We start from the raw sequence: 72,089 nt of genomic DNA on the forward strand, positions 1-72,089 counted from the left end.
CTTACTGCATTATTTTGGAATTTTGTAATCGAGATTAGTGTACGGTGCAATATTTTGGGGTGTTATTGCTAGCGTAACTTTAATATAGTATTTATTCCGTTGAGAATGGGTCTAAAAAATTCTGATTAGGCCTAAGTTAACATTTTTTTAAATAAATTCCCAAAGATATTAGGAAAATCTCCTTCTATTAAGATTTTCAACGCGCGTCTGAGGCGTCACTCAATCAGAAAAGCTTATTTGATGAGGAAGACATGAATACTTGGCGAGGCTGCCCCTATTATTGTGTGAAATAATCTGTTAAGAATCTTTTAGGTTAGTCTAGAAATTGTTCATAACAATTTTTAGTGTGATGTTTTTATTGTGTTGCGAGGTGAACACAAACGATTTGATTTGGAGCTTCCAGAGGCCTCAAAATCCAAACTTCTGAAGGCGGGGAAATGTCAGAAGTCGTAGTTTCTCAAATTCTGGGGCTTTCTTTAAGATGTGACCTTTTAGCTGTCAGGAGTCTCTGGTGATCGGACGATGGCTAGGTCCATAAGCTCTCAGATGCCAAGAACACTTAATTCAGAATTTTGCCGGGGGCTGAATGCTCTCAGTGTCTGGAGGCATCGGAAGTCAGAGAGCAGCCGTAGTTTGACAATTATCAGTTGCCGAGATTTCATACAGCTTGAGAGCTTTGATTGTTTAAAAGCTAGTGTAAATTTTACTCTAGAAATGTACCTAAATTTGTAGAATTGTAGCAGTAAGAAAAAAATATTGTTATACTTTATTACATACCAGTATCAAGCTAGAATTATTGTCGGAAAGACAGGTTTACCTGGTAGAAGATTGCGCATATTTGTATTTCCATGCCGTATCTAAACAGAAAATGCGTCAGATTGTTTCAGTGGATGGAAATGTAACTAAAACCCATTGTAATGATATTTTACTATTCTTAGGAACGCATTGCACTTACTACTAGTCCTTCTACAACCTCGAAATAACATATTTTCATACGTAGTTAATTTATTAAAAATATCGTAGGATTATAGTTTACTGTATAATAGTTCGTGAATGCCATGTTTTTTGTTTGCCAACATAGTTAAGGCCAAAGGTTCAAAGCTTTCTTTTTCGCATTACTTAAAAATAATAGATTTTCTCTAGTATTACGTGATGCAAATTATGTAAATATTTGGGCTATAAATATTGTGTATTGACAGGTATACAAGTCGCTCATTGCGTTTTAAATGTTTTTGTTTTAGCAGTTTCCTTGGATTTCAGATTCAAAACAGGGGAATTAAACTCTATATTATCAGCTGCTACATCAGAAATAATGTTTACATAACTACAATAAATACTAATAAAGAATATTCAGCACATTCAGGCACACTTAGGCTGCAATTTAAGGCACTTATATTGACTATTACATTTATAAATTCCATTCATATGCCACCGCATTTTAATGACAACTATCTATAGTGTTATACATGGATTTGTACAAAAGTAATTTTGGACAGGCAACAAAACCAATTACTAACAACTATGTTGATGCCAAAAATGTATAATTTATATACTTGTACGGGATAATAATGATACTAAAATATACGAAAATTAGCAATTTATTAGGATTTTGTCACTGATATCATAATACGTTAGTAGTTCATTTATTTCCTATACATTGAAATGTTTATGAGTGTGATAGGACCTTCGCGACTTCAGATAGATGGTTGACTTTTAGGGCATCAGCGTCTGAGAGCAGAACAGTAGGGGCGACGGCGGCTACTGGAGCAGCAGGGGCGAGTGCGGGCACGGCGGGGATAGCAGCAGGAGCGAATGCACGTACGACTGGGGCGGGGAAAGCAGCTGGGGCGAGCGCATGGACGGCAGGTACAGCAGGGATGGCAGCGGGGGTGAAGGCGGGAGCTAACGCGTGAACAGCAGGAGCGGCTGCCACGAAGCTCTTGTAGTACGGGGTGTAGCTGGAGGGTGCACCGATCTTGGCCTGTTCGAGAGCAAGGGTCTTTGCAGCAGCAGTCTCGGTTGTGTCAGCTTCAACGACGGGAGCAGCAGCGACCACAGGGGTAGAGTATGCAGCAGCGTATGCGTAGGGGGATGCTAGTCGGGCGAAGGCAGGGACACTAGCGACGGCAGGGGCGGTGTACAAGACGGGGTCGGCGTAGGCCAGAGAAGCTAAAGCGAAGACAATCTGTTTGAAAAAAGGCAATCATAAAGCTATAATATTTAAATCTCTAATTTAATGTAAACTATATTCTTAAAATTTAATCACTATCCGAATATTAAGATATTAAACAGTGATAATATTATTTGCATAAAAAAAAAATAGCCATACGATACAGTTGGTAAAGTCTTAGCTCGCATTATGTTAAAACGTTTGTGTTAGTTGTGAATGAATAAATATATTATATTTTTCTGATAGCTGATGAGATGGTTTATTTTTTATTTATATGGCAAATATATATTGCTGCGAATTACTAAATATATCAAGCATTTTTTACTAAATAAATACCGATGGATATAATAATAACTAAACAGTGAAATATTTATTATTGTCTGCAACATCTTACTTATATCTTCCAAACATTTATTGTTTAGAAATAAACACAACACACATTCCGAAAACCAGATTGCACATATTTTACTCAACACAATTAAATTGAAAAATTAAATTGGAAGTTTCGGTCTTTTTGTAAAACATATTTTTACATGAACAATCTATTATTTAACATAGTAGTTCCATAGCTGCTATTTTACAAAATTGAATAATTTTTAAAATAAAAATGTCGAACTGCTAATATAAAACCTGTTTAAATTGCAAAAGAATATTTAGTCTATAAGTGAATGATCGCTTACCAGGAACTTCATGTTGATCAGTGACGGTGCTGCAGGTCCGTGATGATCTTAATCCTGAGTGAGTCGGTATTTATACCTTAAAGAATTTCAAGGTCATACAATGTCACGTGGATAGTACTTTCTGGCATAATAGAACTACGTTATTTGTATAGAAAGCTGTCGTTTTTTATTTCTCAAATATCTTGCATTCCATTCTATTTTTCACGTGGGTTTTTCTGAATGTTTATAAATTATCTATAACTTACCATAGGCACTATACTTCTTATAACTTCAGTATATTTTATTTTAATGAATAGCAATAACTTTTTGGTAATTTCAGTTTAAGAAAACTTTTTTTAGTTTCAAAATAATGTTTTATTTTCCTTCTTCTATTTATTTTTAGGCTTATTATGAATTTGGCCTTTTTTACTTGCAAATGTAAATTTTTTAAAAAGCTTTTGTTTTAATAATCTTTATAGTGTATTATCTTAGGATAGAGACGTTACTTACTATCTTTTATCTTTAATGCTTTATTCCATGAATAAAACTCTGAAGGTAGTAAAAAAATATTGAAACATTTTGTAATCACGTGACTTTCTTTCATTGGGAGTACACATTTGTTTGGTGTTAATATTGCGTTTGCAATGATTATTCCACAAGAATTTAAAATGTGTTGACCGGGAATTGTAAACATAATCACAACTAGGAGGTTAAAAATATATATTTTTTTAATCATATGTTCGACATATATAATTCTTATAATAATTTTGGTTATGGGCTTACACTGGTATTGGAATAGTTTTTGGATGAAAATTCCTTTACTGATAACTGTAATGACTGTTTGAAGCACACAATATTTGTTTAGGAAATCTCATACCTTGGAACCTTGACGACTAATAGAAAAGAAATTAGTTTTGAAAAATTGAAAGGTATACAAAGTGTTTGAAAGTTATATAAAATGTTCGTCATCTGGTTTTAACTTATTAGACTTTGCTTCTAAATATTCCTTCCGGCTAGAGGATGGATGAAATGTAGATTTCACGTGTACTTCACAACAATATAATGACTATAAATGTCGGCATGTTAATATACTCGTAACTCTTTCAAATATTTAAAAAGTCCACCACATTGAAACCTTATAGAAAAAGGTTGCTATGAGGACATGAATCTAAAATAGTAAACTTGGTTTATTACCGTTCAAATGTTATTGCAAACACATGTTTATGTTGTATTTATAAACATTTCTAACGGCTAAATAAGTATTTTTGTAAAAAACCCTAGTTCTAACTCTGTTTCGTTTTGCTCTATGAAGCGTGACCAACAAGTTTATGAAAAACTAGAGCTATTTTTAATTTTTCTTGTGAATTTCTTGTTGCTATAGTGCAAACATATGAAATTTTATAACTTCCATTTTGTTAAGGCTGGAAAACCAATTTTTTATCCATGCTACATATGATTACTGTCTCTGTACGAAGTTTAACTTTAATCGGTAAGGAATGAGGTAAATAACGTTTTCAACAGTACTTTTGCAACTACAGTATGTACGACCGCAATCTTTAAAGGTTTCAAATGCACACAGGAACAAACACAGATGTAAGATATTTCATAATTCTTAGACATACTTTTATTTTAATCTATCTCGTATTTTTTAATTCGGGCGGCTACCACATTTAAACTTTAAGATGTGTAAAAACTTTACAACTTTAAATGTTGTTTTAAATTAACTATTATTTAAAAGAAATAATTATTGGTCTATGGTAAGAGATACGTGGCCTAAAATATTTACAAAAATAATGAAACTTGCTGACGAACTGATCAATACCAATACTACTACTACTGTTAACAAAGGCAGTAACATACTTAATGTTATGTTGACAAGCTCGTATTATATTCGATATTAAATATGCTGTACGTAAGATACAGAATTTATCGGAAAGCGTGCCATTGCATTGACTGGATTTTTATATTTTTACTTTATGACACACTAAAATGGAAAATGTTGTACTTATAGGCAGGTCTGTAATTTTCAAAACATAGATTTCGTATTTTTCATACTATCAATTCCTAATCTAGAAAATAGCATCTAAAACACGGTATAAAAATTACACACGGTCTCATAGAAAAAAATTGTCCCTTTAATTTTTGCTTGTTTATTTTATTCCTGCTTCAAACAAGAGAAAAGTAATTTATATTTTATTTTCCCCATATTTTATTAAATGTAATTGTTTGATTGACTACTTAGTTACTATGTTTGAGATTCTATTTGAAACCATTTTTTCTTCTAATAAAAAGTGGATATGGTGTTTTCTTGAACATCAATACGTTTACTAACTTTCAGTAATTCGTCACCATAAAGGCCATGTCTATATTATTCTCCTCTTTAGAGTGTTATATAAATAGTTCTTTCTTATTATGAAACTTCCATAAGCAGTAATTAAATATAGAATCAGGTTATAACATTAATTACAGGGTTTTGTACTACAGAAAGTATAATGATAGCTTCAAACACTGAGTATTTAATCTCTTATATTTAATATGCTTATTTGTTTATGCGTATTTTAAAAATAAATGTCTTTACGAAAAAGTATGTCTAATAGAACTTACCCATGGCTTCGCAATAAATTTCCTGCCGAATAATACAGACATCATATGCATATCCTCTTTAAATAAGTTTGGAGAGTAGTGTTTTGGAGTCCTGAAGTCAAAAAGGTGGAACACATTTTATGAATACTATCTAAATACTAAATCTAATTTCTCTGCAACATTCTATGAGTGTTTCATTCATTCTATACGAAGAAGTACAATATCACTTGTAAATTTGTGGATTTCTAGAAAATCAGTAAATAAAATTAAACTTAAACACAGCTAATAATAATAAAAACAATAATAATAATAAAATAAGTATCATTACCCAAAATGTATCATCGGCTGTTAGAACGAAGAACTATTTTAAGAAAAGGAGTAGATATTCATCTTAAATTAAGATAATCTATTGACTAGATTTTAAAATTAGTTGATGAGCGATGTTTAAACTCATTTGAATTTTTTTTTGTCTAAAAGCATTAGCTCTACTATTAATAATAAATTCCTTCTTAGGTTGAAAAAATTTTCTAAATGATATTGGCTATGTTGAATCGCATGTGAAAATAATCTGTCAAAGGGTTAGCAAATACATCAATGTAACGATAGCATAAAAGTTCTTAAAAGAATGATTGTTTTGTCAATATATCTTTGAAACAAAATTTACGGGTGGAACATATAGGCTTTTGACTGTAGGCTTTTGACTGAAGAGCCTACAGTTACTAATTTTATTTGGCGCTTGTATTCCATTTAGCGTATAAGGGATAGGCTAAAAATCGTTACTTTCGATTGCGTTTTTCTCTTAAATGTACTTTATTACTTGATAGAAAAATACATGAGTTGAATATAAAGATATATTGTCCAATCGTTTTTCACGTGATGAAGAAGGTTGGTTTTTCACATGAGGGTTGAAGTTGGTAACATTCCGTAGAAATGGAACCTACGACGTGATGTCGTTCTGTTGCTTTTAGATACTGTGGAACACATAAAATGGAACACAGAAGTCTAGCCGGAACATTGTTTACAACGCTATCCACGATCAGACCTTAGAGCTATCATTAGCAGGACATAGCTCATCAACACCGTACTCTGTTGACTGATTCCAGTTAAGAACCTCAGTGAGACGTCAAGAATCTTCGGCGGGTGTGATGTTTAGTTTATCCAAATATATTTTAATTATTTATAAGAGTTTAGGAAATATTGTTTACTGTGCAAGTCAGATATATATGGGTGACATTCTGTAGGAGACTATTTTCATTCATTTTTGGATCATGATGGATTATCCCATTGATCATTCCTGGCATTAGTGATATCGGAGAAAACCGTTGGGGGACCAAAATGATTAAAATGCACTTAATAATACAGTTCTTATCTTAGTTTTAAATAAATAAAACATTACTAATTTAATTCTATACTGTAAATAACACTTTTTTCCAGAATTATAAATGTATACATCTTTGAGAAGCATTTGTACAATGTCGACCAACAAAGAGTAATTGTAGTAATCGTGAAATCTACCTTTTTTACTACCGCAAAAAAGGAAATTATAATTACTATTCATTTATTGATGAACTGATATAAAAACTATAAGCTATAAAATATTTTGCAATGCACAAATCAATGACTGAATGCAGTGGTCTAACATAATATGGATATTATATTTATGTATTTTACGATTACGATTCTAGAGAACCTGAAAATTTAAAATTGATAGATAACTTTAAATCAAAACTAACTATGGTTACTTAAAATTTGCGTTCACAATAAAATTGATGTCCGCAACTATACTCTATCCCCAACATCTTACAAACCAAAGTCCACTTATGACAAATTACGTAGTTACATTACAAGTCGATAGGATAAGGGATATATCCCAAATAATTAGGGATATATAATTATATTTATGGGAATATAATTATTATTGAATCTACGTTTGCTTTCACAGCTTAGTTTTAATAAATATTAAGTGGAAATATTGTATATTTTAAACTTATTTTGGTCCAAAAATACTTTAACCCTAATGGTATAATAATTATTAAATGTCATCGATCATGGTGATAAAAGAGCCAAATGAACGTTGCATTTTTGGTAAATAAACAATACGGTGATTTATAAATAAAAATATTTTCTTTGGGTTATTTGACAATTAGTCTCGGATTATACCATTTGCTTCACCATTGATGTAAACTTTTATTTACATAAAAAGGAGCTAGTTTTGTACACTACAGATACTTATCATTACATGTTGGTCCTTTATAACTCAGCAGTATGAAGTTCCTTGGTGGCGACAACTTCTAGAGTGTCCTGCAGGATTTTAGCCAGTTCTGCATGGTGAGCTTCTTTGGCGACAGTAAATTCCTAAGTGTGCTTCAGAGGTTTAGACAACCCTGATCATTGAGATCTTCTACAGAAGCAGCGACCTCAGTGGTATCACTCAAGCAGCCATCTGGAGTGAAGTAGAAAGTGAACATGGGCCTATGGAAAAAACGTTAATATGGTGGTAGATGAGACCGTCGTGAATGTGGTCTATATCGTTAGGCAGGCTAATACTGTCGTAGGTCTCAATGCGGTCTATGGCATCAGCTTCTTCATCTTAGAAGAAATAATCATTCTCGTCAGCAATGACTTCGAGTTTGGCGGCTCGCATTAGATCGGAGTAAGTGTGTTGATTCCAGTGCAGCGGTACTTATAAAATATGCGGTTGGCATACGCCACTGCAGCCAGAGCAAGGAAGATCTAACCAGAACATAAAACAAGTTGTGACTAGATTCCAAAACTAAAATAGGTATTTGAGAACTAAGTACTGAGAAAATAAAATATTTTAACTTTTATTTCAATTTAAAAAATCCATCAAAATACTGAATATTTTGTACGGTTAAGAAGAGATTTACTATAATAAACCATAAGTTTTGTAAATTAATAATTTGATAATGATAATAATTCAGTATTATCTGGAAATGTATTTTTACATTGAGTTTAATTTTTCATATTATTTGTTTTTTATGAGTTTAATTTTATCAATGGTTTTGGTAGATTGATGAGCTTTTTCATATAAAGAATACAATTTATTTATTTTAGACGATATTTACACACATTGCTTGGTTATACTGCAAACATTTTCAATAAATTTAAAAGGAATTTATAAATAAATAACAACGTCTTTATTTAAGAGCTTCTCCCGTTTACACACGTTGCTAAGAATAACTCGTGGAATAAATTACTATAGTTACAAGTGATATTAAAACTAATTTGGCTTAAACTAATAACTAAATTCAAACTAATAAACTATTTAAACAGCTAAACAAATTTAAAAATACTACAAACGTGGGACATTAGTTTTAGTTTGGTTTTAAAGGCTTTAGAAGCTACAACATATTTAATGTATTTGGGAATATTATAAAGGGTGGGCCCAAAGTAAAAAGGAGTTTTCGGCCAGTCTCTAGCCTAGCTCTGGGAAAGTGCAGCCTTCCACGTTGACGGTCGCATTTTTCACTCTCTCAGTCTCCTACTCAGGTATTGCGACTTCTGTAGAGACAAGACTTTGTGGACCATGCGGCACCTGTCAGCATCCTCCAGAAGACCCATAGTAAGAAAGTGTCTATCCTCGCGATAGGGGGACACATGGTAAAAATGTGAAAGGCAGTAAATGAACGTTACTGTAATATTTTGCACCTTTTTATCCTTGCCGTATCCTCCTTTGAGAGGCTATTCCCATATGCTGGAAAAATAATGACAAAATGACTACCGCATGCGCTGAACTTCGGCAGATTCAGGTAAGGTTTTAAACCTATACAGTTGGCTCAGCCTTCCTAGTGGTCGCTGAATGTCGTGGATGACGTCGTCAAAAAATGTGAGCTCTTTGTGAAGCACAAAGTCCAGCGTTTTTGTCTTGTCACAAACCAACAGGGCCTGGTCTTCAAGCACACTTGCACCCCACGCTGGCTTGCTGTCTTGTTGTGGAGCTATATGCAGAACTGTACACTTTCTGATGTTCATATTGAGGCCGTTGCTGACAGACCATGTCATGATCTTGTTCAGATCAGAATTAATATCAGCAACCGCAAGTTCCATAATTTTAATTTTACATGGAATATGTAACTGACAATCTGCATAAAAATGGAGTATACAATTTTTACACAACTGGATAGGTCAGGTGTGTACAAATTGAAGAGAATATGCCTCAAACAACTACCCTGAAGCACACCACGCCTCTTAGGAAGGGGGAATAAAGTCTCACCCCCTACCTTCGTGACCTGTTGCCGTTCAATCAGGTATGACTTGAGAAAGATATAATCCTTGGGCAGCAAAAAAATGAAATTCCAATGATTTATGCTCTGTTGAAAATTAAAGACGTTCTCGTTAACCTTGATATCGGTCAACTGTTAAAATTTACGAGTACAACCCTCGTACAAATTCCTATTGGCCTACAAGATCCGAACTGGGATATTTATGCGTCTCAAACTGGTTAGTGCGCTGAAGTCAGTTGCTTAGGATTTGGTTGACCTTAGCAAATATAGTTTTACAATGTTCTTGGGGAACCATGATGGCAACAACATAATAGTAGGGTAAATACATTTGTAAACAAAACAATACATTCATAAGATATTCATACTTGTGATATGGTAAGCACACGATACCTAACACATAGCCCTACATCATTATTTAACAGTGACTTGGTGTGTAGACTTTTATTATTTTAAACACTTATACGAAAATCAATAAAAATGTGAATTTGTTATATAGCAAGATATTTCGAGAAATATTGCATATGTAGAATTTTGTAACAAAGAAGTTGTTTGCTTTAAATATTATTACAAAATGTTTTCCCTTATAATACCACTGTTTTTGTAATGGCCTTTTAGTAACACAGTTTAACAGCAAAAGTTGAGTGTAAGCTTCGTGCAACCTTCCTAGTTCCAATCGCAGTCATTATCAATCCTGAATTAGTTCATGCCAAATTTGGAGAAGGTTGCTAAATATGAGGCTCATACCCGTCGTTTGATTTATAGTGTCCTTTCCTAGCACTTAATTTCCACTGGTTTTATCTGATAGGATCTAATAGGTGTTTTTCCTTTTTTTATACTGCCTCTTGAGTCCAGTACGTATTTAATAACACAGTTATTTTCATGTATAAGATGACTGTGGTAATTTACCGCAAACTACTCATTAAGGACTATTTGTACTATTTAAAGTAACATTAATACCAAACTTCACTTTGCCAATACATAATAAATTTGCTGTCTCTTCTAAAATATCAGAACCACACATCTTCGAATGTAATATAACCCTACAACTTCTCGTAAACGCATTTATTTATTATAAGCTTCACATAGGTTTATAATTTTCAGCATAGCTAAAGATAAACATATGAATTGTCAATGTTTAAAAATAAAGTAATAAACTAAACTAAACCAATCAAAAAATAGTTACATATCTGCAAAGCTTATTAAGCTTAGTCTACAAATTCAATAATAAGTACTTGTAAACAACTGTTATTCGTTAAGGTATTCATCAATTGAATAGTATGTCCGGTTAATGAGGTAGCATTTTAGGGAAGTTTTAAATGTATATATGGAATTTTCCCACTTTAGATTTAGAGGTAATTTATCATATACATATACAATTAAACAAGATTTTAATTACAGTACAACCATAATATTGGATTAAATATTACATTCACTCTAGCCTAGGCTATAGTATGATTGCGGATCTCCCAGGAGGAATCGAAAGAATCACTTCTGGTTGGTTTAAAGCTGCCAGTTGAACCTACACTGGCTACAGCAAACCGACGTGTTATTTAAATTGGGGCAACTCTACGGATGTCCAGGAGCGACATATCACTAACCGAAATTTTGGATTGCAAAAAAAATTGACAGATAGTGTCTGTCTATCGTTGGGGGACAGTTGCTAGCCTGGCAGAAGAGCATTGTAACCTTGACCGCTGGACTGGAGAAGCTGGTACAGTACGCGCGCTGAAGGTTCGGCTCCTAGACAACCGAGCGGACTATGGCGGGGGACGGGTGGATTGCCCGATATAACAACTGTTCTGCAGACATCCGCCAATGTTTGGCCCGCTGCAGTCTGAATATTTATTGTCCCTGTTCTCCCTCACAGTCGAGTATTCACTGTTGTTAGAAGTGGACAAGCGGTTAAGTGCGTTATACACTATTCATTAGTTTAGTTAGTAGTGAGGTTATTGAATTTTGGTAGTTGGAGGGCGTTACAAATTATTTAATATTATCCTTGCTATTAAGGTTATATTACAAGTTTTAGTAGTGTTGTTTTGATTCATCATCTCAGTCGGTATAATGGCCTGATACGTTTCCAAAGTGGCTCGAGGAAAAACTATGAGAAGCCAGGCTCGAGAAATTATATGGAGGGTTAGTGAGTTCATGGCAAATGAGTCGAAACTATCTAATGATGAACGAATCCCTATAAATAAATGTTTAGAAACAACTGCCGCGGCTTGTGGTGTTTCAATTTTACGTAATTACGTAATTTTACGATTTTTAATCACTAATAGATTTATGACATTTTATTTCTTATCTGTCAGAAAGTCAATTAATATCCAACGTATTGCTAAGGTAGTACTCGAATTTTGAATTGAATACTACAATGTAATACGGTTTAATCCATATATAACCAATGCCTCTATGTATTGTGTATTCGTAGAAATGCTAAAAAAATAATTTATTGTCATGCCACATAATTAATAATTAAGTTTTTCATAAACAGGCTTCTTTATACAACAGTGTTTCGTTTTCATTCATCTGTCATAAAATTAGTTTATAAACAATACACCCCAAAACACTTTCTATTTGAATATAATACAATGAAATTAAAGATAATTTCATTAAAGTTTAAAACTTTTACTTTATCACAGATCACCACTATGGCCGAAAGTGTTTTTTTTTTTTTTTTCAGAAATAAACTATTGCAAAGTGATTCAATGTTAAACTTTCAAATGGTATTGCCATGTTGCATTTACGTGAATGGGCCATAAACTGTAGGGCAACGGTGTCGGTGATACATTCCACTTCAGACTAAGTTACGGCTAACCTAAACTATGTATCTGAAAAAAGTTAAATCTAAAATTAACTTCAGTTCATTCAGAAAAACTTTCTCGCTGGTGAAAGTTTCCTGACCAAATAATAAAAAAATCCTCACATACAAACTTTTTTGTATCACAATTTTGGCACAGTTGTTTTAAAATATATTTTATTGAAGAAAAGTAATAAGACATTGAAACTTAGTACATCCATTAGCATTGGCATAAACAGGAAAATAGATCTGCGAAGTTTCAGAATTTTATTTGTACAGGAAGTTGATGTAACTATAAGTTGATTGTCTAGCGAGAATTAAACATTGCCGTCCGTGACGGATCATTGGAGAGTCAATGTTTTTATTTGGTTAGTAGGGCAACGACAGGGCCGAACCTTCAGCGCGCGTACTTTACAGAACTGGCCTCCCCCTTATTTTAAGGTGAGGTGTCTGAGATATAATAACAGGAGGCTTTACCTACTTTACTCATCCTGAATATTTTTCACTCCGTAAGTAAGTGAAAAGGTCCTTTTACTAGGACTAAGCGCAAAGAGAGGATTCTCAGACTATTGTCCTGGGAGATAAAAACATAAAACCAAGAAACGATGTTGCTTTCTAACCAAAGATCACAATTCGATTAATGGATAGCTTAACAAAAGTTTATCAAATAAATATCAACGGTTTGTTTTTTGAATGGAATTATTTAAAGTATCCTTTTAAAATGCTATAAACATACAATATTCAAAAAAAGACATATCTCAAACATTAATAAATAATGCTTTTAAGACTTTGCTTTAACTACATATAATTCAAAAATTACTAATTATTATTATTCTGATTCTATAACTGAAACGTAATTACTCGCTTAACGTTGGTGTTGTGATAGCCGTACATACGCGTACTTGAATACTCAACGACTTTTGGGAAATGGCTTAATGAGGTGTGTATATAGAGAACAAGTCAGTAAAATAAAATATGAAGAATTTCACTCTATCTTCTTTAGTACATAATCACAACCTGAAGCTTTGCTAATTAAAAAAGCGATTGGTTGTCGTACTATAAATTACAATCCATAAGTTCACCTGCAAGTTATCACCTGCAGCCTTATGTGACAGATTATACCTTAATACCTCTATTTTACCTCATCCAGTGTTGAAGTGGATCCAAAAAAACCTGAATCAAACAAATTTTGTAATAAGTTCGAATTAGAATTAGAAAGATTATTAGAATTTTTTTACCATAGAATTTAGGAATGAGAAAATCCTGAATCCAACAAATATACAATATTAAGTATAATAATATAAGTTCGAATTAGAAAACATATAAATAAAAATGTTTTAATTACAACGTGATGTTAATCAGTTAGGAAATCTATAGTAATTCTTGACTATCACAGAAAATCCCACGCGAAAGATTACTAATAACAATTATCGCATGTCAGTTCACAACGTTCATAACATCTGTAGCTATGACATAGTCTCATCCTATTATTGGAGGTGAGAGAACGAGTCCTTGACCGATGTGACAGTGTTAGATCGAAAGCACAACAAATAAACAGGATTTGTTGTGATCTAGTCTACTACGGGAGATGACTGTCGGAGTTGGTGAGGGTTCGTTCGTTCCCTTAGTGTCAAGGGTTCTTGTCAGCCTAGACATAAGGGTATACCGCCCCTGCCTGCTTTGAGTGGAGAGGCGGGTTCAAAGTTAGCCCTCCCTTATTTCAAGGGGACATGACTTGAGATTAGTGGCGTACATTTTTCCTCATGGATTTCGATAGGAAGCGGCCATTAACCCGTCCAGAATACCTTTCACTCCGGACCATCGCAAAGGTCCTTACACAACTAAATGCAATTTATTTACTTCTTTTCCTAAGAGAACAAGAAAGAGTACAACTAATTGCCTTAGTAGGGCTTGAAGAAACTGTTTAAACAAAAGAATATCATAATATTAGGGTAAGAAATATTGTAATGTATTTTATATTATACATATCTATATTACAAACTTTGTAAAGAAGTGTACGAACAAAAAATGTACAAGGAGATTTTCGTATACATTTAGATAGTAAGTAAAGAAATAAGATCTTTCTTATTTATGAATTACAATAGTTCGAATAAAATTTATACAATTCGAATACAATAGATTTGATTACTTAACATCAAAATATATCATGGTACAAACGTAGAAAAAATCATATACAATTGAATTTATTTTATAAATATTGGTTACACTGGAATTCATAAACTACAGTATAGTAATATTACATGATTATTTACGCCTTGTGTTTCTAAGGAGACGGATTGAAAATGCATCAAGTTCCTGACGGAAATATGTAGATCTAATTATAGCATGTTCGATTTTAAATTAAATAATAGTTACATTTTGAATTATGAAAAGTGGAAGGCTCCGTGATAATGTTTTACGGAGACTAATGTGTTATTTAGAACACTATTTTAAGAAATAGAGGAATAAATGAACTATATGAATTGGCGTTAAATTAACCCTTGTATGAAGTAAAGCCTGTTTGAATGGTTCATATCAAATTAGAAATTTTTAAAAGGATTGAAATCTGCACATGGGATTTTTCCAGATTATAATCACCGAAAAAAGAATACATTTTATGATGGTATCTGCGAAAAAAGTGTAGGATCCGTTAGAAACCGAAGGTCAGTAATGTGATTAAACATGTCAGTCAAGAAGGGAGTAGGAGACGCCATACCACGTGCTGTGTAACAGTCTCTGCTTAAGTTGCATGCAGTATATCAAGTCTATAGCTCATTTGATTCTTATGATGTTCTACGGACAAACAGACGATCATAGAGGGAAACAATTGCACAACTCTCAGGAGACAAAAAATAAATTATAGATGGGCAATGATGCTCAGTCAGATTCGATGGACGGACATGTGGCACTATAAAACTCATTCTTGTCTATCGGGGAAATTTGGGGAGTGTCTTTTTGGTGAGATTTAGACTACATGTGTTACTCAATAAGTAATAATTTAATGTCAATTAACTGCTTGAAGAGAATTTTAACTGCTTGAATGAGATTTAAAAAAAAGAATAGTGAAATAACGTTAAACTGAAAAATAATTCATGTTTAACCCGTCTATGATACAAATATGTTTTGACGAAAAACTTATCAGTGGTTGGTCCACTAATGGGATATTTTAACTGATAACGATATTGTGAAAGGAAAATTTTCCAAGTCGTGGAATCCCTCCCACGCCGAGAACATTATCTTATGGTCTAGTGGAACTCAGAGCTGTTGAATATTTAGTATATAAAAAGCTGCAAGCGAATTTAGTTGCAACTTGGGTTCAATATGAAGTTATTGGTAAGTACATTTACTACTGTGCGTTTCCTACTTATAATATTACTATAGTCTATAGAAGATAATTTAGGAACACGTGACTTAAAATAATATTTGTAACTAAATTCTCACAAGCACTAAAACACTAAATTGTGTTAATGAATATCGTAATTAAGTGTTTAATAAATAGAAATTTATAATTAAAAATATACACAAACGTGGAAATTATATGCATTAAACTTTAAACAACTTTTTATACAATTTTTAGAATAAAAATTCGATTTAATTAATTTAAAAGTGTCCACCCTGTGTGTATCTTTAGTAAAAATTAATGTATACTCTCAGCAATTTTTGTAAAAGTATAATTTAATTTTAAAGTATCAAACCAAAAATAATACATTGTATTATGATAGCATAATTTTTTAATAGTTTTAAATAATTATTTAGAAAATATACAATTTTTTAAATTTATGAATGTAATATTATTTAAGCTAGGTACCGGAAAAAACCGTATAAATACCCCTATAATCGCAACATGACAGTCGTTATCAATATGTGATCACTAGCGTAATTAGAAACATATCAATTAAAAGTGTTGAACTTTAGAAACATGACATTTTTTAATATAAAGTTGAATATCTTGCTATGCAAAATCAATACGTACAGTCTAATACACTACAGTTAAAACATGCCCTTAAACAGATAGAATACTCTGTATCCTACCTACTCTACTCTATGAGAGATTATGAAAGGAGAATGCGGTATACTAACTTACTAGCTGCATGTCTTAATAGTTTATAAATACTTAAACTATCAAATGGAAGTAAATTCCGTACATAATTTAGTATTTAGTATGAAAGGAATAAGTAATAAACTTATTTATAATTTTCATATCAGACAATGATTGCATTACAAGAATTGGAACATATTCGAATATAATATTCAATGTTTCTGAACTGAAGCAACATTCCTAGCAGTATTAAAATTTTTAAAAGGGTTAGTATTAGACAGTATTTCCTAAAATCTTTTTTTGAGGTTATTTAGGTCTATCATATAAGTACTTTTATAATATATGGCATATTGTGGTTTAACAAGTAGTTTTATGAACAACTTAAAAATACACAAAAACAGGGGAGAGCGTAATTTTATGTTATTTCTCTTCATTATTAGCTACCAAGAATTGCACAAGAATTATATATAGCCTAAGTTGATCAGTTTTGTTTAAAACTTTTCTTTCGTTTCACAGAGTTTTGAAGAAATATATATGTATAAACATACAAAATATAGAAATAAAAAAAGGTTCTTCACTGTTCATAATTTAGTAAATAAAGATTAATAATAATAAGTAATAAACGTTAATTTGTCAATTAAGGCAGCTGGATTTTATAGTTTAACACATTGCATGCAGGCTTTACCAACTAATCGAGTTCACGTTTCTATATGATCGATTCTTTAATCGTTTCATTTTTTTATTGCCGACGTATATTCCCTGCTGTGTACGCCTAGACAGCCTACTTATTTTGCACACAGAGTGGTAGTACCAGTTCCTAATGTAATATCAATTTTTTATTAAATGATTATAAGAGTCAGTCAAATATACAACGTGTACGTATTTTTAGTTTGGAGTTAAATAACTTATGATAAATTGATTTACCACTGTGACCAAAATTATTACACCAATATTCTGCATTCAAATTATTACGATTTATGAGACAATACTCTTAAAGTATATTATATTTTATAAGACTAAATTTTGTTTGAATAAAAGTGTAAAGAGTTTTAGGTACATATGAAATTAGGTCTTATAGTTTTGGTTATACAAATTTAATAATTATGTACTTCGAAATTTCGAAGAGTGTGTATTTTTTTAAGTATAAAATTATTAAAATATAAATTGAACTTATTTCGTAAGTGTTCATTTTGTGAGCTATTTTGCCCGTATCAGAACCTAAATATTGTTATACGAGTGTTACCAATATTGTATGAAAAATTTAGAAATACTTATATTTTTAACAACTAGGTAATCCATATTTTTCCAGGTCGTTCTTTCTCTCGCTGCGGTGGCATCCGCCAACCACATCTTTAACAACCCTCTGGCAGGCCATGAAGTATTCATTCCTTATGCGATCCCACAGGGTTATCTGGCCGATATCCCTCTTGTTGCTACTCCTGATACTGCACAGCTCATCGAAAATGCCAGAGTTGCAGCCTTAAACTCTCATTACTACCTCCACGACAGCCTCCCCACCCATCACCACCACCTCGTCTACCACCAAGACCACATCGACGACTACCCCGTCTACGACAACTCCCACGTCCACAGAACGTACCCTTACGCACCATTGAAAAATTCTGCTGCCCCAATCATCACTGCAGAAGGCTACCTTGCAGACAACCCTCAAGTTGCCGCTGCTAAGTTAGCATATTTTCAAGGTCTGGGAAATGCTGCGAATCCTCTATTGAAGCTCTTAAATTTCTCAATCCAGCTATTTAAGGATCTTTAAAGCCAAATGCCAAAAATGAGGTTTCATATACGTTTTCCAGCCATTTCAAAAATTGTAAAAAATTTATGTTTCAATAAAAAGTAATAGTTATGTAAAACTTGACTAATAATTTTTTGTTCCAAATATAATTTAGTATCAATTCATCATATTTTGAGCGTAGGAAGATTTCTTTCTATAAATCAAGAAAACTGGTTGCATTAATAATATCCGTACAAACGTTTATTTTCTTCATTTTCTGAGACTTTTTTACCATTAGTTTTACATAAGATTTTGGTCTCAACATCGAGCTAGGTCAATCCTAGCTAAGCACCTTTATAGTATGTTTTATTCTCAGTATGGATTACATAAGGTAGTTAGGTCCAAATAGAAATAAAGAATTAACTCTTACAAATTTAGTTCCTTACATTTACCTCTTTTTGGTTTACAATTGTCCTCTTTGTTAAAAAATCATGAGCATTATTTTCTTTTATCCCTGGCTGCTTTGACCCACCGTCACTTGGTATATTACGACTGCACATTAAACCAATCTGTCGAAAGGCTTCCTCTGCTGAAACGTACCTTGTTAGAAAAACCAGAATCATTGAACGTATTTTACGGTCGGAAGGATGAAGGTCAGTGTGTCAGTGCGATTCAATAGTCCTATAAAAATTCGAATGGATTCGATGGTTCGTAACTTACTTTTAGAATAAACCTCAAGAAAGAAAGTAATAACATGGTTTAGAAACCAAATCTGTTTATTCTGAAGAAGTATCAAGGTTACTCAAGTATAAGTAATAAAATATGCGGTATTTGGTATTTTTTTATGTGCAGACCTGTTTATCCCCTTTGGTCTCTCAAGCCTGTAACATGAACTAATAGTATATTTTCTCTTAAAATAAATTAAATTAATTTAACATTGCAGATTTGCATATCGAAAAGCTATAATCTAAACATACCTTTATATTTATAAGACACAGATTTATAAAATGTGTATTGTTAGATATATTATTTTGTTTTGAAAAGTTATTGGAAAAAAGATTGATCGCTGTTATTATCATGACCGTATAATAATGCCTGAGACGGTGATGGGAAGGGAGAGGGTTGAATAGTGACGCAGCTAGTATGACACTGCTTGAAGTTTTCCCGTTGCCTTTCACGTTGTTACTTTTGTTACTCTGTCTCGATTCAGTAAATTCAGATGGTGATTTATGTGAGATAGTATACAAGAGTACTTTATGTAGTTATGTAGGTGTTCTAAATGATTGAAATACCTAGGATTACTTAAAATACAAAACACTTAAAAATTGCCAATTGTGCGATCGCGACGTCCTCAAATTATTGTACAGAAAAATCGTCTGTTCGACGATTCGACATATTATGTACCATACGTTTCCTAAAGACCCGGATATGTGTCAGAAGTGGGTTGCAAAGTGAAAAAAGAGACATATTTAGTTATACATTTTTTTATATATAGCAACCATTTTTCTATTACACATTGCGAGAAAACACAGTTGGGCAACCGACTTTCCTACATATAACGTAGTACCCCAAGTTCCTGTTCATGCGGCGTCAGGAATTTGACGCTGTCATAGACTTGATGAAGACAATGAGAATACCTCTTCACATAGATTTCACTATATTTTGTAGTCTAGGCATCTTTAAGGTGAAACGATGAAATAATTCGTTTTGAGTTTCTTAGTCTCCGACTTTTTTGGATCTCTTCAGACTAACATATCTGCATTTCCAGGATTCAAGTCTGCGATATGATGTAGAATGGAGCTTAATTCAACATACACAAGGCAGCCTCAGCTATGACGTTGACAATAAACTGAATTTTAATCAGAAATGCTCATTCATGTGCAAATCATAAAACAAGAGCCAGGTTAAACTCTAATTCTCTTAACTATAAACACTTATATAATGTCTTTTTTTATTTAAGTAATCGGTATTAATAGTTACATGGTTTTTAATAATTATATATTAATTTACTTATACTGGAGCAACAGCTGGGGTATAGGCTTGGGCGTAAGCGGGAGCATAAGCTGCGGCGTAGGCAGGGACCGCAGCAGAGGCCAGAGAATGATATGCAGGGACGGCAGCTGGAGCATACGCTGGGACAGCAGCAGGAGCGTAGGCAGCGACGGCAGCTGGAGCGAATGCAGGGGTGGCGGCAGAGGCGTAGGCAGGGGTTGCAGCAGGAGCATAGGCAGCGACGGCAGCTGGAGCGTAAGCTGGGGCGGCGGCTGGGGCGAAGGCTAGGGCGGTGGCTGGCGCTGCAGCTGGAGCATACGCTTTCACGTCAGCAGGAGCGTAAGCGGCGACGGCAGCTGGGGCAGGTGCAGGGGCATACTCGTACGCTTTAACGGCTGAAGGAGCGTATGTAGCGATAGCAGCTGGGGCAGCGGTAGAGGCATAGGCAGGGAAGGCAGCTGGGGCATATTCGTACGCTTTGACGGCAGAAGGAGCGTATGCAGCGATAGCAACTGGGGCAGCGGAAGGGGCATAGGCAGGGGCGGCGGCCGGAGTGTATACAAGGGCGGTGGCTGGGGCGAAGGCGTTGTAAGCTCTGTTGAAGGCGTCAGTGTATGAGGACAGCGTCTTGAAAACTGCTGCCTCAGTGGTGTCAGCTGCTACCAGGGGTACCTCATAGGATACCACAGCAGGGTCCACTCGGTAGATAGGGTCGGCCTGAGCCAGGGCAGCAAGAACAAGGACAATCTGAAAAAAAAACTTATTGAAAGAAATATGTTACGGCCTGAGAGTTTTTCTCTTTACTTGACATATAGCTTTGATTTACGGTCAAAACTTTAACTAAATAACATTAAAGTTTTTCATCTAAATAAAATTAGTGCAAAATTAATAGTATACCAGGTGATAAAATGAAAAAATCCTTTTAGAAATAATGTCAATTTAAAGTTCGTAGATATTGAATTTTTAGTAGAAATTTATTCGTTGTGAGAAGGTTGATCTTCCGCTACAAAAACTATTAAACTAAACTCCATTATACACACACGCGCATGTGTCAGGTATTAAAAAACATTTTCTACTCTTGGCTGAGTTTTAGCGAAACTTACAACTTGTGGGGACGAAAAATTCATTCTGTCTGTCTAATTTTCCCGAATCATACATCGAAAACTAACTGACGAGTAGACTGCATTCTTATGTGAAGCTTCACTTGAATATTGTAAACATTTGATGATGGTGCATGTATCTCTATAGAGTTTGGCTAAGCGGTAGTGAATATTTTCAAACTGGTTCCATAAGTATCAATTATTGACAACTAGAAAGAGATGAATAAATAAATTTGTAAATAAACTTAATCTAATTGTTTGAGATTTCAAAGTTTCATTCATAGAGTAAAATTAAAAAGAGTGGAAGTCAATGTTGAAACCAGGAGACGCGATTTGTTTTCAACGCACTCTTGCGTTGTAGTGTCCTCCCTACAACTTACCGGAACTTTTATAATTTGAGCGCAAGTATAAAGGCTATGTTAATTAAAAAAATTATGGTTGCCTGTAAAGTCGGTTTTACGGGCGAAGATTTTACGTGACAACGTCTTTTTCTCGGTAGAATATTTATTGATATGAATATTATTAAATTGCACAATAGGAACAAGGAATTGAATGAAAATAAGAATTGCACAAATTTTAACTATAGAAATATATTTTGTTTACTAAAACATTGTACATAATTTGAAATTAATTAAAATTTGTTATTGTAAATGGTAAAGTTGAATAAAACATTTACTAAAATTGGAATTTGAAATTCTTGCTAAACACAGTTAAATTCTAACTCCGCGCGTGGTGATTGGTCGGTTTAGTTCGTTTGTTTGGTCCGCACTGTTATGACAGGTTAGAGGTTATAATTTGTTATTTTAAATGTTTGACTAGCAATACGCCCTGTTTCTTCTCAATCGACTGAATTACGATTGATTGCAGAGTGATTTAAACTAATAATTTACTTAACACTATCAACATTTGTCAATAGTATGACATAACCTATAAACTCAGTTTCTCAACTTTTGTGTCAATCTAACAATTAATCAATCAATCATAGTTTACGATAATGAAATATCAGTGTACAATTATTTACCTTTATTGTTGTAGTTGTTGTAAATGACGAATCTAAGCACTCCACATTTTCACGAATAAACATAGTTATCTGCTTTATCCCGTGCGGCGGACCCACAGTTATCTGCTTTATCCCGTGCGGATCCCGTGCGGCGGACCCACTGGACGGGCATCGTAACGTTACCGGGCGTTACACTTTTTCATGAGTGACTCCGAGCCGCAACCTAATTTAAGACGTTGTCACGTCAAAATGTATCAATGCATTGTGTAGCAAGGTATCTCTAAAAGATATATTCTGTTGACTTTAAATCTTGCATCACATTTCGTTTCTATATAGACTACATAAAAATGTGTTATTTCATGATGAATGTTGAACTGTGGAATTTGGTTGAGCCTTATTGAGAGCTATTACTCAATTTCTTTATGATTGTTGTTTCTTACATCTATTCGCATGATATCGAGAGTAAAATTAATTATAGATTTGAAAGTGTACGTACATGCAACTTCAGCGAAGCCTGTTACGCGACATGTGGTAGCAAACTCCTATTTTGATCAATAACAAAATTAGAGTTTAAACATTTAATTCTAAATACTAGTCATAATTTTAAATTATTTCTAATGAATATCATTGATTAAAGTTATTGTTTGTAATCTTTCTAGAATTAAAACCTAATTCAGATTAGTCCATAATTAGACTATAGTTAGGTTATTTCATACAAATGTACTAAACTGAATAGGTACTAGTACTCTACTACTTGCAGGAGAATTTTTGACACTATGAACTGTTCGTAAGTTTAAGTTTTACTCGTAGCTTCGTGTATCAATCAATTTAAATCTTGTCTAATGATAGAATATCCAGGTTTCATATATTTATTTAAATTCATAAAATATACATCATATCATTTAAACTGCAATAACCAATTTAATATTATTTATTAAGTACCTAGATGTAAGTTATTATAAATACAGCTATGTGTTGAATGGATAAAAGAAGCCAATCTTTGATTTAATACGTTTTAAATTGAGGTCATCAATAATTTATCTAAGTGGTATATTCAATTTCATCAATAAATATAGGTGAATAATATAAAAACTGTTGCATATAGACTAATATATAAAAATCTAATCGTGTCAGTTTGTATGTGTGTGTTTTACTCAATCACGTAATAACTGCTAGACCGATTGTACTAAAATTTTACACGGATATTTTTAGTGTGGTTAACATATAGGCCTATCCCCACGTCAAAAAGCACTCTGAGCTACGCTTTACCCTTGAAACTTCCTCAATACTGGCTTAATCAGCAGATAGTAAATGTGTTTCAACTACTTGTCAAAGTCAAGAATAATAAGTATAGTAATTAATAAATATTAAAAACAATTGCAGTAAATATTTGTTGTTATTCATCTTTCAAAGTCGGTTAACTTTCAAATGCCATGTTACATGCAAAAGCTTATCTTTTTATGGATTTCTTTTTGTTACGATTTAATTAACTGTAGCTTAATGCGTTAATTTATTACATTATAAGCCAAGGACTGCAACTTTAGACTTCCCCAACACTTCAAATTTTATTATAATTTTGGAGTTATCAAATAAAATTTCATGAAATATTGGGGAGAAATTAGAAAAATGTCATAAACACATAAACACAGTTTCTCTCGCCGACTTCAAGGGCCCACCTTTAAACTTGGATCAAAAAACTAAAATGGATCAAGAGATTGTAATATTTATCAGTGACTATCACTTATTTCAGGGTTATTTGGAATGTAATTTAAAAAAGAATATGCTCATGTTGTCCCTGTTTTTTCAAATCGAATTTGCGTTCGGAGCCGAGGGTAACTACTAATAATAAATATTATCTTAAGCATGGATGTGTATACTAGCTATTTTATTTTTAATTTAAACTTTAACATGTATATAGTGCTATACATTGTTACTAGTAGTTACTATACCACTATATCAAAACGATTAACTTCCTATGACTTAGATGAACATTTATTATTTATTATTTTGGGGTCCAAATATAAACAGACAAATTTACGAAAACTTGTAATTAATTATGGTATCTTGATATCTGGAAAATACAATCAGGCAATACAAATTGGGATAACTTAGATAAATTAAAATATTACATAATGATATCTTTACTTACCAGGAACTTCATGGTGTTGGTTAGAAGACCAATAATATCTGTGGCTGACAGACGACTAATATATAGTAAATTAGATGGCCTCAAGGCCACTATATCCCACAACATTACTTTAATACATCAAGATATCAAAGGGATTGTACCAGATTATGTAGAAATTGATTGAAATATATTATGAATCACATCCATTCCCTCATCATGTTGCCACTGAAAGGCTCACCAGAGCTATGATACCAGCCCAAGCAATGTTGTAATGTACACAAAACAGTTTATACACATAAATATATAAACTATTTTGATGTTTACATAGCACAGCATCTATTAATTTTCATTAATCTCTACTAAAATAAAATAACTCCATTTCTATTAGGAATTGCATGACTATTAAAAGAGGTGTAGTATTTATATTTGGTCTTTTCATGGCGTGTTTTATTCTGTACTCTTTAGTTAGGTCAAAGACGCTGAAGAAAATCCCTCTTCCGGTTGGACCTAAAAGAACCTTTGCAATTCTTCTCGAGTGATAGGATATTTAGGATAGGTAAGATTAAATTAGGAATGTTTCTTCTACCACTAGACACAACACTTTTTCGATTGGGTTCAGATGAATATTTCGTCATGTATTTGAGTTTATTTCATAAATTTGTGAAATAGTAGAGCCCGCTGCGGTACACTTTGAATTGCCAGAGAGTAAAAATGTCAGTAGTAATAAAACAATCTCCCATCATGTTGGAGAAATCCATGTTACCATATCATGGATGAGTCCAATAAAGCCAAGTAGGCACTCAAAAATGGCTCTTATATTAATTATTTCTTCATTATTTAGGTACATGAGGATTTTCAGATAATTTCTCTCCCTCCCCCCCAAAAAAAAGTAAAACTAAATTTTAGATATAGTGTAGCATCGTTTTTATACATATTTGTACTAATGAAATAAAAAGGATTTGAAAGAGTTTAGTCCGTTTCTGTTAGCCTGCTGGGTAAATTTGTCAATCTCCATTGTGAGAGTAGGGTCTGAACTGTATTAACCTAGAATGGGGACTAGGAACTCACAAATAATTACCAAACTCACGACAGAGAGTTCATCGTTGAGGTGAGTCTTTTATTGCACTAAGTACGAGAATCGAGAGGGCACGCACTCATTTTTATTCAACTCACCCAGAGACACCAAATAACGTATGGATCACAAGTCCGATGGATAAAGACAGAGCAAACCACAATCAAAAATAACCTTATTAACTTATAAAGCTTCACAACACGTGTTACTAGTATATTTAAAAGCAGGCTTCATTTAGCATTCATCATGGTGAGTGCACAATTATGTCCACTTACTGAATGAAATTTGCGGACTACTGGACGGTAATTTTGGGCCACCACACTATTGCTAAAGGGGTTTGTGATCTATTACTAGCCATTATATCGGACAAGATTATCCAATAATCTGCATTTAGCAAGAGCTTTCTAATAACCAGCCAGAACCAGGGAGGATTGGAAGGAAGGAATGAAACGAAACAAAGGTAATATAGTCTGAAATACAGATGGCTCCTTTATGAAGGGTAAATCTGGTATGTAATTGAAAGAGTTTATTCCATTTCGGTTAACCTGCTGGGTACATATGCCGATCTCCATTGTGAGAGATCCAATATTCTGATCTCATCTCGAACTAATTCTTAGCGAAAGCCTAGGAGAAAGCTGTACAGTATTTCAGGCTGAAATCTATACTATTTTAACCCTGAACCATTACATGATTGACAAGGGATTATGTAAATCAATGAAAGAATAGTGATTCTATCTGATAGCCATACTGCTCTTACTCATTGGCCCTTAACTTAACAGAATGTACTTCAAGGATAGCATGGGAATGCTTATAAGTTTATCTGTTCAATAGTTTATCACCTCAGGATAGTCATAAATCAGTAGATATCAGCTAGGTTCCAAGAAATGCCGGTTTTGAAGGCAATGAACACGCTGACGAACTGACTTCATCATTCATCTGTGACCTGAAACAGTAGGCGGTTATGCAAGTCAACTTTGTACCATGCCATTAAGAAATTATTCATATACTATCAAATTACATATGGTGTTGCCCGCAATTTACTACTGAAAAACAGGAATATCGTGCTCATATTCCTTTTAAATGATATTCTAAACATTAGTTAGGTGATAATCACTCACAAATATTCCAATCTTCTCTAGATTTAAGTTATAGAGCAGTGGTTTGGGGCCCTCAAATCGGAGACTAACACAGTTTTGATACGTACTGTTCAGAAATACTACCTAATTTTCCCAATTTTATATTGAACAATATTTGAATTCTTTTATTTTCGAATAACACACTCATAAATAATAGGGTTCTCTGTCATTTTGGGTTGATGCCCCAATCAAGGGGCAAGTACGCTTGTCTGAGAAGCCTATTACGGTAAGAAGTGTATACCTATGGACATTGTATCTTTATTCCGGTCTATGTTATTTCTGGTACCATAGTTTGCCTAAAAGCCCTACTTCCGTAAAAAAATAAAATGTTTTCTAATAGTCTTGAAATCTGTAGTAAAAGTCAAATAGAGAATTATTGTTTGATACCTGCATTACATTAATGATTAAGCACTGCATTCTGAATACTGGCTAAAATTTACAGTTAAAATATATTTTCACTAAAACTTCCTATTTTATTTTCTGGATAACCTCTCTGCTCAACAGTGATTACAGAACAGGTTAAAATAAGACATGTTGTTAGGTATAAGCTTAATCTATGCTTTCAATATTATAATAGTAAAGAGTTTTAAATTGGTACTTAAATTAATTAAACACATGATTGTGTCGTCATATTTAAGTTTTGTAAACAACAGTTGATTACAAAAACATATTTACTGTCTGCGAATTAATCCAAAAAATGATTTCTTTAGACTAGTGGGGCATAACCCAGAGGGATTTTCGAAATAGGAATATGTCTATATGTTAACTAGGGACCATAAGAACATGTATATTTTCAATAAAATCGGTCTAGTATTTTGTATGTCATTGAGTACAAACATACGAAACTACAGACAAGCATTATTATATTTTTATATACTATTTTAGATATCCACAGTCTCCGGTGGCACACTTTCTCTGGACGGTCAATGAGCAAGGAACTCATTATAGAAAGCTGTTTCTCGAATCGAATGTGATGCTAAGTAAAGGACTTTTGAAACTGGTCATTTCTCTTAATACTCACAGGAATATTTAGGAGACACTTCCATGAGGTACTTAAGCCTTGATTCCTACCGGTAATCCCAGGTGTAGACTGAGGAATAATTTCCCGAGACTGCTACACACATTATTTTGGGCTGTTAGATGTTTGTGGATAGGAAAAGGCATTTCATTGAATCTCACACCCAGATACAGCGCTGGGCAGAAACTCTTGAATTTTGTTGAAGGTACATGATAGGCAGTCTCTACTAATAAAATAACACGATAAGATTTGAATATACGTTATTGTACTGTCTTTTGAACCGAGTCTAAGGTAATATCTATCCATCATGAGGAGGGATCACGGGCACATCTTCTTTCATTTCACATTGGTCGAAGGGAAAGCTATGATTGTGCCACTCTCAGAACAGAAGCGGGTCTGAGATGATACTCTCTCATATTTAGTTTTTCAAAATCCTTTAAAATTAAGGGAGGCCCATCCACTCCAACAGTCATCGTCCACAATAATCCAGACTTATCGATCAATAACTTATCACAATATCTCGAAGTTTGTACTGCTCCTGGACATCCATTACTTACTCAGGTTTAAGTTAGTCCTAAGATAAGTTTTTCTGATTTTTGTACAAGTTACAATATGGTTATTAAAAATACATGACAGAAAAAGGTCGTACTATAAAGGAAGTATTGCCACCTAGAAAGTGAAGTATCCCAGTTGAATTTCATTCTCCAGCAGTCGTATTTTATCAACACCAAGATTTCCAGAATCCCGTTTCATCGTACTAACTTGAAGATTGAGATCTTAACATTTCATTCGTCGGGAACAAATCTCTTCAGCCAACCTGATCTCAATGTTTCAATGTTGGGAATATACCTGCCATGCAACTTGTGAGATCGGCTTCACCAGAATATTCCAAACACACATGAGGTTGCCTGTAGAGTCGTTTCGCCAGTGAAGGCAGTGGTTTTCTAGTGACTCTTCCTAGTTGGAGATATAATATTGGAAAGTTTTCCAAATCTTTATGTAAGTATGCCGGGTTCATTACCTAAATTTGTTTTGATGAAATGTAAAAGCTCTAAATTTTCAGGTAACAATATTACCCATACATCACTGAGCGGTTACTTTTGTCAATCAATCATTCTATATTTGACTGTTTCTGCTGCTCATGAGTGTAAGTAAACAAACTGACATGACATGAAAATGAACTAAATGTCAAACAAGTTGTAGTAATTAATTATTTTGTACATGTGGCAATGGCCATGCAGCCTCGTAAATAAGTATTAGGTCCTCCGTATCCGAAGTAACCTGAAACTATGGAACAGATTGGTGCCTATTCCTTACGATACAGAGATAATAGGTGATACAATTAGGAAGGATTGTCTTTCATGAGGTTAATTGTATTTACCAAGGAAACTTTATATAATCCAGCACCATCTCTATGAATCTCGATGTATTAAAGTAACGTTAGGATAGAGTGGCCTTGAGGCCATCTAATGAACTATATATTAGGCTTCCATTACCCAAAGGAGTCACTCGTCTTCTAACCAACAACATGAGGTGTCTGGTGAGTAAAGATACAATCACAAATTTAAAATTTCTATGTAATCAAATCTGTCCAGATTGTCATATATTTATTTATTTTTCAGATATCAATGTATTATTATTATTTATAATACAATGTAAATTTACATGATTAGTAATAATAATATATTAAAAAATATACACGTTATATCCAAGGCATTTGTTGATTAAATATTGATCTAGCAGCTACCAGAAATAATGTGTTCAAATATTTTATCATTTATTTTTATAGTTTATAACTCATATTAAATATTATAACGTTTCGTAAAGTAATATTTACACTACGCTACTTGATGTTCTTCACAAAAATTCATGCCGTGACTTACATTTATCGTTGACGTGTTCAATTTCAACCGTACTAAAACAAATTCTTGAGTTCAAAAAGAGTGGGCATTTAGTAAGGATCTATTCGTCATATATATAAACGTATTCACTATTTCATACTCATTAATTCAAAGTACTACTATTGTATTTAGTTATTTGTCATATCTATGATGACAAAAAATAATTAAATCTTATATATTATATATAAACAAATATTGGTTAGTATTAAAATATAATATTTTCACATATTGTTATTAAAGTGGTAGCTACAATTTCCATCACATGCTTGCCATGGGTGTATGGAGAATATCTCTGGAATGGATTTTGCACCTTTAGAGAAAATTTAAATTAGTGAGTGTTGTACTACAACAAATAGTATTAATTTACTCATGAAAATAAGTCAATGTCAAGTAAACATGTTCACCTATTCAGTTATAATAATAAATCTTATGGTATTGGGTTCAATTCAATCCATGTAAAACGATTTACTTTGACGTTTAATTTAAAATGTAATGTTCAAACAGTATTAGTATATTTCATACATTCTAAATGAATATTAAAGTATTTATGTTGGATATTATTTAAATAAATTTTACAATAAAACAACATTGTTATTAAACAGCTACGTTTCATAAATTAAACTGCAAACTGTTGATGGACTTAAAGATCAATCTCTGTGTACTGACGAAATCCACGGATGGAACTCCAGAACCTATAACAGTAGAATATACATAGATATATTTTGTAAAATTTCAAACATGTTTTGAAATAGAATATATAAGACACTTAAAAAATATATCTTTCGTACTTTCATCACATACTCTTTAAAACAAGGTAAAAATGTTATCATTCATGTTTTTGTGACATCTGAAAATGAAATTAGGTATAATTCATGAAACGTAGTGGTATTATTTTGTAGTGATTTTGAATACCGAAATGATTCAATAACTAAAATAATTCATTGTCAATACATTTGATAAAGATAAGTAATGTTTAACACGAACAGAAGTTTTTATTTTTGAAAGTTAGTTATTTTTTATTATTAGAATATTCAGAATAGTTATTTTTAAAATAATTACTCTCTAGATATAATTAAAAATGCTGTTTCTTTAAAATTAAAATCAAAACAAGGAATCCAGTATGATCGGCAGTTTTATGGTAGAAACTGTAATTATTTCGTAAATTCCTTGAATCTTCTTAAACTATACTTGTTTTCATACGTTACAGATTGTCCTTGCTATTGCCGCCTTGGCTCAGGCCGATCCCCTTTACCGAGTGGACACTCCCGCTGTGGTCTCTTATGAGGTACCACTGGTAGCAGCTGACACCACTGAGACAACCGCTTTCAAGACTCTGGCCTCATACAGTGATGCTTTCAACAAGGCATACAACGCTCTCAACGCAGCCCCTGCTAACGCCGCTGCCAATACTTTTGCTTACGCCCCAGCTGCCGTTTCTGCTTACGCTCCTGCTGCCGTGGCAGCTTATGCCCCAGCTGACGTGAAAGCATATGCCCCAGCCGCCGCGCCAGCCAGCGCCTTAGCCTACGCCCCGGCCGCCGCCGCAGCTTACGCCCCAGCTGCCGTCGCTGCTTACGCTCCTGCTTCCGTAGCAGCTTATGCCCCAGTTGACGTGAAAGCGTATGCCCCAGCCGCCGCGCCAGCCAGTGCCTTAGCTTATGCCCCGGCCGCCGCCCCAACTTACGCCCCAGCTGCCGTCGCATCATTTGCTCCTGCTGCCGTGGCAGCTTATGCCCCAGCTGACTTCAAAGCGTATGCCCCGGCTGCCGCGCCAGCAACTGCCCTTGCCTACGCCCCGGCTGCCGCCCCAGCTTACGCCCCAGCTGCCGCCCCAGCTTACGCCCCAGCTGCTGTCGCTGCTTACGCTCCTGCAACCGTACCAGCGTACGCCCCAGCTGCCGTGCCTGCCTACCATTCTCTGGCCTCTGCTGCTGTTCCAGCGTACGCCCCAGCCTACGCTCCAGCTTATGCCCCAGCTTACGCTCCAGCTTACGCTCCAGCTTATGCTCAAGCTTACGCCCCAGCTGTTGCACCAGTATGAGCACTCTTCACCTACCAATCTGATTTAATTCAATAACGATTTTAATTAAAATGTCTGAGTAAATAAATTTTGAATGTCAATTTATATTCATTTATTTGGGTGTTATGCTTCAATTCCATTGTACTTTAAGTGCATATGTACTTATTTCAATTTTAAAATACTGTTATTCAAATACACTCCAATCTTTAAAACGCAACAATAATAATTTTAATTTCTTTTGAATAGGAATTACTGTTTGAATACTATATCATGTAAATCATTCATATGCAAACATCAAACGAAGAATGTATTTATAAAATTAACTGCAGTAGTTTCCGTAAAAACAAAAGCTTATTACTTTGAACATTAGGTAAGAAAACCTTATCTAAATACAAGAAATATTCTAAACGGGACAAAAATGGACGTGCAAGAGTCCACAAAGAAGAATAATAAATATACCATTAAATACATATAAAATACTGTACAAAGATATATCTAAATATCATGTCTATTATATTATGAAATATTATACTTACAGTCAAATATTTCCGAGAACTACATAATTCTACACGTGGTTAAAATCATTGACAATAACTAAAATTGATTAAACACCCGTTACTAACTGATTAATCTCATACGAGATCCGTAAAATTATAATTATTCGTAACGTAAAGTGAAAGTTATACATGGTCATAGTGAAATTATTTAATTCGATTTAAACTTTTGGTAATTTGTTATAAGCGACCTCATCATACAATCATTGCGTTTTAATAATCTATTACAGATATTACAATACACATAGCCACATTAAAAAGGAATAATATAAACTGGAAATGTGTAAATTGTATAAAGGTATAAATTATTAAAGCAACATACAAGATATCCAAACGTTATATAGAGATATTCTCATAATCTAATACGGTAACGTTAACAAAACCTCAGTACTTTTTTGGTTTCCTTTATTAAAATTTGTTTCAACTATCTTATTAAAAATATTCAATTGTTTTACTTTTTAAGATACTGTAAAACATTAAGGAACTGCATCTATTTTAAAATTTTGTAAAGCATGATATTCTTTATAAGTAATTGAAAATTTATAAACTTTGAAAATAACTTCCCCCTAAATCAACAGGATGTAATTAAAACACCCAATATTTGTAAAATCGTAAAAATTATTAAAAAATGACACATACATTACAAATTCGATTTCTATTTTATCAACGTACCTGTGCATTCACAATAAATCAATGTTTTGTATATAAGATGTGTACATTACCTTTACGTGACAAGAATTTGTAAGAACGACGTAAGAAATAAGCTAATTACTGTTGGAAACAAGTACACTTTATAATGATATGACAATATGCAATTATAAAGGTAGCTTTTTTGTAATCGATTTTATCCATTAAAAACTTATTATGATCACTTGAGTACTAGGTTGTTGTTAAAACCAACAACCAATACACTTACTGTGAATCATAGAGTTAGTCAGGCAATCAAGCTGCTTGCTGGACGAATTTTCTTGCGTTCTTCAGTATGTTTAATCAGTAAAGATAATATCCAAATAACAAGCTAAATAATAATAATGAGGATAAAAGTAAAGTAAATGGGAGCGCCCTTTGGCTCCAGCTAATTAAAAAATTCCCCTTATTTGCAGGATCAAAGAATAACAGAATTTGATTCATTAGCACACGTTAATACTGAGGAATAACTTATTGTGATACATAAATTATGCATATATAAATCATTTAGATAACCTATCAAGTTTGGACAATGAGCGAACCAAAGAAGACTAATGTTCATGATTGTGTGTATTTTGATACTATCAGTAAAATTCTTTTTTTGCAGATTTCACTTTTTTAATGAAGACTCTTACATTTTGACCCCATGTCTTATTTTAAAACGGGTTCACGAAACTGGACTACATATTGACTACCGTGGGGAGGAGTTACTCTGTACAGCCGTGAGGATTTTTGCTTCGTTCAAACAGATTTTCATCACAGTCATCTCTATCCAAATATTACACCAAGAAAAATTCAGTTCTCAAACTCCAACCGCAGCCTCAATACTACATTTGAGTGGCACTGGAGGAACACATTTGGGGAGATATCACAATATTAGTAGGACTGTGTGATGTTATGACAACCGTCAAACTTCATACTGACGAGTATTGTCAAGTGTGTGAATGAACTTACCCAAACATCACACGTTAACTAAAAAGCAAACGAAATAACAGCATGGAATATTCAGAAATACTTAAGTTAGGAAGAGTTAAATCCACCTTTAGTAATAGGTATGTTGAAATATCAAACTGTGACAGTGTCGATTTAACCAATGTAAAACCTTTTTAGAGTGGATAGAAATAAATAAATATAATTTAATGTTAAATGATATATATTATAAAAGGAACAAAAAGTCTGCGTAATGCCGATGTTAGATAAAATTATATTTAAATAAAGTGTCACATACTAGTTATATATTTATACATCATTAGATTGAATATTATGCGTGTATTTCTGAAATGTTGTAGCTATACGCTCTAATTTAAAATGATCTTTGTATGAATTTGTAAATGAATAAAATACATTTAAAATTAGCTTTGAATTATTTATTTAATTAAAAATTGATTTTCTTAAAGTTTACGTATAATTGTTATTGGCTTATTTTACATCATTATCTTAAGAAATTAATTCTATACAAGTTTTATTAAAGAATTTTACGTGTTTGTTACATATTTAACAAAGTTAATCTACTTGAAACCTAAATGAAACTTGTTTTTGGACACCGAATTTTGCGTATTTCTTCAGATATATTAAAAATTACTGCAGCTAGAGGTCTGGTACCAATTTTATTCAATTTTTCAGTTCCATTTGCATAATATACATTAAATTTTATGTCCTGGGTAACGCCCAAAACAATTTAATAGGGCTCCCTTTTAACGGTGGCACTGAAATCTGGGCGAAATCTTTTACCCTGTATAGCTCGCTAACTAAGCGTTTCTAGACCTGTGTGTAAATGAACTTTTTTCATTATTTTAACCGTAAGTCCTGACAGTTTCTCCGTTTCTTCATGGGACACCCGTATATATATATATATATATATATATATATATATATATATATATATGTGTATATATGTATATGTGTGTAATGTTTTGTGGTACTGTAATATTAAATACTAATTAACTGGATTAAATGTTAGCTGTTTATTTTAAGCTGCCTATATATTTTGTAAACATCAACAGTGGGTGTTTAGTTTTGTCTGGGCTGAATAAACCTCTTTATTATTTCATCTAATTTTTCTCTTTTTATTTCAAACCATCCTCATAATTATGCCATATTTCCACCATAGCGCTTTCGTTGCTGGCTGATGTTATAAACAAAATTTAACCTATCCCATATTATAATGAAGCATTGTTTTTAAAATGGTTGAAATAATTTAACATCTATTTCAATGTATGTGAAAAATTGAAAGTGGAGAAATAAGTGATTGTAATTAGTATATATATGCCACATTTCTAAAATGACTATGTTTCTATTTATAGCTAAATGTATCTAGTATTTTTATCAAAAGAGATTTTAAATTTTTTCACTTATATTTTATGATGTTAAAGACTCCAAATTCCGTTTCAACAAAATATATTTACTCTTTTACAGCCATTAAAATGAGTTTGTATAATTATAAATTGGAAGGCGTTTCTATTTGTATATTTAAATAAGTTTTAACTACTATCAGCTAGTAATTATTAAATAAAAGCAATGTGAAAATAAAAAACGTATCTGACATATAGTATAAAACAACAATTTTACTCAAAAATACAACCAGTTTAAATGTTATTCTGTACAAAAGTATAGATATTAAATTTTAAAATATTTTCAAAAAATATAAACTTTTCAGTATATGTAAAAAGGTCAGTGATAATCAAAAGATTATACGTATCGTTTTATGATTTAAAAGTCTGAACATACTTTAAAATAAAAACTTTTTTTACATTGTTGAAGTGAATGAATTTATGTTCTTAGCACGTTATCGTTAATAATCGGGAGTATGGTGTTAAGATGTTTTCTTAAATGGCCAATGCTGGGGCAACAGCTGGGGTGTATGCTGGAGCATAAGCTGGTGAATACGCTGGGGCGTAGGCTGGGACTGCAGCAGGAGCTAGCGCATGGTAGGCGGGAACAGCAGCTGGGGCATATGCTGGCACGGAAGCAGGAGCGTAGGCAGCAATGGCAGCTGGGGCGTAAGCTGCGGCAGCAGCAGGAGCGTAGGCAGTAGCAACGGCAGAAGTGTACGCAGGGGCAGCTGGGGCGTAGTACGCCCTGTTAAAGAAGTCAACGTATGGGGCAGGAGCGAAGGTCTTGAGAGCGGAGTCTGCGGCCACAAAAGGTGCGGCGTAGGAGAGCACAGCTGATGTGTCCACTTGGTACAGTGGGTTGGCCTGAGTCAAGGCAGCAAGAGCAAAAACAATCTGCAACGATGTTTTATGTGTAGGGTGATCATATTTTTACAATAAAAAACACACACTTGAATAATAATGAAATGTTATTGTTGAAGTACCAATACACTTTTCGAGTGCAAATAATATTAGATGCAATCATTTATAAAATGACATACTGGAATTTTTTGAATACTATATAATTGATATAATATCAGTAACTATTCTTGATGGCTTAAATTTTAGTTACATCATAATTGAAATATTAACATAATTAAATAATTCAACTACATTTAAAGGAGTGAAATTGACTGGGTGAAATTGTTTTTATTGATATTGATATTAAATATTTTACTATAACTCTGGTCTATTTAAATATCATATATGTATTACTTAGCGCTTTTCATAATATTTAAGTCTTCAATGTGGATGTAGTGTTTTGTGGTAATCATAAAGTAAGCACCAAGTATTAATTTAAGAATGTATGACAATGTTTAATTTTATAGTCTATGGCATGAACCAAATATAAGAAGGTTAAATTATTTATATTATTGATAACATTAATTATTTAAAATCATTGTTTTAAGAGGAATAAACATTTTTAATTACTAATTAGCTTTTGATCCTATTACTAAACCGTGAAAGACTAACATTAAATTTATTTTAACGCCTCATTTCAAATCATCGAGTTTTTAAACAGTCATGAGAAAAGATGCGCTATCGCCGTGTATTTATTATTCTTATTGTACAGTATGGAAAATATAGCCTCGTGTTAAGAATTATCTACAAACAAAATTTTGCTTTATTTAAAGTTGAGTTTAAGCCACAGCGAATGTAACCCCTGTTAAATTTAATCCCTAAATATCTGAGAGTAATCATTCATGGAAATAATAGATTCCTTTACTTTGCAATATAAAATTGTATGCATAGAAAATCTGTGTAATATATGAAATTGGTAGAGATATCTGAGAAATGTAAACGATGCTATATGACGGTAAATACTGGGATAAAGTGTATAACTTTGGGATATTACATTGTGTTTAAACCTTCACTCACCAGACACTTCATGATGTTGGTTAGAAGACCAGTAATTCCTTTGGCTTATAGGAGCCGAATATATATTCTATTAGATGTCCTCAAGGACACACGCTTTCCCGCTATCACCATAACGCATCAAGATATCACAGGAATTATGTCGGATTAATACATTCACGTAATTTGGACATGATGGACAGGATTGACTCAATGCGTATTATGAACTTATTTCCATATCGCCATTGGAATCTTTGCAATGAGTCCGCTTAGAACGTTTCTTTTCCGACTTTTTTATCACTTCAGACGGACTTCGGCTGTAGATGCCAGGTCTTACAGTGTCAAAATGTAGATGCTGCACTACAAGGAAGTGGTAGGTAAAATGGAGTTAAACTCAAAATTTGTAATAAATTAAATACATCCTAATAATATTAAAAATGCGAAAGTGCCTTTGTTTATTTGTGTTTCTATCACACGTGAAATACCAAACTGACTGTACTTAAATTTTTTACATGGACATTCTTATGATCCCTGGGATGAATATAGGCTTATTCTTATTTCGAAAATCCCTCCGGCCTACGCCCCACTGGTCTTTAAAGCAGCGAAAAATGCCATCTTGGTCTCTAAAGTTGTGTAATATTAATTGAATGAGCTGTCAAATGTAATCAACTGTTCTGTGTAAACATTGTTTATTATTTTCAATTTGTTTATATTTGTAGTGAATGAACTTAACTGAACCGTGGAAGACGGGGTGGCTTCTGAGACACATGTCCCAATGACTACTGCAGAGCAGAATCATCAGTGTTTCTTAATATACACTATAGTGCTTGGTGAGAATAGTACGTTTGTTGGAATGTATTTAATGGAGTCAAGTCGATAATAAGTAGATGAGCAATAAAGAAGATGAACTTTATCTTCTTTTGGTGGTCGGTGGAGTTTGAGGATGGACGCCAAGTCTAGATGAGTGAGTCGCCTAGGGAAGGTCGTCCAGCAATGCCCGGGGTTGTCTCAGGTTACAGTTATAGTTAGTGAAATGTCGAAAGAAAACCCCATAATTTTCATTTTTAGATTTCATCGATTAGGTAAGTAATAACCTATTTTATAACCTATCCTAAAACATAAGTAGGTCAGAATTAGACTCCCAAGACTCCCTTTTTAAGTCAACAAGAACTATTCTAGATGAAATTTGGCTGGACTGTTTTTTTAACTAATATATCAGTTCCAGCTCTTAATTTTCTAAAATGTAAAAATAATCTTTTACCATAAATTTAAAGACTGATATTACCCGTCTTAGTTCTCTTTTGATAAAAGTAGGCTTCTCTGATATTTTGTTGATCGGAAAAAAACAAAATCAACTATGGAACAAAATATACTGTGCGTGGATTTAATCAAACAGAGCAATGACGAGAGCCAAAACAGTACAAAGTTTAAAGTAGGTACTGATAAAAATTCTAACGCGCTCACACAGGTTTTTAACCTGTGCTAACACTAACTCAGGCTTAAAGTCTGTCACCCGCGACTAGTTGACCATTGACTCCCCCAAGTTTCGGGTAGGAAACAGTTCGCCCACTGCAGTTAGCATACACACAAGGGAGGGAGTACTGGCCCCTGCCCAGTTTGATTCGAGGAGGCTGGAACAGATACAACATCCCCTTCTTCCGAGATGACATGACTGTGATACAAGAATTTTCATCTTCACAGAATCTTGACAAGAGGTGGCTTCTTCCTTCAGACCTTACCTATTCTAAATAATCTGTCACTCAGGAAGCTAGTACTGAGATAATTTTAGGACTAAGTGCGATAAACCTTTTACCAAGCATTTGTCCTAAGAGACAAGATTACTAAAACCCATAGTCTATCATTTAGCTGATGATATCGGGTTGCATGCCAGCTTGGTCGGGAAACTCTAAACATTGATATGAGAGTACCTGACGAAATGTGTTGTCAGTGTTTTCTCAAGCCTTTTATAGGTTTATGATACAGGACTGTAATGCATTCATTATTTGGAATGAGAGCAGAATGGGTTCGATGATTAAGCCTTGTGATGGATGACAGAGGAAAGCTGGTGAACGAAACGTTATTATTTGTTGAGGATACCTAGCAGGAAGAACAATAAAGTACATATTTTAATTATGAAATATATTTTTAAAATTCCGGGCCCAATCATCAATATCAATAAAATATATCAGAAACAAATTCATATAATTCATTATTAGATAATCGGTTTGTAGAGGGTAATCATTCTAACCATAACAGTGGTAAACTGTATGTAATGTATTATATTTCATTTCAAATATTTCACATAATAGATTTTCTGTAATGATCTCATTGTTTGGGTTTGGAATTTATAAACTAGAATAGAAATTTCAAATTATTACTTTTATTTTCAGCATATTTTATACTTGAAATAAACAGGACAATTCTGAAATCGGGTAAGGAATATGAAAATTAATCAGGAAAGCTAACTAACTGATACGGTCTTTCATTAGCGTGGTCGATTTACTAACTGGGGATTATAAATCAGGCTTTGTACCTACGATATCATGATCAATCAAGGTGATTGTCAGATTGGGTGTGTCCTTGAAACCATCTATTAAACTATATATTCAACTGCAATAAGCTAGAATAACTAACTGGTCTTCTAACCAACATCATGAAGTGCCTGGTGAGTAGAGTTATAAACACAATTTAGCATTTTTAAAAAATACTTTGTGTATTATCAATACTAGACATTTCACCCTTGGTGAAGGTATAAACATAAACAAATTATGAAACAATATATATTTTACATTCAAATTGGTCAGATTATAAATAAAAATTTAGTTTAATTTGAAGTCAATAATATTAAGATTGATAAATAAAATAGTCCATTTTAATTCTTTATTTACTAATCGCCAAAGCTTATTTCTTGCATAATGTATTGAAAATTATTATTTTGGTAATCATTTGTAACTAATAATATACTAACCATAAACAATTATTTGGACAATTATTTTTGCTTTGGCATTGTTTAATGTTGTTGGCGGAGTATTTACTTTCGTAAGAGTTTCAATTGATAAGTAACTAATCATATTAGTTTAACTAAAACTGTAATAACTGCAGAACCCTGTCTATACTTTAACATAATCATAGATACGTGCCATTGCACATTAATTCGTGTTACATGTGGCATAAATATATTGTTTTAACCTCAAGTTTACTACATTTCACCTCATTCTTAGTTTATTCCACCAATTATAGACGTTCCCGCCTAAAACCACTTTAGAGGATTATAAATAGTTTTAAAATTGCAAGATTGATAACCTTCCAGCGCAAAACCACAAAACCAAATCGGTTTTATTTGGATTAATTTGCTACCTATTTCTGTTCTGATAGTATATATATTCTAAACTGTTTTGGATCTAAAAAAAATGTATTACAAAATGGCAGGAATACTCCACAATAAGTATCACGTAACAGGCTTTATTTCAAATCAAATCAAATCGTATTTATGTTGCTTACAGATTTCACATCAATAGATCATTTAGCTATCGATATGTTTTGCGGAAAAGAAGACAGAACAGAGAATTACCCATTCCATATTCCTCCGGTAGGCAAAAGAGAATTTATTTCTGCATACTCAGTGATAGACTTCATTGACTTGGCACTCAGCCAAATTCCGTAGTCGGATATGCATCATCATACAAATCAATCGTGTCCATTGCAAGCCTTCAAGTTTACAAAGTCAGTTTGTTTTCGATATATCAAGAAGGCAGAGAGACAGACAGAAATGACATTTTTGCAGGTCATCAATTGATAAGTTTTATCTAACACACTCTATAAATCTAATTATAAAGATTCTAATAAAGTGTTTAATAAATAGTTATAAATGTAAGAACGTTAAACACGTATTACACTTAGAATATATTTTTACAGATTGTTCTTGCTCTTGCTGCCGTGGCTCAGGCCAACCCCCTGTACCAAGTAGACACTTCAGCTGTACTCTCCTACGCGGCACCTTTTGTGGCCGCCGACTCCGCTCTCAGGACCTTCGCTACTGCACCATTCGTTGACTTCTTTAACAGGGCGTTCTACACCCAAGCTGCTGCCCCTGCGTACACTTCAGCAGTTTCTACTGCCTACGCTCCTGCTGCCATTGCTGCCTACGCTCCTGCATCCGTGGCAGCATATGCCCCAGCTGCCGTCCCCGCTTACCATGCGCTGGCTCCAGCAGCAGTCCCAGCATACGCCCCAGCCTATTCACCAGCTTATGCTCCAGCATACACCCCAGCTGTTGCCACAGCATTAGCCATTTAATGAGACATCTTAACACCCTAACGTTGATTGTTAATCGATAACGTGCTTTAAGCGTATTAATTCATTCACCTCAAATGTGTAAAAAGACTGTTTTAACTTAAAGTCTGCTGGATTTTCCTACTCCCATCTTACGTGGCCGCCGACTACGCTTTCAAGAACTTTGCTCTTGTCACATACGTTGATTTCTTTAACAAAGCGTACTACGCCCCAGCCGCTGTCCCTGCCTATGCCCCAGTTGCCGTTTCTGAGTATGCTCCGGCTGTCATCCTTGCCTACCATGCTCTGGCCCCTGCTGCTGTCCAAGCGAACGCCCCAGCTTATGCGCCAGCATATACATACATTAGCATTAGTAATTTAAACCGTACTGTGATGTACAATTACTGATAGGAATAAGTTGATATTATGTTCATTTACTTCAATACAAATTTACACTGAAATTGAGTTTATTATTAAAAACTAGAATTTACACATCTATGGTATTTTAGTGTCATAATAGCGTTTGTTTGGTTACCCCAATCAATAAAACTTATAGATATGATGATATGAAAGATCTAATTCGATCTAAAAGCGTCGGTTATAGTAATCTACTTGTAATCTGGGTGTTGACGGTGCAGACAACACCCAGGCCGTTAGTGGTCTGTTTAGAGTATAATCCGTATGTCCGTCAAATTTCATCTTCCTAGAACAGAGGGAAGTTGAATACCAAAAACGTAGTCCTGCTAGGAGTTTCAACCATATTTAAGCTGCTATAGTCGGCTGGTTCCTCAGAAAAATTATAACTTTGTTCATTAAAAAACATAGCTCATCTCACTATAACCTCTATAGTTGGTTGATTTTAATACAAATGCTTGAAGTATGCGTGAAATTCATATTTTTAAGGCATTTTTATATTTAAACACCAAAAATATCACTTTAACAAAATGTAAGTCTATATTGATTTTATTAATAAACAATTGTTATTAATAGAGCAAAGAAAGTGTTAAGATGCTAAGTGATTATATTTATAAAATGTTCTATAATTCTTTGATGAAAAACGAGGAAAAAATATTTGAACATTAACATTATCCATGCTGCTAAAATTGACGGCAGTCCATTTAGCTCTTTGCTCTGTCTAACTTGTTATAGAAGTTATACTGTACGTATTTATGTGTGTTTTGGAGATAATTATTATATCATAAACGGTTTAATATAACATTCATGAAACTCAGCAGAAATTTTTATCATACTTAGTTACAAAATGAATCAAACTAATAACTTTCTGTAGAACTCCGTTTACATTTATAACAGGGAAAATCCAATGATGTATTATAGAGTCAAAGGTAACTAAGAAAACTAATATTTTCTGGCAGTTGCCTTCTACTATTATTAAAATATTCGATCGGAAAAATTTATTCGCTAAAGTAAGGTTTATAGTTTGTATTTAAAAGTGGAAAACATTAGTGTTAAAGAATAATAAATAACTTATAACATAATACACATAACCGTTAGTGATACTTTGTAATAATACAAATATTACTTATGGGACAAAGCGCATACAAGAGAATAACTGATATAAGAATAATAGTGAAATAACATTAAGATTTAAGTTCATGAGATCAAAATTGTTTCCGTAATCATCCATACATATAGACAACTTTTAAACTAGGCTAGATAAGACACATGTTAGTTTTACCAGGTGCAATGTGGTAACATTTGATAGAATGGGTGTGAGACACACAGTATTTATGTATGTATTATAAAGAATTCCATGAAAGACATTCTTATACATTTTTTAGAGTAAACCATTAGGAGTACGCCACATTACGTGTGAAAAGAGGTGGCATGAACAATCTAAAGTCTCCAATTCATTTCATTGCCCTTCGGTCGGACAGAAAAACAAACAATCGTGCGGAAAAGAAACCTTTCCTGGCAGACAAGAAAGAAATTGTGCTAGATTTCTGCGTGGTAGGCTTCAATAACGATCAGCCAATTCCCATGGTTGGAAACGCACCATCGTAGAACCCATGCATGACTATGCAGAAAATAACTTTAATGAAAAATAGCATATAGATGACACATTGTTGTTATTATACAGTTAGGCTGGATAAGGAGTTATGTCAAATTTAAAAATGTCATATTATTGGACACAGTTTGTTTTACAAATTTCACTATTCTTAGATTTTACGTTGTCAACAGTATTTCCAACTACGCTAATGTAAAGGTGTAACCTAATGTTCAACCAAATTCCAAATCATCAGTTTAGAGGTCAGATTGTTCTCTAGATAGCGTACGCAAAAAGGATAGAAAACTTTCCTACCTGTCGGATGATAAGCTTTGCAAAAACTCGGTTATAAATGACCAGCATAAATGAATGAGTGATTCTCGTAGAGAGGATTTGTCAAGTGCTGAAGAGATAAGGTAATTTCTCAAATGAGCATCACTAGAGTAGACATACTCTGAGACAGGTAACTTAACGTATGACTACGCAACGGTTACTTTAAGGTACAACTACATATTCCTTACCAGTATGAAACCAAAATGAAGAAACTGCACCTAATTTGAATTTCAACAATGTTTACCATTTTTTGAACATAACTAAGTGTATAAATAGCTTGGAATATTTATTTTGTATTTATGTTTTTAACAAAGAGCAAATTACTTTTTGAAAAATTAGATCCTTTTGCAGCAAGATCATCAAAATACTAAGCGTTGCATAGTTTTTATATTTACATTAAATTTGTATAAATGGCAATAGCCTTATTTAATTTCGATAAAAATTGAATCGCAAAAAGTACTCGTACTTGCTCCACCGGGACTCGAACCCAGATCTCTCACTTGTCGGGTGAATGTGCTACCATTACACCACAGAGCCCTCACTTTTTACTATTCAATTATTTTGTATTTGGCCGTATCTGTCACATATGCCTTTAAATAACCAAACTAACATATGATAGGAAGACCATATGCATTGAAATAACTTGCATGGTTTTTTTTGAATGGAGCTATAAATGCATAATACTCGTTGTGATTACTTATTATCAATCGTTTTGTTAAATTACGTTTATGTAGATTGACGTCCGTATTGTTGTAAATGTGAATACATTGTTTATTTATTAAGTTTATTAAGAATCATATGACATTGTAGAAAACATTTGATAAAGACTGTGTTATATTGCGTATCAGTATTGTTTTGAGATAGACTATCTAGATGTATTGAATACTCTTCTATCGATACAAGAGCGACACAACCATTTACCATTTATTAACGCGCCTGTTGATGATCACGAAATGAAATAACATTTTTTGTGATTGGTTGGTTTGAAATGTTCTTTTAATGCATTACGCTCTATCCCATGAATTTGAATATTTTAAATACCGTGTATTTGTAAAAATAGTTAAATATATAAATGGTTGTTTCTTAAATCTATTAGGCAAACTATTCCTCATAGAATATCACACATTGGGCGATATGTGAACGTGATTACTTACTTTTAGATTCTGTTTCAGATATGGAATCCACTGATTGAAGAAATGACGAGTTTAATAGTAGTTTATGTAATACAGGAGATATTAAGAATATAACTTTTTCAACTACATTAATTCTAGATATGGCATTGCATAAATGGTGTATAGTATTACTGTAATTGACTTGATGAAACTTAATGAAAATAAGATGTAAATTTTGTGTGTGTGTGTGTGTGTGTGTGCGCGCGCGCGCACCCACGAGTGTGTGGTTGGGTTTTAAATATCAAGCAATGCAGTTTGTTCATAAAAGTATTAAGTTGTTTATTTGTTTTTCACGAATACGTAATCTTTGTATTATCTTAATTATTTTCTTCTAAATTTTTGAAAAATTCGTTATTTTAGTATATTTTACTATCTAAAATAATCAGGATACATGTATACGAAAATGTATCGTTAAACGTATTGGTAAATTGAAATAAAATGTATAATTTATAATCTCAGGACTTTTAATCAAAATTGTATCAAAGTGAATCAATTAGTATCTGAGGATGTAGAAGTAGTGAGCGTCCTTAAACCGACATATTAAAGTGCTAATGCTGGAGCAACAGCTGGAGTATAGGCTGGAGCGTATGCTGGAGCATAGGCTGGAGCGTAGGCTGGGGCATAGGCTGGGGCATAGGCTGGGGCGTAGGCTGGAGCATAGGCTGGGGCGTAGGCTGGAGCATAGGCTACGCTGGCAGCAGGGGCCAAAGCATGGTAGGCAGGAACAGCAGCAGCTGGAGCATACGCTGGCACGGCAGCAGGGGCGTAGGCCGTAACGGCAGCTGGGGCGAGTGCAGAGGCGGCGGCACGGACATAGGCAGGGGCGGCAGCTGGGGCAAAGTAAGCCTTGCCGAAGGAGTCTACGTACGGGGCAGGAGCACCAGTCTTGGCTTTCTCGATAGCCAGAGTCTTGAGAGCGGCTGTCTCAGTTGTGTCAGCGGCCACCAGGGGTGCGGCGTAGGAGACTACAGCAGGGGTCTCCACTCGGTAAAGGGGGTTGGCCTGAGCCAGGGCGGCAAGAGCAAGGACAATCTGTATGGGAAAATATCTTTAGTTGAAAAATATTCTTTATGTTTTAACATTTGCCTACTTTTCATATTGGACTACAAAATGTGTTGTATGAACTTAAGTAACTTAAATAAAGTCAGAACAGTTCCAATATGGTGTTCAGAGTACAATAAATCAATGTTAAATTCTTTGTGAAACCAAAATATCTATGTGTAATTAATAGATGACTAGAATGGTATCAAGAGTTTAACTGTTATCGAATGAGGTATTGGAAGAATTTTCAGTTTCCAAAGTTAAAACGTAAATACTCAATATTTATATTACTTAATACTAATACGTGCTGAGGCAATAAAATCCAAGTTATGAGGACGCCATGCCACATTTCGCGTAACAGGCTTCGTTGAGGTTGCATGCATAATTTATAGCCTACAGATCAGTTCGTTTTTTAGATATAGTGCGGGCAGAGAGATATGCAATTTTTCAGCCCCTTAAGGGGTAGGCTTTGCTAACCCTCACCAGTCAAAATATCCAATTATTCAATGTTAGTTTTTTGAGAATACAGTTTTATAACAGTTTGTAATGATAACACTTTGTAGGCTATTTAATTTAATTTGAGATTGAAACACAATACAGTACAATAAAATTTATACCAAACTATAATTTTTTCAACTTTTACTTACCAGACACCTCATGCTGATGCTTGGAAGACCAATGATACCTCTGGCTTGTAGAAGCTTAATATATAGTATTTAAGACAATCTCAAGGCCAGTCCTCGTTTATCACACCGTTCACAACATTAAGATATGGAAGGGCTTGTGCAAAATTTTCCTTTCTAAACCCAATCCGTATTAAATACTTTTTCAATAATTTTGCCCACATTCCCTTTTATAATGGCAAATACAGTTTGTCTGCTATTGTTAAAACAGCAAAAGATACAAATTGTATTTCGATCCTTTCTAACCTTATTCGCAAGTTTCAATGCGAGATTGTTAACAGAATGGCCCTTCCGTAACACTAACTCGCCGATTCTAAATATTAACTAAGAATATATGTAATTCTTATCGTGAGTCATATTACAGGGCAACTAGTTTCAGATATTAAAAGTAGCCGACCACAACTCTAAAATTTCCAGCACTATATTTCAGAAAGTTTTCTCGATTATCCATTTACTCGTGCAACGTGATATTTCAAATTTAAATGTATGAAAGATATTTATGTATATGGATATAAATTTCATTCCATTTTTAATTTTTTTATATCAGTTTCTTTTACTGTTGTGCCATGTAACAAATATTTTATTGTAACCTATAATTACAGTTAATTTTACCTGAATGTTATGGGATCTACGATAAAAATGTTGGTGTGAAACTGAAAACTTTAATTCCAAATGCTTGCGGTTCTTTTCGCCATATTCTTTTTTGACTCCGAGATAATCTTTATTATTAAATATGAAAGTACTTCTCTGTTTCTATAAATAAATGGGCATGACGTTCACAACGACGAAGACTCACAGACTTTCCGGCAATAGGAGTGAATTCGATAACTGCCATAAATTCCAGTTGATTGAAACTAGACTTGGTACGTAATAGTAGCACGTGTTATTCTTTAAAATGGTAAAATATTTCAAGGATGCCAATCAGTAATGTTTCGCGTCACCCTGTAAATTTTGTATAAATGAAGCTTCAAAAACAACAATGGATCTTCGATTATAGACGATTACACGATAAGCACATACAATGTTTTTCTTTTTTCTTTCAAATTTCTTTCAGAAGTAATATTTACAAACTGCATTCATTTGTTTTCTTGTTTTCATTCTGTTTATAATAAAATAGTTGTATATATTGATGATTTTTGAAGGCAATGAACTTAGTTTTATTCCTGTAATGTAAATCACACCAACTTTATATTTTTATTGTATACAAGATTGTCCCACGAGTAACCCGAAAAACTTCTCAGATGGTTCCCTCTCATAAAAACAATGAAAAACTTTCATATAAAGATATGTCCGGAAAGACTTTGTTAGCAAGCTACGGCTAGTGAAAGATTTTCTCCGATTTTCTGGGAAAGGGTGGAAATAAAGCGAAACTGATGTTTTTATAGCGCAAAGATAGTTCTGAAATTTTTTGGATTTTATATCAAATTAAGTCAAAAATTTTATAAAATTTGTTCCAGACCTGTAAGACCACCCATTTCTGAAATATCAGACAAAATATGCAAAATTTGGCCTCGAGAAACATGGTTTGTTTAAATTTAAAGTACATTAACTTCATTAAATGGGTAATAAACACGCAAAACTTTTATAGAATATAATTGCGAAGATAACAATGTAAAATAGGCTAATAATAAACAACAACAAAGCTTAAAAAAAATTAATGCTCAATTTATGAACATATACGAAAAATAAGACAGAAAATGCAAAGTCTGTTTATTAAATGAACGTTCTTTGTAAAATCAAAACGTTTGAATTGCTGATATTTGTTAAATCTTTTATTCTAATTAATTGCCTTATAAATGGTGTTCAAAATAAGTTCCTTGATATTTCATGCACAATCTAGTGCGTTTAACAAAACCACATATAACTTCAGAAGATAGAATCTCGGTCGATTTTAAAGTAGTTTACATGCGTTCGATTCAATAATTCTTCTTTGGAATTAACTGGTTCTGGCGTATACAAGTTGCGTTAAATGACCCTAAAGGTAATAATCCAAGGGATTTAAATCACGGGACCTAGGAGGGAAAACTATTGGTCCATCTCGACAGATCCATCTGCCTGCAAGACGTATCTGCAAGGATAAGTAGATAGGATCTACTTAGTTTATAGCCTAGGAACTGAGAACTAAGTTGCACCGTATAACAGCAAAAATTTAGTGTTTTAATCAGTGGAGGATTTCTTTTAAGAAATTAAGAAATCGTCAGTTTATTTTGGTAGCGGTCGAAACGAAAGTCGTAAATGTTTATAAATTAAAAGTTTGTATTTTAGATCATATATTTCCAAGCTTGATAAATCTAAAACCAACCATCAAACACGTAGTTATTAATTAAGAGGTATATTTATGTCAGTCAAATATATATATAGCAACTTAATTTACTACTTTAAAGGTTTTTATACAAGTAGCCGACGTTGAGAGGCCTATGTCATTTATTTAGGTAATTAACGGTTAGTTTACAGTCTGTATAGCAAAGAAAGTTATAATCTAAAAATACTATTTCTTATTTTGAACCATTCTCATTCCCTTCAATTTCGATATCCATAAAAAACTAGTCCACTGATAATAGAGTTTTTAATTAATTGTCGATTGCAATAAAACCCAGGGTTGTTTATGCAGTGTGAATTGGCTCTGGGCTCATGGATTGTTATGAATCATATTAACCTTTGATATAATCCTAAACTTAAATATTGTGTGAGAGTGAGCTAACCAAATAGATTGTTTATAAGACTGATTCCTTGTACACTAGGAACAAAAAGTTGTTGATATTTTTTATTTTGTATTATTTTGTTTCAAAACTAAGTTAAACTGCAAATCACGTTTTAAATTATAATGGATGTTTTGTTTATTTTTGCTTGGAGGCACAATACAGCCAATAGCTTTGTATTGGCTATTCTTCTAGCAAAACTAATTTAAATTAATGTCAGTTTTGAGCGTGTGATGGTTCTGGTGTTCTGAGATCATGATAGATAAATATGGACAAACACAATTAAGAGAAGTTGTTCTGTTATGGGAGTGATTGCATCTACAAGCCTTCTATTAAATCTATCATAATCCCTAACTTATCTTAATGTATTATGTTAACGGTAAGATAGGGAATGGCCTTGAGGACATTTCATATACTATATATTCGGTTTCTACGAAGGAAGAGGCATCACTGGTCTTCTAGCCAACAACATGAGGTGTCTGGTATGTAAACTATTCTAAAACTATTTAGTGCAAAAATGTTACTAATCAACATTTATTAGCAGTACAATAATATTGTATTTTAATAACATAATTAATTCACATTCTCTAAAGATATAGGTGTGATTATACATTTTTGGGTTCAAATTTTTAACTTAAGTACCAAAGTGCGTTTAATAACATAAAATTACTGTTTCAGTACTAGTGTTAACTATATTTGTTAATACAATGAAGGGAGGATAGTTGGTAAATAGTTTGACTTCCTTTTCAAAGTAACTTAAAATAATACCAGTTGATATTTTTTTTATCTCTCTCGATATAGAAACAAAACAATATTGCAAATACATATACAATGAAAACGTATTGTTTATCTTATCAGTTACAGTTTAAAAGTATAAATAGAATAATATGCATATGAATTATTTTTGTTTGGATGTACAGTAAAGCGCAAATTTCTTCAACCTATAAACTGCATTTATATCGTCACTATGACCTGAACGGGTAAAATTTATAGTTTAATTTATTCATTACATTGAGAACACACCAACCAATACTAATACATTTTTTGTGAGGCATTTGAGATGTGTCTGATGAAGATACCCTTGCTATCGATAGGTCTCACAAAAATGAAAAGTTATTGGTATTGTTTAGTGTGTTCTTAAAGTAGTGAATAAATTAAGAATAGTCAATACAAGCTCCATCTTCAACAACATTTTAGTGTCTGAGAATCATGTCTAGTGAATATGTTAAAAGTAATTGATGCGATTTCAGTTATGGAAGTTTGTATTTTACAACGTTATTTCGCGTCATGAACTTGTTTATATGATTATACCTTTATACATAATTATAATGAAAATACTAACAATAATTTCCACCTCAGATTGTCCTTGCTCTTGCCGCCCTGGCTCAGGCCGAACCCCTTTACCGAGTGGACTCTCCCGCTGTAGTCTCCTACGCCGCACCCTTGGTGGCCGCAGACACAACTGAGACAGCTGCTCTCAAGACTCTGGCTATCGAGAAGGCAAAGACTGGTGCTCCTGCCCCATACTTTGACTCGTTCAACAGGGCTTACTTCGCCCCAGCCGCTACCGCCTACGCCCCTGCTGCCGTCCCAGCATACGCCCCAGCCGCTGTTCCTGCTTTCGCACCTGCCTCCGTGGCAGCATATGCTCCAGCAGCTGTTCCTACCTATCATGCCCTAGCCCCTGCTGCAGTTCCAGCCTACGCCCCGGCCTACGCCCCGGCCTACGCTCCAGCCTATGCCCCAGCTGTTGCCCCAGCCTATGCTCCAGCTGTTGCCCCAGCCTTTGCCCCAGCTGTTGCCCCAGCTTTGGCTTTTTAAGATTAATTAACAACTCATTAAGGTTGTGACTGGTATTCTGATTAGGACTCATTCACCGGAATTAAAGTTTGGCTACTAACCAAAACCATTGTGTTTTATTTTAAAAGATATTTTGCGCTTAGTAAATAATCCAAGATTATTTTAAACAGTTTATAATACACACCAAAAAGTGAGATATGTCTGTATGGAAGGCATAACCTTGCCCCACTCATAACAAAATCTTCTGCCCCTTTATGGTTATTTGCCTACTTGGCTTTTGATGCATGTATGACTTCACCTGTAAATGTACATATTGCTTCTTCTACAGTACATATATGTTTAGCTTAATAGAAGTTTTGATGGTTTCTATATTTTGAATTTTTATATTGGTCTCATAGACAACTAAAAATTAAAAATATAAAATTATCCATTGTAAAATTTGGTGTTTTTAAAATATTACTCGATAATAAAGTGTAGGATTACGCCACACTATGTGTCGCGAAACAGGCTTAGCTGAGGTTGAATGCAAACTTTCTAGTTTATGGGTAATTGAATTATTGACAAATAGACCGACCAACAATTACATTGCAAAACATTTTACAAACAAAGAGAAAAACATCTCGAGAGATATATTGCCACACGATTACTTAAATTTTCGTTTATCAAATTGGGTTACATAATAGTGTTAACACTTTTCCAAACTGTTTATACTTAGTGCTAAAAAGAGATACATTATTATATTATCTTATATCCCATATTTTTCTTGAATATGCATTCTAAAACAAAAATAACTTCATACTTGATAATTTTCTAAATAAAACTCTTTGTAAAAATATAGGATGTGACCATGAAACTACTTCTTACAAATACAAATTAATCGAATAAGGTGTGCATAAATAACCATCACAATCCGAGAATGGTTTGTAAAAAAGAAAGATTAGAAGTTACCCGAAATATTTGTGAATTAAATAAAAAATGTTATATTTCTGTTTCATAATTCAATTTTAACGAACACTAAATAGCTGATGATGCTTTCAGATAAAGTACAAAAAGTTGACTTTAAATTTCATTTAAATTTTATTGAATATTAAATATGCATTGCTTAATCAGTAGTGTAATGCAGAGAATAAATACAAATATAATATCTAAATTTATTCTAGTTTGCGTCAGTGACAGATTTCAAACACTGTAAACACCATTTCAACACTGCTATAATACCGACCTTTATGAACAAAGCTGTGAAAGTTTTCACCGAAAGCACTCCAAACTGGTGGTGGGCTTCCTTAACATTGTAATATGACATTTTAACAGTGAATAATGAGAAAAATAGAAAAATGAACACTAACATGACTCAACGATCAATTCTTTCCCAGACTACAGCCTGAAAAACAACATGACCTCTATGACACAAAATCTTATAAACTGTTTTCTTGTAATGTTGCATGACCTTATAAAGAATTTAAGCTTGAATTTTGTAGGATTTCTCTCAAGGCCGCAATATTGTTTCTCATTAGTATATATGTATAAAAAGATGTAATGGTACTAGAAATATATACCGAAAGTAAATAGCCAGAGCCGGTAATAGACGCTTGAGTAGATTTCAAAGAGCTGCATACGTATATCGTTTTTCATTGGGGCTGTAAGGAGAACTCAACTTTTGAACCGTAAGTAAATTCAAACGAACGAAAGTAGACACCTTTTAACCGAAGTAGGCTTCTTAGTTCTACGTATGTATTTTTTTCTTTATCCGGGACAACAAAAAAAGTTCTATTATGATACTGAAAATATTCTAGACCGGAAGTATATAACAAGGGCTAGAAATAAACGCTTTTTCAGTGAAGTAGGTTTTCCGAGACCAGTGTATTTGTATTTCCATGATCCGGGTAAAAAGGCAGACTCAGCCGTGAAAATATTCAATTAGCGAATTCAAGAAATATGACAAATAACATGATTTATGGCATGTCCACCGTGAACACTGATATAATATGTACCTTAAATATACCTAATTCTGACTCAAAATTATCATAAGACTTTATAATATTACATCGTAAGTACTGAGAAAACTATTTATTTCAAAATTATGATTCCTTTTCATTAGGGTCTAAATAGCTCATATTTAATAAAAATAGTTGGGGATATTCATTGCAATATTATAGTATCTTGAGGAGAAGTTTGAGTGATTTTATTGGTATTTATAAAACTGTTTCTATCTCCAACTGCAGGACGCCTAAACACTGTTTTTTGAACTTAATGTCCAATTATTCAGAAGTGGATAGAGGGTTGGAATATGTCCCAGTGACCAACACTTATCTTAGGGATGTTTGATACGGTATTTAATAGTATACACATATGCGTTTCTGTTATCCAATATGAAATAACATGCAACGCTGCGGGTAACTACTTATCCTTGTATAACATACTTACTTTCTTCTATCTGATCACTTTTTTAGACGAACATATAACGCTTTTTGAAGCGTTCGACACGATATAAATTCAAAGAATTTAAAACATACTAAAACATTTTAATGAATTATTTTAATTGTGTAAAATGTTTATTAGCGGTTATTTTTAAATACCGCTTTTTGGCTTATCGATGCATTAAATGCAATAATTGTGTCCAATTATTTTATGATGCTCGTTGTAATTATGAAATATTTATTGTCATCGTATTCGTTTGTAATAATGTTCAATTAAATATTATTGCTTTAAATTATTATTTTCTTTATTGTTCCCACTTCATGAATTTGTAGTTATTTAGCATTGATTATTGGTAAATACATACAGTAAATTAATTGTACATTAAACGTTTAAGTTATACGTTGCAGGAATAATTTACCTATTTAAGTAAATTTAAATGTTATTACTCTTTGTTAGTATTTAATATGAAGTTTTATATCTTGGTAAGCAAAACTGGTACTAAAATTAGGAGGTAAAGTTATTTACTTATTTAAATGCTCATTTTCAAGTATTTGAAGTTGTACACAAGAATTTTAAATAACGTCTTATAATGTCCTCTTTTGAGCTATTTGCAGATCGGGAAAAGTTCTTTGGCTATGTTTAGGCAATAGGCAATATTTGTAACCAACATTTATTGAGGTGAATGAGCCTTTGTCATCTTGCTACCATATGGAGAGTCGTGGGCTTGAAATGGTCCATTTAGATTACCAAAGCTGGGGCAACAGCTGGGGCATAGGCTGGGGCATAGGCTGGAGCGTAGGCCGGGGCGTAGGCCGGGGCGTAGGCCGGGGCGTAGGCTGGAACTGCAGCAGGGGCTAGGGCATGATAGGTAGGAACAGCTGCTGGAGCATATGCTGCCACGGAGGCAGGTGCGAAAGCAGGAACAGCGGCTGGGGCGTATGCTGGGACGGCAGCAGGGGCGTAGGCGGTAGCGGCTGGGGCGTAGTAAGCCCTGTTGAACGAGTCAAAGAATGGGGCAGGAGCACCGGTCTTTGCCTTCTCGATAGCCAGAGTCTTGAGAGCGGCTGTCTCAGTTGTGTCAGCGGCCACCAGAGGTGCGGCGTAGGAGACTACAGCGGGGGTCTCCACCCGGTAAAGGGGGTTGGCCTGAGCCAGGGCGGCAAGAGCAAGGACAATCTGTGTAGGAAAGTATTATTAGCAACATTTAGCATATATGTAACATTAACATGATTTGGATACCTTTTTATTATCTTCAACTTAGTCTCAATAAGTAATGTTTAACTAAATCTAATGTTTATGATATTTAAAGGTATGATATACCATTATAGTATGTAATTGTACACATCAGTTTTTATTAGTCTATAATAACCGTGATTACTATTTTCATGCGCCGTTTAGCTTTGAAGTAATAGTTATAACTCGGAATAGTTTTATGTAATTAATGGAATTTCATAGCGTATTAGTTATGAAAAGAAAATACTTAATAAATTTACCAACACTGGACATTTCTCACTTTACAGAAACGTCCAGCCCCAATGTCTGCCCTAAATTGTTTTCCCACCTCCGGGATGGCTCAATTCCCTGAATACGTCAATTATGGTAAATAATATCTATCGATAAGTGTTTATATTATTTTTGACAGAAATAATAAATGGAATGAACATTTTAGCTGAATCAAGGAATACTGTCATAAAATTGACATATTTCTATTTAATTCAGAGTAATAAACTGAATGTTTTAGTCAAGTATACGGGTTTTTAATTTATTTAGTCGTATATGGGTTTTTAATTTAAAAATTTAATTGAATAAATATTCAAAACAGTATGTTATATAAATATTTAGTATTAAATTCAGATTGTTAAAATTTACTGAACTACGAAAACACTACTACACTATGGTGGCAAACATTAAAATATAATTTCAGTCTATGTTTCTGAGGTAAATCCTTTAAGACTATTTCATTGTAATGGTAAAAATAGAAATGTTTTAAAACAAATTATATAAACATCATATAAATTTGTATTTGTTGAAAAGATTTTTTGGAATGAGATTTGGTGTTGTGTCAAAACTCATTGATTTTAAAAGATAATTAGTCTGAGAACTCTTACTCACCAGACACCTCATGATGTTGGTTAGAAGACCTGTAACAATCTGACGTGGTAGAAGCCGAATATATAGTGTTTTAGAAGGCCTCAAGGTCACTCCCTATCTCACTGTTAACTTAATACCTCCATTAAAGGACTGAAGACGTAACAAACAGACGACTACAGTGAAATATTAGTGTTCCTGTTCAACCTGTAGATAACATCTTTATTTATTTTAGGTTTATATAGAATAATATTATATCTTTAATATTTTGTTATGGGTGTTTATTTTTATATATATATATATATTCATCATGTTAGAAAATGTAAAAAGTGAAAGTAATTCCTTGACAGATCAAATTTTGATACTTATAATTATATTTCAATAATTAAAATTATATCGTGTAATATAATAACATTTACACGTAGGCTTTAAATGTTTCATGAAACCTCTTTTTTGAAAGCATGAGTTCTATTATGCATAATTTCATGTCAACCCTTTTTGTTTAATTGACTGTCTGTTTATTTGTCCGCAAGTCATTTTGTAATTAAAATTAGCAATATGTTTGAAATTTTGCATGCAACTTCACACAAGTCTGTAACGACAAGTGCCGTGGCTTATGTCAACATTGTTATGTTGATCCACAAAGATGTTCTCTGTTAGGAAAGAAACTAGTACGTTTTGTTCTCAATCCCTTAACTCAAGCTATAGTTTCCTATATTATTTTATTTTCCTTTATAAAAATTTAATGAATATTATTAATTAAAATTGGAACATTGGCTTTCAGCCACATACTAAAAAAACCTTAAAACCTTAAGCCGTCTAGTTATAATTACCTACGTAACTAGAATAAAATAATAGCTGCATATGATAAACAAGGTAGGTACAAAACCACTTGTCGTGTTAGAAGCTTCACCGAAGTTTCACACAAACTTCAATTATAAAACTCAATTCGTTCTTTATATATCCTGCGGGTACACTTGTGCTCAGGTAAATCATATAGAGGACTAAACATCACCATCACACTCTATCCAGCCTGAGCGAGTGTCAACCAAAAGTTCGTTTATAATACAATCCGTGCTAGAATATTCTAAAGAAGAAATACAGACAGCCAGGCAAACATTGAGGCAGTAAATGAGTTTAGCCAGTCTATTAATTGATGAAAAATATACGAATTTCAAGTACTTAACTTAACTCATTCTCTAGATAATTCGGCAAGTAATTAAGAGATTCCGAGGCTCCGCCATTAACTTGGGCTAAAATTCAAAAGTGGTAAGAACAGAACTTGTCTCAAATCTATGCATTTTTTCGCTTTAGATACTTTTATTTTATGTTTCATTGCTTATAAGTTATTGAAAATAGTCTTTTAATACTTACGGTTTATAATTAATATTCAAAACAGAGTTTATTGTTCGAAAAATTCTCCATATAAATTAAAACATAGTATTTTTAACTGTCCATATGTGAAGGAAACATTATATTTTAATGAAATTATATTTTAATGTATGGACATCGTACATCGTTCAGTGATACAAAAAATCACTACGTTTCGAGATCCACAATCTGATCTTTTTCTCAAGTGAATAAGTAAACTAACACTACATAATCATTATAATGTAGGTAACATTTTTTGTAACAAAGGAATATGTCCGGAAAAGTCATGTTTTCTTTACAATTCTTCCATCGTCAAAACAAACCTAAAACAAAGTATCCATTTGCACTACAAAACTAAAACACAGGTTTACAAAGTATACATTTTATTGATTTGAGACGTGCACCTATTTATAAAGCAGTTTAGAACTTCAATCCTAATGTTAAAAGCGGAGTCTGAGAAGCACGGCCAGCAGATGACAATCGTTCCTTCTTAAACTTCGTTAACGCTCAGCCGTATCTCATGTACCATATCGATGTTGCCTATATTGAAAGCAAGCTTCATGCAAGATTTCTATTTCCATTTGATCTCGAGATGTCATGCTGGCAGATGATTTATCTGCATATTGCGTAATACGCATCGTTAACACCTTTTCACGCAAACCAGCTTCCCTTTCGCGATTTTAATGGTGACTTTATGGTTAAACACAAAACATGTGAATACGGTAAATCTGTAAAAATATGGTGAAATAGCGTATGTGTGTAGTAATTAAATGGACAAAATAAAATGTGAATGGAGTCTGTAATATGTTAATGGCTCCATCCAATTTTAGATGGGAAGCAATGTTTATCATTTTGATATATTGAATCAAATAATTATTTAAAGCAAAAATAACAAATATACAACTGTAGTTGATGTAATATCATGTCACATTCAATAGCACAAACCATAGCGTAATGCTTTTGTATGACGTAATGCGAAAAATTACAAGACTTTTTCTGGTGATGGTACTCCATACATCTGGGATGTTTGTTACTCCTCTTCCTAGATGTTTCTCTCAGCCACCTAATAAACTGGTTTTTTTTCATTGTCATAATACTTTTTAATTTTAATTTTTAGTTAAAATTATAATCCTTACTCCCCCGTAGCTACATAGTATTAGGTATCTTGACATTCACACAAGGTTATGTGAAGCAATACTATTTGCATTTGTATATTACAAAAAAGGTATTAGTGATAATTCTACCTTTATTGTTAAAAGAATCTGGATAAATAGAAATGCACATGTCCTATCACAGTTTGTTATGTTGATAAGTTCCTGCCAGCTTATAGCTTCGCGAATACATCAACTCATTTATATCTTTGTGTGCGAGTCTGTTACTACGTGTGCCACCACATGTTATATTTAAAACATTTATTAAAAAGGTAATTAATTAATATTTGAAATGGGTAAAGTAGTATTTACAAAGTATACCAATTATATCCGTAGTTTAAAATAAAACATTGAATTTATCTCGCTAAAATAGACTAAGTTTCGGTATTTTAACACTGTTGTTGGTCAATGAGTGAGACTTCTATTATAACACTTATTATATTCTGTTTGTTGTCGAAACTACAAAATAATAACCACCATAAAATAAACGTAGATTTACAGCGACATATTTTGTAATCTGCTAGTTTAATCTAAAAGGTTAATGAGAGATTTTAAATAGACGCTATTAGAGGAAAGCTTCCTGTTTTTAGAAATTTTTCCGACGTCAACAAACTGCCTTTTTTGGCATTGTAGTACGTTTGATGGAATATTACTCGTACAAATGACTAAGTAACCAACTAACCTTGACAGAGCTGTATATAACCAGTTGAAAGATGAATTATGACTAACACAGTGATCACACCTCACACCATGCTGTACAAGGTACGTCCCAGTTTATTTGATAAAACATATTTTACGTTTATGATCTTTTATGGTGACTTGCTATTTCATTATTGTGTCATTTTATTATTTAAACACTGATATGAAACCCAATTTAATGAGAAAGAATTTGAATATATCATGTCGCAAGATATATCGAGAAAGATTTTGTATGTATGTTTTAGATTCTGTAAACTTTGTAAACTTGTAAACTTTCTTGAACTTCGTTACTAAAAAGACAACAATCGGTTGCATGATGTTGAATTTGGTGAGGAACGTTGACAATTAAATCTCAATACTTCGAAAAAAATATCTCTTTTGCTTTCTAAGCCCATACAAAATTCTTTGCCGTATGCTTGTCTGTCGTTCTTTCTGTCAATAATAAAATGAGCTTTAGGCTTGAAATTCTTCACTAATCGAAAACTTATTTGCAAGACGTTGGTGTTTTGCGTTAATTACAAGTAAGTTTCAAACAATCAAAGAAACTATCATAAAATATTTGTCACATTAATTGAATGGAAAAGCCCCTAGTGTCATTTTGGTATCCATAAGCTTTAAATTAAACCTATTGACTAAGAATATTTTACAACAGTACTAGTTAGTTTTAAGTAAGACGGGATTCACTATAAAAATTGTGCCATGTAATAAGGATTTGAAGCTTAGGAAAATCTGCAGATAGAGAACAAAATTTCAGTAATTTTATTATTTTTTTCATTTCAGACTTTGCTCGCTGTGGCTACATTGGCCAATGCTAATCCGGTTCTTCTCAGCCCTCTAGCTGGGTACGATACCTTTATCCCTGACATTTTCCCGGAGGGCTACCTGACTGACAACTCTGAGGTTGCTTCTGCCAAGATAGCTCACTTTGCTGAGAGGGCCAGGTTAGAGGAGGTTGAACCTAGTTATCTCTTTGAGAGTCTCCCGAACAACCTAAATCATTACCACCCCCACATTCACAAGTCGGACGTCTTCGACATCCCCAACCATGACCATTTTCAGGGCTACAGAAACTACCCCTACTACAACACACTTCTGGCTGATCCTGCTGTTCCAGTCGTGGCACCTGAGGGTTACCCAATCGTTACCCCCGAAGGCTATCTAGTCGATACTCCGGAAGTCGCCGCTGCAAAATTAGCTCATTTCGGTCGGTTAATTAGGGCTGGATTTCAGTTTTAGCACATTTAACTTATTCTTAAGTTGTATAAGATGTATTAGCAAAATTATTGATAAAGATTAAATGTACAAAACCAGTCTGTTATATTTGTTCGATATTTGATTCTCTGCGCAATTTAGAGACATATTGTAATTTTTTACAATAGGATTAATACAACTGTATGATAGCAATAAATAAAATATATATATCAATAAACTATTTACATTAAATTATCCCCCGTATGGTGTAATAACGGAAGTATTGGTTCATTTGTTACAAGGTAACTGTCTGCCATTTACATTAGAAGTGGTGATGTTTCTTCTAAGCATCAGAACAGTTTTAATTAAAAGTCGCTAATCGTCTTAACCTATAATAGTTACAATGTTTGGGAGCAAAGACTTCAGGTAGTTCAGGATAAATGAATTATCAGGCTTTCTGGAGACTCTGGTATCTTCAAAGCTTCAAATTTGTTTAAAGACATTATCATATGAAACTAAAGGAGTGCCGTCCCTAAGGTAATAATCTATTATGCCGAATCCGAAATCTGTTGGTAGCTCTCAACTATTATTTATTTCCGCTATCCTATAACTTCCGGCTACTAGAAACATTACCACCAGTGACATGTTCTGGTAGAGTGGTCATTAGTACTCCCCGGCCAGTTAGAGCTCTTGAAACTCACAGTATATTAATTCTTAACCTATAGGAACATTTATTTTGTAAGCAAATATGGGTTATTGGCATACTTTGACACCAGAGTCCTCTAGAAGTGTTTAGAAGTTCTAGAAGCTAGCAACTTTTTAAAAATGATACATAATTATCCTACGAATATTCCCATTGTGATTTCAAAACCACATTAAATAAATATCTGGGAAACACATGTTCCATATAAATAAAACAAATTAGCTCGTCCTATAGGTAACTAGTTTCAAATCGCTTTATCCATAAACGTGAATCAAGCATGACCCTCTTCTTGTCTAAAAGAGTTCTTAATGACACTCCATAAAATTTTAAAAATGCATATGTTTGTAAGTTTACAAGGTACCCATCATAGCTCTTATGTTTTCCTCATCCTAGGAATAAGAATGTTTAACAAATGTCTTTTGTTAATATTTTTTTCTTTTTAAAGTATGCTATCTCTTAAGCTCGTGTGTATTTTCTGATCCACTTCATCGCCACACACTGATGTCAGAGCTTCTTTGGGCGATGTCTTTCGTAGTAAAAAGCTGGTAAAAAGGCTCAATTTGAGTTTAATTTATTGCATTCATTTAGTGGTTAGTTATATTGTAATTTTCAGCTCTATGGTTAATAAAGTACAATAGATTACATTTTAAACAATGTTGCATTTCTTTACCTAATAAAACAATCGATCAATTATTAGATTACTCTATAGCAGAATAAAAATATCAAGATCTGAGAAATCATAAATTACTGACATGGAGTTCCATTACTAAAGATTTCACTCGACGCGCTGCACTTCGAAAGCACACTTAGGTGCTATTCTAGTGAGATATGACTTGGAACTGTCAGACTCATACCACATAAACAGACTGAGTTATAGACGATAAATTGACATTCAGCGTTCTCGGCACACCACAGAAAACCCTGTCACAATACAGAATTGGGTGCGTACGGAAACGCCCTTTATGATATGACTGATCAAAATTGGCCCACTTGGATATAAGTATAAATAACAGTAATTGTTCTTCTCTGTTAAATTTGCTCCCACTTTATTCAAGAAATAACTAGAAAAATTTCATAAAATACAAAAAAATTAATATTATTTCAACTCATCCTCACTATATTAAAACAAATAGACGTATCCGGCTTCACTTTTCTTTTTCATCCATGCTGTATGTACTCACTACGTTTTTAAATATTTCTTTGCTCATTTACCCTTTCTTACTCAAAGGCCATTACCGTAGTGGTCAATTCTTCGTCAATAATTTTATTCTTTTAAAGAATAATTTATAGCAGGGTAGCTGATTTTTCTACTTAGACTGAAACTGAACTAAAATCTTTGAATGTGATTGATTCTTGACGGATACCCTGGGGACTGGTGTATGCCTGAACTCATATGTCTGAATCACCTTTTCAACATTCAAGAATTATGAAACCCGAGGGGAGATCTAATCCACCGATGCTCATAGTTGAATGGAAATCTTCACAAACACAATCATCGACAGCCGTAGGAATCTGCAAACCGAATCATGTAAAGAGCAATAAAGTAGGCTCAACTTTATTATCCCTTTTTTACTTAGGACTATGATAAAGGCAGGGAATAAGTAAGCTGAGCATAATTTAAAGGGTTGCTGAGGTTTAGAACAACTCCTCACAAGATCAAGGTACGTGTCTACCTTTATGTATCCCAACAGAGCCTTCAAACCAACACCTAGATAATAGCATTACCTTCACTATAAAAGTTAGGACATTTTTTAATTCATTCCATTCCAAAAAATAAGACGAACATTCTCCCAAAGTGAATTTGGGAACAGTAACTTAACAAATCATTACTAACCATGACAAGAGATTAACGGTGCAACCATCACCTGCTCCAACCGATCTAATGTTGATCCAAAGCTGAACAACATGTTAATTCCATCTAATCTATTAGTATTAGTTGATTATTGAAACGACCTTTATTCTATTCTAATGCCTGATTAATGTGAAAAGTTATAAAACATTCTTATTTTATGATAATGGTCTTCTGCTCGTGAGTACAAAAATGTGCTGCTCAACTATAAGGTGTTAGAGGGAAGTTTCATTCTAACGGTATACTTTCAGTGAGCTACCAGATTTAGTACAGTAATGATGTCTTATTTTACCAGACGAAGTTAGGGCTAAAAAACTTTCTCTAACACCTAACCTGGGGACCAACGGCTTGAGGGTTACCTCCAAACCACTACCAATGACCATAAAACTTAAAATAAGTTATCTGAAACAGTGAGGTACGTTTATTCAAATAGCCTCATTTTATGACAGTTTGTGGCTTCTGATAACAACTCCAATATTGTTGCAAGAACTACAACTTCAGGACCTAAGCTGATTTGGAATTAGCGTAGGTAGTTTAGAGGAATTAATACTTGAAAGAAATAATACTAATTGTGAGTGGCGTATTATTAATTATTCTATGTCGAGCCTGTGCACTATCTGTATCGTACTTCAGCGTGTTTCTACATCAATTTCTCTATTTAACTCACCGTTTCTACCTTTAGTACTCAAATAGACATGCAGCGTCGCTGGTGTTTACTCAAAGTTTATTAGTTACAAATTATCATGTATTTGACATTGATTTACATTTTTACACAGCACAATAATATAAATAACTTTAAATATATGCTTTTATTTATGCATATTTATTATTATGTAATAAGTACTATAAAACTGTTGCAGTTGGGAACGTACACTGATGTAACATTAACCGACGGCTATATCAATGTTATGCCAAGGAATTTATTGATACGGAATACACAGGAAATCCCAATTATTACTCACAAACACCGGGGAAGTATAAAAACAGTAAATACTGGGGATGAGGGGGTTAATTTACAATATTAGATGTGGTTGTTTTTTTAGTTAGGTTTGTTTCACACAATTTGGAGTAGTTTTTTTATATGGTACTAAGCAACTGTTATTATGCTATTGGTTTTACTTGATCCTAATGATTATTATAAATGCTAAAGTGGCTTTGTTTGTTTGTTTTGCTTTCACGCGTAAGTTATTTGTACTGGAATTTTAAGTGGACATTTCTGCGTACCTTGGGATGAATATAGGTCTATTTTTTTTATTTTTTTTCAAAAATACCTCTGGATTATGCCCCAGTCTCTAAAGCAGAGCTGCCTAACCTGCCTGCGCGAGTCAGTTTTATGTGGCCCGCTTTGTTGCCAAAACAACCAAATTTGTTTACAAGCATTTGAAATATTAAATAAATACAAATTTTGAGAACCAAGCAGTCCAGCCGATTTCACGTAGAACGAGCCGTATTCATTTGGTGGAGTATGAGTGTTGAAAGAAGTAAAGTAGTTGCAGACAGATCTCACTGACTACGGTGGTGGCTGCCGGCTGGCGAATAGAGCGCGCGTAAAGCACGGCACAGCGCGCGGTGCGGCGACGTAACCCCTACCCAATTCAAGGTCACCACTCGCCACATAATTTGTATGTCCTAGTATCCTAGTAGGATTAATTAAAATCAATGTATTCAATTTATTGGTGACTTTTTTATTGTTCCCTCAGAATTAGAGCAAACATCCAAAAGTCTGGGTTTATATTTATTTCTACTAAAAGAACCTAAAAACATAATATATTATAAACCTTTACCTAACAACTAATAAATAATAAGAAATTACAATAATCAGGAAACAAGGGCCAAATAACCTTAAAACTCATATTTTGAACAAGATTTCTGGAACAAACCCCGGGCAATACGTTTTGTTTGGGGTTCCAAATCCCCTGGGATGTTGGCCCGCCTGGCCATAAAGGCTTTACAATGTGGCCCTTGGGTAAAAAAGGTTGGGCACCCCTGCTCTAAAGAAACGAAAAAGGCCTATCTTGGTCTCTAAAGCTGTGTAACATGACAGAGTCTGTTAAGCGTAAACATTACGTGTAAACATTGTATTACTACAGCACGATCATATGTTTAATAATTTAACTAATATTTTCATTATGGAAACAAGTGAAATCGCAATGCAATACTCGAGGCACTAAATAGAATTTTAATGATAGAAAATCACCGAGAACTATCGGTTGTTTGGTATCGTATCTATTTTTCACTGATGAGGTATACGATACTGATTACATATATAAATACTGATATTATTCCTATATTGAAGAGAGGAAATACGTAGTATGATATTGCAAACATGGATTAGAAAGAAAGAACTTGTACTTAATTGTATTTAATTGATATGTGGATTACAACTGACATAATATAAGTGTTGAAATGTTTTATCATTATTTATGTTGATTTTAGTTTTTAATATTTAAAAGCAATATCTATATCCATGCTGTACTGTTTTGAATCAAACCTCAGCACAGAACGATATATTTATGGTCAACACAGGTCTATATAATGTTTCTTGGATCAAAAAAGCAACCTGCAAGATTTCGTTGGAAATATAACTAATTTGAACTAGAAGTAGAAACCTGAAATAAAAAATACTAGCTGTTTTCCTCAAGTTCTGATCCTCTGAATAACGAACACTGAAAATGGGTACCTATCTCATGCTTTATATAATATGACTAATTCCATTTTTAAATATCATAGGACCCTATCGTATCACACCTCAGGTGCTTTTACTATGAAAGCTATGAACTTCGAGTTTGGAGTCTCTCTATATTAGTCTAACATAGTTCAAGTGTTACTGAAATCACGGGAGCTATTCACTCAAATACACAGAATGTTGCAATTGCAGGTGAAGCCGCGGGTCTATTCATATTTATTTTATTAATTGTAGAATTATAATTTATAGATATTTTTCGTATTTATTTATTCCCTATTTAAAATTATTTGTTAACACATTATCTTCGCATAGAAATATTTTTAGATAAGGAAGTTAGGTTTGTATTTCTAAGACAAACAGTTATATTTCATAACGATTATTATATTTTTGCATGATTTTTGTTACTAAAAAACTTTATACTATTGGTGGCTTTAAGAAATGGTATTGCATTCTTCGTTGTTTCTTGTGTTTATGAGTGGGACAGTTCCTTAGCCAGACCAGTCAAATGGTTGACCTTAGCGGCGTCTTCGTTAGACAGAAGGAAGGTTTGAGCAGCAGCTGATACGGCAGAAACTGGAGCAGAAGCTATGGCACGGATAGCAGCTGGGGCATAGGCAGGAGTGTAGGCCGGTGCGTAGGCTGGGGCGTAGGCTGGAGCGTAGGCTGGGGCGTAGGCTGGGGCGTAGGCTGGGGCGTAGGCTGGGGCGTAGGCTGGGGCGTAAGCTGGAGCTGCAGCAGGGGCCAGGGCGTGATAGGTAGGGACAGCTGCGGGAGCATAAGATTGAACAGCAGCAGGGGCCAGAGCGTGGTAGGTGGGAACGGCAGCGGGAACAGCAGCGGGAGCAAAAGCAGGGGCAGCGGCTGGGGCGAAAGCAGGGGCAGCGGCTGGGGCGAAAGCCGGGACAGCGGCTGGGGCGAAAGCAGGTGCAGCGGCTGGGGCGAAGTAAGCCCTGCTGTAGGTGTCAAAGTATGGAGCAGGGGCACCAGTCTTGGCCTTCTCGATAGCCAAGGTCTTAAGAGCAGCAGTCTCAGTGTTGTCGGCGGCTACCAGGGGTGTGACTACCGCGGTGGAGTACAAAGGGTTGGCCTGAGCCAGGGCGGCTAGAGCAAGGACAATCTGGAAACAAATTGACATATTATAAAAGATGAAATTTTTACAGAATAAACAAACAACAAGCAATCCTATAATTTCAGACAACATTATACATGTATTTTTAACAATAATCAACTATTGTACTAAATTCTTATTTCATCAGTGGCTAAATTACACGATCATCTAAAAATGTAAAGCTTAAAACAATCGTATTATTGTTAACTGGGGTTTTCAATAGAACTATTTACCTGTAACAAATTTCAGTTATGAGATAAGTACTAGAAGAAAATTTAAGGGAAAATAAAACTAGTCTACATAAAAAATACCCCACTTAGCAAAACCAAACCCAAATTCGTACATGGAAACTTTAATCCTTGTATTTGGGGTTAGTGAATAAATAAAGATGCACTCTATATATTTGTATTGGAGAAATTAAAACCGAGTTAAATAATTAATAAAGAAATCGCACATATATCAACAAGAAAATGTTAGTTACAAACAGTGAGTCAATAAGGATTCTTATAGTGTATGAGTAAAAATATAAACTACACTTTTTTGGGATTAGTTCCTTATATTATTTATCTTTTTATAAAAATTAGTTATAAAATGCACAGTTCACTTTCAGTTCGCGTTATAAAATAAACATATTAGTTATTTTTAAATATACGAGTATATTTAATGTCCCCTAAGAAATTACAGATTATGAGATAGTGTAATTATTTTCTATTTATGATATTGCTCATTCAATTTCCAATGTTTCCTAAATTTTTCATAACATTTGAAGCAATATACTCGTATAAATTTCTAACATTTTTCAAATTGTGAAAATAATTTTTACATTTTCAATTTAGTTTTTGAATGCCTTTAAAGAAATGTAGTAAAATATTTAGTCCTGACTGTGAAATAAGTTATTCAATATGTGTACAGATTCTGCTATTTAGACACGTTTATTTTGTAAAAAGTAATTTATATAGAGATAAATTTACAATTTAATCACTGAAGAGTTCCTACATACAGTATTTAGTAGCACCTATTATTGGAAACTATTTTAAGTTGTTAAATAATTCTGTAAGCTGAATACATAACTTAAATATATAGTAATATTTTATTTATAACTTACCAGGCACTGCATGATGTGTGTGGTAGAAATCACTGTGACACATTGTACTAGTCTTCTGTCGTGGTATATATAGTTGTGTAAGGTGAACACAAGGTCATTGTGTAAACTGAAGATGTCATACTTTATTGACTAAGGATTACCGATATTGTATCATCACATAATCATCAATAACAGGCTGTATCTAAATGGCCCTAATAGGATCAACAAACTGGTCACTTAGACTCTGGATGAGCACTAGTAACGAAGAAACGAACAAACAAGTTACTTTGCTTACGAATGCACGTAATAATCCATTTTTTTTTTTTTTTTGTAATGGGTATTAGTGTTTATGATAATAACTTCAGTAAATCCATGTTATTTTTTAAACTTTGTACTGCTTTGTTTGTTATCTAAAATATTTATAAGCACATTTATGCAGTCTTATAAATTGAATTAAATTGCAGTCTTGAAAAAGTACAATACTCAAATAATAAGCATTGTATAATTATTATTTTCATTTTATACGACTTTTACGACTCTAGTTCTTAGGCCATATGTATATTGTGTGTTACTCTTAAAAAAAGTTTAGGCTTATATACTGTGTCTCCACATTTGTATTTAAATATAGATTTTTGGGATTTTCAAACATTCAAATTAAGTTGCAATATACTAGAAGAACGTAATTAAATAATACTAGATTGTTTTACTACTTTTGAACAGTAAGGCAATATTACCAACAGAAAATAGTAACTGAACTCTAACAATTAAACAAATTATACATAAGATCAATTATATTACTATTAAGTAATATTTATATCACGTTTAAAATGAGTATACAAAACATATTGTAGATTATAGTAACAACATTTATTAAAATGAATGTAACTATTCCAAGAATCAAGGTTATATTAAAAGTATGAGGTATAACTAAGTTTATTAACTGTAATATTGAGTTAGATCAAGGACGTTAGAAGAATAGAACGGGCATAAAAAACACATCTGTAAGTATTAAAAAGAAATTACTTTTTTAACGCTAGGGTATCTTAACACACGAAAATGCTTTATGGATAGCTAACTTTTTTGTAGTCCAAGGAACCATTGAAGTTTTTAAGAATCGTATAATTTTACATAATAATATACAACTAGCTAGGAAATGAGACAACACCATTAATTGTTATTTATCTTATTGATATTCAAAGTATATCAAATGTTTTTTTTGGGACACTACAAGTTATTGATGAAATTCTCGTCCTAAGTACTAACTAAAAGAATGGGGTTTATCATTCTAGATACATCCCAAACCCAATATTGATTACCTCATATATTCTTGAGCCCTGTATTAGGGCACAATACACTTTAATACTGAAATTGTCCTAATTTAAGATGGTCCTGGTTTTGGAGCTGGTATAGTAAGATTTGAAAAAAAACGTGGAATATCTCACACCACCACATCTAATCGTGGAGAGTTTTGGTACATCCCACATTCCAGATGAACACCTCCAGTGACTAAACTTCACAGCATTTCTGCAGCAAGAGGTGCGGGATGGAGAAATTTATAATCCCTTATGTTCACTGCCACTGCTTCTGTGTAAGGCTAGTGTGTTTTCGCAAAGCAATGTCTACTGAAAACTCTAACATTGGTATAGTAAGAAGAAATCCAGAAACAATTTTTTCTGTGTATATTTTAAGAGGTTGATAACAACCGGTTTTGGTTTGACAAGGTCAAAACACTCTTCTAACGTATTGAAAATGAAAGAGCCGACACTTGACATGAAGTTTTATAGTTCCAACCATGAAGGGTTTAAGTTAGGTATTTTACCAAATAGACAATTAAAATCATTCGTTATTCATCATATCTATACTAAAAAAGAATTATAGTATCTGTACGTTTTTGTGTAACTAAATCACGTAAACACTACTGTATGAATTGTACTGAAATTTTACATGGACATTTTTACGATTAATATAGGTATATACTTGTTTAAGAAAATTTATTTAATACAAAAAAATCTTGTCATTATTGTAATTAAACTACAAGTAGTATCAGGTATTAAATAGGTTACTTTTTAAGAAAATAATAATTTTACTGCAGTTAATAACATACACTCTCTGTATAATAAGTAACCGGACTGAGCCTGCCCCGCTCCGTCAAAGCGTCTGCTAACCGGTATCTGGTGCTGTAGTGGTGGTGGGGGGTCTAGTGAAAGGAACTGGGCTGCAGCAGACGAGCTCCTCACGTGTGAGATTTAATGGGGTGATCAACCGAGGCGGAGAGAAAGAGTGGGATGGAGGGGGCCCCTTCTGCCAACTACAGATAGCCCGTGTGAGGAGCTCGTGTCAGTTTTGGATCCATCATAATAAAACATAAACATAAACCTAAATGTGATAGTGACATTTTTTCTAAACCACAATTGTTTTAGAGTTTCTTTACTCGTATTCTTTTTACTTACTTCTAAATTGGAATTAATTATATTAATATAGAACTTTCTTATAACTCCAAAGACACTTTACACGAACATATCTGCAAAACATAGAAATTATAATCGAATTAAATTATATTAATATTGAACTTTCTTTATAACTCCAAAGACACTTTACAAAAATGTGAGATGGTCCACAACGAATAAAATGTCATAATCTTTTTTTGTGCTATTGGAATATATTCAAATTAATAGGGCAAAAGCAACATATTATAATGTGGAGTCCTTAATTGGTAGTAAATAAATTAATAATTACACTTACAAAATCTGTAATAAGAGTTATGTAATAGCTGTAATAAACTAAGGGTATTAAAAAAGATTAAAAAAGAAACTTGCGAGTAAAATATTCAACCAAAAACATAATAATAGAAATATGACAAAACCAATGACAACTACCTGACTTAAATACCTAACATAGCAACGTGACATCATTAATAAATACAAAATTTTGCTAATTATATTATATTAACTGTAACTGACAAATTCAGTTTAAGATCATATATGAGTATATTTTGGTTTACAATTTTAAACATTTATATTTATGTAAGAAATATTACACTTATAGGGCCTATTCACAGAAATTTTATGTAATACGGATGATGAAAATAATTTAGTCCTACTGATCTCTAATGCTACGAATAATAAAGATTTATGATACAATTACAATTACACAAATTTATTGAAGACTCATTAATTCGGATATAAAACGACTCATTAATTCGTAAGATAATAGAAATCAGAACCGTTCGAACTGAGGTCGCTATTAGCCGCATGTACAGAGTTTGTCAGGAATTTTCGGGAATTTATCGGTACTCCTGCTGCTCGGCTCTGTCCCCACTCTTTCTCTCCGCCTCGGTTGATCACCCCATGAAATCTCACACGTGAGGAGCTCGTGCTGCAGCAGTTGCCTCCAAGCGCTTGGAGAGTTAGTATGGAGCGAGAGCGGAGTGCATGTTCAGTTAACCCCGTCGGAGTGAAAATGGAGAGTACGATCGAGCAACGTTTTAGCAATTAAATTTTTGTGTCAAACTCAAGAAAACGGCCACGGAAACTCTTCAAATGATTCAAGAGGCTTACGGTGAGGATGCTCTGTCCAGAACTCAGGTGTTTCAGTGGCACAAAAATTTTCCGGAGGGCCGCGATGACGTCCATGACAAACAGCGCGTCGGTCCTCCATCAACGAGTCACACGGACACAAATGTGCAAAAAGTGCGTGATGTGTTGAACAGTGATCGTCGTCTGAGGATTCGGGCTATCGCAGATGACGTCGGAATTGATAAGATGAACGTTCAAAACACATTATTAAGAACGATCTGGGCATGAGGAAGATCTGCGCGAAGCTGGTACCCAAACACTTGACTGATGAGCAAAAGAAGCGTCGTGTTGCTGTCGCTTCGCAAATCCTTGATCGACTGCAAACCGGACCAGAGTTTTTCAAACCCACGTTATTATCAGGAGACGAGACGTGGGTTTTTGAATACGATCCTGAGACGAAGCGGCAAAGTTCGGAATGGCACACACCGGCGTCACCACGACCGAAAAAAAGCGCGCATGAGCAAATCGAAGGTGAAGTCGATGCTCATTGCTTTCTTTGACGTGAAAGACATTGTTCACAAAGAGTTTGTGCCACCCGGTCAAACTGTAAACGGCCAGTACTACAGAGAGGTGCTCCGTCGACTAACCGCCCGGGTTCACCGAGTCCGTCCGGAGATTGCCGATTCGTGGATTCTCCATCACGACAATGCACCGTCGCACACCTGCCTGCTCGTCACCGAACAGCTGGCAAAAAACAGTCGAGGGGCAACGTTGCCACAGCCTCCTTACAGCCCGGATATGGTACCCACCGGACTTCTTTCTGTTCCCTGACTCCAATGGGGACTACTTTGAAGATTTCTAAAGAAAAATTGTACATACTTTGCCAATAAAAAAATTTCCCTGAAGTCAGTCCGGCTACTTATTATACAGACCCTGTATACGTTTATAATATATAAGGCATAACTTATTTACTGACAGTTATTGTGTATAGTGAATAATAACATTAATTAAGGACCCGACATTATGTAATTTTCTGCCCGACTGATTGATATAACTTAATAAGCGGTTCTTGGGACTTGATACATAGTTAACTCTGGGTTTAAGGACGAACGCTATAGTTTCTAGAGTCGAAGAATCCAGTAGCAGTCTGAGTATGCGAGAACTTG

The 72,089-nt window shown here is 33.6% G+C and overlaps 8 protein-coding genes across 8 annotated transcripts; 3 read left to right on the plus strand and 5 right to left on the minus strand.

Moving 5' to 3' along the window:
• Positions 1–20,231: 20,231 nt before the first annotated feature.
• Positions 20,232–24,474, minus strand: LOC124361084 (nematocyst expressed protein 3-like). The gene is made up of 2 exons (XM_046815119.1): positions 24,463–24,474; positions 20,232–20,960 (listed from the first exon to the last, which is right to left on the minus strand). Exons 1-2 carry the CDS (start codon positions 24,472–24,474, stop codon positions 20,232–20,234), a joined length of 741 nt encoding a protein of 246 aa, XP_046671075.1.
• A 4,721-nt stretch (positions 24,475–29,195) lies between these two features.
• Positions 29,196–31,609, plus strand: LOC124361085 (skin secretory protein xP2-like). The gene is made up of 2 exons (XM_046815120.1): positions 29,196–29,207; positions 30,776–31,609. The coding sequence occupies exons 1-2, from the start codon at positions 29,196–29,198 to the stop codon at positions 31,607–31,609; spliced, it is 846 nt and encodes a 281-aa protein (XP_046671076.1).
• Positions 31,610–35,654: 4,045 nt separating this feature from the next.
• On the minus strand, positions 35,655–37,091 carry LOC124361087 (vitelline membrane protein Vm26Ab-like). Its single transcript, XM_046815121.1, has 2 exons — positions 37,080–37,091; positions 35,655–36,056 (listed from the first exon to the last, which is right to left on the minus strand). Exons 1-2 carry the CDS (start codon positions 37,089–37,091, stop codon positions 35,655–35,657), a joined length of 414 nt encoding a protein of 137 aa, XP_046671077.1.
• Positions 37,092–39,708: 2,617 nt separating this feature from the next.
• Positions 39,709–41,351, plus strand: LOC124361088 (LIM domain-binding protein 3-like). The gene is made up of 2 exons (XM_046815122.1): positions 39,709–39,720; positions 40,971–41,351. Exons 1-2 carry the CDS (start codon positions 39,709–39,711, stop codon positions 41,349–41,351), a joined length of 393 nt encoding a protein of 130 aa, XP_046671078.1.
• A 4,026-nt stretch (positions 41,352–45,377) lies between these two features.
• On the minus strand, positions 45,378–46,537 carry LOC124361089 (LIM domain-binding protein 3-like). Its single transcript, XM_046815123.1, has 2 exons — positions 46,526–46,537; positions 45,378–45,869 (listed from the first exon to the last, which is right to left on the minus strand). Exons 1-2 carry the CDS (start codon positions 46,535–46,537, stop codon positions 45,378–45,380), a joined length of 504 nt encoding a protein of 167 aa, XP_046671079.1.
• Positions 46,538–49,730: 3,193 nt separating this feature from the next.
• Positions 49,731–51,148, plus strand: LOC124361090 (cyclin-dependent kinase inhibitor 1C-like). Its single transcript, XM_046815125.1, has 2 exons — positions 49,731–49,742; positions 50,620–51,148. Exons 1-2 carry the CDS (start codon positions 49,731–49,733, stop codon positions 51,079–51,081), a joined length of 474 nt encoding a protein of 157 aa, XP_046671081.1. The 3' UTR covers positions 51,082–51,148.
• A 3,068-nt stretch (positions 51,149–54,216) lies between these two features.
• LOC124361091 (angiomotin-like) lies at positions 54,217–55,602 on the minus strand. Its single transcript, XM_046815126.1, has 2 exons — positions 55,591–55,602; positions 54,217–54,654 (listed from the first exon to the last, which is right to left on the minus strand). The coding sequence occupies exons 1-2, from the start codon at positions 55,600–55,602 to the stop codon at positions 54,217–54,219; spliced, it is 450 nt and encodes a 149-aa protein (XP_046671082.1).
• A 10,083-nt stretch (positions 55,603–65,685) lies between these two features.
• Positions 65,686–67,441, minus strand: LOC124361092 (skin secretory protein xP2-like). Its single transcript, XM_046815127.1, has 2 exons — positions 67,430–67,441; positions 65,686–66,333 (listed from the first exon to the last, which is right to left on the minus strand). The coding sequence occupies exons 1-2, from the start codon at positions 67,439–67,441 to the stop codon at positions 65,686–65,688; spliced, it is 660 nt and encodes a 219-aa protein (XP_046671083.1).
• Between the last annotated feature and the right edge of the window lie 4,648 nt (positions 67,442–72,089).

This window comes from Homalodisca vitripennis, chromosome 4 (genome assembly GCF_021130785.1).
Source record: "Homalodisca vitripennis isolate AUS2020 chromosome 4, UT_GWSS_2.1, whole genome shotgun sequence".
NCBI lineage: Eukaryota > Metazoa > Arthropoda > Insecta > Hemiptera > Cicadellidae > Homalodisca > Homalodisca vitripennis.